The 72089-nt window shown below is 38.4% G+C and overlaps 2 protein-coding genes across 4 annotated transcripts; one reads left to right on the top strand and one right to left on the bottom strand.

Moving 5' to 3' along the window:
* Positions 1-16375: 16375 nt before the first annotated feature.
* SHCBP1 (SHC binding and spindle associated 1) lies at positions 16376-51598 on the bottom strand. Of its 3 annotated transcripts, XM_020902918.2 has the most exons (14): positions 51465-51536; positions 49527-49683; positions 47081-47248; positions 46798-46913; positions 45205-45413; positions 39688-39780; positions 35748-35981; positions 35488-35656; positions 35024-35144; positions 31157-31288; positions 30377-30495; positions 20583-20669; positions 20043-20184; positions 16376-17589 (listed from the first exon to the last, which is right to left on the bottom strand). In XM_020902918.2, the coding sequence occupies exons 3-14, from the start codon at positions 47142-47144 to the stop codon at positions 17264-17266; spliced, it is 1812 nt and encodes a 603-aa protein (XP_020758577.1). In that variant the 5' UTR covers positions 47145-47248; positions 49527-49683; positions 51465-51536; the 3' UTR covers positions 16376-17263. The 3 variants fall into 3 exon arrangements, with proteins under 3 accessions (XP_020758577.1, XP_020758575.1, XP_070307468.1); XM_020902916.2 differs by lacking the exon at positions 49527-49683 and having other exon boundaries at positions 51465-51598; XM_070451367.1 differs by lacking the exon at positions 49527-49683 and having other exon boundaries at positions 31220-31288; positions 51465-51598.
* On the top strand, positions 41611-42191 carry LOC110135732 (large ribosomal subunit protein eL21). The gene has a single exon (XM_020890925.2). It carries the CDS (start codon positions 41664-41666, stop codon positions 42144-42146), a length of 483 nt encoding a protein of 160 aa, XP_020746584.2. The 5' UTR covers positions 41611-41663; the 3' UTR covers positions 42147-42191.
* Positions 51599-72089: the final 20491 nt, after the last annotated feature.

Genomic DNA, 72089 nt, shown 5'->3' with positions numbered 1-72089 from the left:
AGTCACATTGGCCAGGATTCTTGGCCTCCCCAATCACAGACCCTAGACATTGATTAGAGGCCAGATAAAAATTTCAGGCAAGGTTTTATTGATGGCCCTACTATAGTAGAGGGGAGCCAAAACCAGTAACAGATTTCTTGGCTCATTCCCTGAAGAGGGGCAAGCTGGTTCCTTATATGTGGTTGAGTGTAGGAGTGTGTCCAGGGATCAGGCTAGAGGGGTGGCTTAAGTGGTTTGCCCACCCATTTGGTGGTTCTCTGTGCAGGGGGCTTTTGCAGTACCTTGCTTTTACTTCTGACACCTTGATTTGCTCCTGGCTCTTGAGAAGTGGCTGCTGCTGCTAAGTCGCTTCAGCCGTGTCCGACTCTGTGCGACCCCATAGACGGCAGCCCACCAGGCACCCCTGTCCCTCGGATTCTCCAGGCAAGAATACTGGAGTGGGTTGCCATTTCGTTCTCCAATGCATGAAAGTGAAAATTGAAAGTGAAGTCGCTCAGTTGTGTCTGAGTCCTAGCGACCCCATGGACTGCAGCCTACCAGGCTCCTCTGTCCATGGGATTTTCCAGGCAAGAGTACTGGAGTAGGGGAGCCATTGCCTTGAGAAGTGGCAGTTAGGTTGTTTTGAATTTTTTTGGGGGGGTTGGCATTTTTATATCTTCCTGTGCAAAATTTGCCCCAACTCTGCATGCATGCAGTTAATTTTAGTCCTTTATAATTTCTTTGTATTTTGTTGCTTGAGGAGACATTTGTCCAGGTGTAAGCATTTCAGCAAAGGGTCCTGAAACCATGTACAAGGCCCTGTGTCCTTGTCTTTGAAGTAAAATGCTTACTCAAGAGTTAATGATTGGGAAATGTGAAGATGTAGAAACAAAGAATAGCTGTTGGACTAGGGTACTGATAACAATTTAGAGTATAGTCAAAGCTATGGTTTTTCCAGTAGTCATGTATGGATGTGAGAGTTGGACCATAAAGAAGGCTGAGCACTGAAGAATTGATGCTTTTAAACTGTGGTGCTGGAAGAAGACTTGAGAGTCCCTTAGACTGCAAGGATATCAAAATCAGTCAATCCTAAAGGAAATCAACCCTGAATATTCATTGGAAGGACTGATGCTGAAGCTGAAGCTCAATAGTTTGGCCACCTGATGCAAAGAGCCAACTCATTGGAAAAGACCCTGATGATGGAAAAGACTGCAGGCCAATGGAGAAAAGGGAGGCAGAGGATGAGATGGTTAGAAGGCATCACCAACTTAATGGATATGAATTTAGGCAAACTCTGAAAGATAATGGAGAACAGAGGAACCTGGCATGCTGCAGTTCATGGGGTCACAAAGAGTTGGATACATCTTAGTGACTTCAGTTCAGTTCAGTTGCTCAGTCGTGTCTGACTCTTTGCGATCCCATGAACTTCAGCACGCCAGGCCTCCCTGTCTACCACCAATTCCCAGAGTCCACCCAAACCCATGTAGCTTGAGTCAGTGATGCCATCCAACCATCTTATCCTCTGTCGTCCCCTTCTCCTCCTACCCTCAATCTTTCCCAGCATCAGGGTCTTTTCAAATGAGTCAGCTCTTCGCATCAGGTAGCCAAAGTATTGGAGTTTCAGCTTCAACATCAGTCCTTCCAATGAACACCCAGGACTGATCTCCTTTAGGATGGACTGGTTGGATCTCCTTGCAGTCCAAGGGACTCTCAAGAGTCTTCTCCAACATCACAGTTCAAAAGAATGAATTCTTTGGTGCTCAGCTTTCTTTATAGTCCAACTCTCACATCCATACATGACCACTGGAAAAACTATAGCCTTGACTAGATGGACCTTTGTTGACAAAGTGATGTCTCTGCTTTTTAATATGCTATCTAGGTTGGTCATAACTTTCCTTCCAAGGAGTAAGCATCTTTTAATTTCATGGCTGCAATCACCATCTGCAGTGATTTTGGAGCCCAGAAAAATAAAGTCAGCCACTGTTTCCACTGTTTTCCCATCTATTTGCCATGAAGTGATGGGACTGGATGCCATGATCTTAGTTTTCTGAATGTTGAGCTTTAAGCCAACTTTTTCACTCTCCTCTTTCACTTTCATCAAGAGGCTTTTTAGTTCCTCTTCACTCTCTGCCATAACGGTGGTGTTATCTGCATATCTGAGGTTATTGATATTTCTCTCAGCAATCTTGATTCCAGCTTGTGTTTCCTCCAGTCCAGCGTTTCTCATGATGTACTCTGCGTATAAGTTAAATAAGCAGGATGACAATATATAGCCTTGACGTACTCCTTTTCCTATTTGGAACCAGTCTGTTGTTCCATGTCCAGTTCTAACTGTTGCTTTCTGACCTGCATACAGATTTCTCAAGAGGCAGGTCAGGTGGTCTGGTATTTCCATCTCTTTCAGAATTTTCCACAGTTTATTGTGATCCACACAGTCAAAGGCTTTGGCACAGTCAATAAAGCAGAAATAGATGTTTTTCTGGAACTCTCTTGCTTTTTTGATGATCCAGCGGATGTTGGCAATTTGATCTCTGGTTCCTCTGCCTTTTCTAAAACCAGCTTGAGCATCTGGAAGTTCAGTTCACATATTGCTGAAGCCTGGCTTGGAGAATTTTGAGCATTACTTTACTAGTGTGCAAGATGAGTGCAATTGTGTGGTAGGTTGAGCATTCTTTGGCATTGCCTTTCTTTAGGATTGGAATGAAAACTGACCTTTCCAGTCCTGTGGCCACTGCTTTGTTTTCCCAATTTGCTGGCATATTGGGTGCAGCACTTTCACAGCATCATCTCTCAGGATTTGAAATAGCTCAACTGGAATTCCATCACATCCACTAGCTTTGTTCGTAGTGATGCTTCCTAAGGCCCATTTGACTTCACATTCAAGGGAGTGTGGCAGCTGCGACAGCGCAGGAGCACAGTCGAGAGGAACTACCCCACGTCCAAGGTACGGAGCAGCGGCTGCACTTTGCTGGAGCAGCCATGAAGAGATACCCCACGTCCAGGGTAAGAGAAACCCAAGTAAGACAGTAAAACGGTAGGCGCTGAGAGAGGGCATCAGAGGGCAGACAGACTGAAACCGCAATCAAAGACAACTAGCGAATCTGATCACATGGACCACAGCCTTGTCTAACTCAATGAAACTAAGCCATGCCGTGTGGGGCCACCCAAGGCAGACAAGTCATGGTGGAGAGGTCTGACAGAATGTGGTCCACTGGAGAAGGGAATGGCAAACCACCTCTGTATTCTTGCCTGGAGAACCCCATGAACAGTATGAAAAGGCAAAGAGATAGGACACTGAAAGATGAAGAAAATGGCAATAGGAACATATATATCAATAATTACTTTAAATGTAAATGAATTAAATGCTCCAACCAAAAGACGCAGACTGGCTGAATGGATACAGAAACAAGACCTATATATATGCTGTCTACAAGAAACCCACTTCAGACCTAAAGACACATATAGACTGAAAGTGAGAGGATGGAAAAATATATTCCGTGCAAATAGGAAGCAAAAGAAAGCTGGAGGAGCAATCCTCATATCAGCCAAAATAGACCTTAAAATAAACAAGATTACAAGAGATAAGGAAGGACACTACATAATGATCCAGGGATCAATCCAAGAGGAAGACATAACAATTGTAAATATCTATGCACCCACCATAGGAGCACCTCAATACATAAGACAAACACTAACAGACATAAAAGGAGAAATGATCAGTAACACAATAATAGTAGGAGACTTTAACATCCCCCTCACACCAATGGGCAGATCATCAAAACAAAATTAATAAGGCAACACACGTCTTAAATGATACATTAGATGAGATGGATTTCACTGATATCTTCAGGACATTCCATCCAAATGCAGAAGAATACACCTTATTCTCAAGTGCACATGGAACATTCTCCAGGATAGACCACATTTGGGTCACAATCAAACCTCAGTAAATTAAGAAAACTGAAATTGTATGAAGCATCTCTGACCACAACACTATGAGACTAGATATCAATTACAAGAAAAAAACTGCAAGAAACACAAACACATGGAAATTAAACAACACATTTCTAAATAACCCACAGGTTACTGGAGAAATCAAAAGGGAAATCAGAAAAATTCTAGAAACAAATGCCAATGAAAACATGACAATTCAAAACCTAAGGGATGCAGCAAAAACAGTTCTAAGAGGGAAGGTTATAGCAAAATGATCCTACCTCAAGAAACAAGAAAAACATTGAATAGACAATCTAACTTCACACCTAAATCAACTGGAAAAAGAAGAACAAAAACCCCCCCAAAATTAGTAGAAGGAAAGAAATCATAAAGATCCAAGCAGAAATAAATGAAAAAGAAATGAAAGAAACAATACTAAAGATTAATAAAACTGAAAGCTGGTTCTTTGAGAAGATAAACAAAATTGACAAACCTTTAGCCAGACTCATCAAGAACAAAAGAGAGAAGAATCAAATCAACAAAATTAGGAATGAAAAAGGAGAGGTTACAACAGACAATGCAGAAATACAAAGGATTATAAGAGACTGTTATGAACAACTATATGGCAATAAAATGGATAACCTGGAAGAAATGGACAGATTCTTAGATAAATTCAAGCTTTCAAGACTGAACCAGAAAGAAATAGAAATTATGAATAACCCACTCACAAGCCCTGAAATTGAAGCTGTGATTAAAAATATCCCAAAAAACAAAAGTCCAGGACCAGATGGCTTCACGGGAGAAGTCTATCAAACATTTAGAGAAGAGCTAATGCATATCCTACTAAAACTCTTTCAAAAAATTGCAGAGGAAGGAACACTTTCAAACTCATTCTATGAGGCTACCATCTCCCTGATATCAAAACCAGACAAAGACAACACAAAAGAAGAATACTATAAGCCAATATTACCAATGAACAAAGATGCCAAAACTCTCAACAAAATTTTAGCAGGGTTCAGGAACACATCAAAAAGTTCATACATCATGATCATGATCAAGTTGGGTTTATTCCAGGAATGCAAGGATTCTTCAATATACACAAATCAATCAATGTGAAACACCATGTCAACAAATTGAAAGATAAAAACAACATGATGATCTCAATAGATGCAGAAAAAGCCTTTGACAAAATTCAGGACCCATTTATGACTGAAGTGAAAGTCGCTCAGTCATGTCTGACTCTTTGTAACCCCATGGACTATATAATCGATAGAATTCTCTAAGCCAGAATCCTGCAGTGGGTAGCCTTTCCCTTCTCCAGGGGATCGTCTCAACCGCAGAATCGAACCCAGGTCTCCTGCATTGCAGGCAGATTCTTTACCAGCTGAGCCACAAGGGGAGCCCAAGAATACTGGAGTGGGTAGCCTACCCCGTCTCTGGTGGATCATTTTTGATTAAAACTCTTAAAAAAAAATGGGCATAGAAGGAACCTACCTCAACATAGTAAAGACTGTATATAACAAGCATACAGCAAACATTATTCTCAATGGTGAAAGACTGAAAGCATTTCCCTAAGATCAGGAACAAGACAAGGGTATCCACTTTCAATACTATTGTTCAACATAGTTCTGAAAGTCCTAGCTATAGCAATCAGAGAAGAAAAAGAAATAAAAGGAATTCAGATCGGAAAAGAAGAAGTAAAGTTCTCACTGTTTGCAGATGACATGATACTGTACATAGAAAACCTTAAAGATAGTATCAGAAAGTTACTAGAGCTAATCAGTGAATTTAGCAAAGTTGCAGGATACAAAATCAATACACAGAAATCACTTGCGTTTCTATATACTAACAATGAAAAATCAGAAAGAGAAATTAAGGAATCAATCCCATTCGCCATTGCAACAAAAAGAATTAAATATCTAGGAATAAGCTTACCTAAGGAGACAAAAGAACTATACACAGAAAATTATAAGACACTAATGAAAGAAATCAAAGATGACATAAACAGATATTCCATGTTCCTGGGTAGGAAGAATCAATATTGTGAAAATGAGTATACTACCAAATACAACCTACAGATTGAATGTGAGCCCTATCAAGTTACCAACAGCATTTTTCACAGAAGTAGAACAAAAAATTTTACAATTCATATGAAAACACAAAAGAACCTGAATACCCAAAGCAGTTTTGAGAAAGAAGAATGGAGCTGGAGGAATCAACCTTCCTGACTTCAGATTATACTACAAAGCTACAGTCATCAACACAGTATGGTACTGGCACAAAAACAGAAATATAGACCAATGGAACAAGATAGAAAGCCCAGAAGTAAACCCATGCTCCTATGGATACCTTATTTTTGACAAAGGATGCAAGAATATACAGTGGGGAATAGATAGTCTCTTCAATAAATGGTGCTGGGAAAACTGGACAGCTAGATGTAAAGAATGAAATTAGAACACATCCTAACACCATACACAAAGATAAGCTCAAAATGGATTAAAGACCTAAATGTAAGACCAGAAACTATGAAACTCTTAGAGGAAAACATAGGCAGAACACTCAATGACATAAATCAAAGCAAGATCCTCTATGACCCACCTCCTAGAGTAACAAAAATAAAAGCAAACAAGTGGGACCTGGTTAAACTTAAAAGCTTTTCACAGCGAAGGAAACTATAAGCAAGGTGAAAAGACAACCCTCACAATGGGAAAAAATAATAGCAAATGAAACAACTGACAAAGATTAATTTTCAAAATATACAAGCAGCTCATACAACTCAATGCCAGAAAAACAAACAACCCAATCAAAAAGTGGGGAAAAGACCTAAACAGACAATTCTCCAAAGGAGACATACAGATGGCTAACAAACACAGGAAAAGATACTCAACATCGCTCATTATTAGAGAAATGCAAATCAAAACCACAATGAGATGTCACCTCACAACCAGTCATAATGGCTATCATCAAAATGTCTACAAACAATAAATGCTGGAGAGGGTGTAGAGAAAAGGGAACAACACTCTTGCACTGTTGGTGGGAATGTAAATTGATACAGCCACTATGGAAGATGGTATGGAGATTCCTTAAAAAACTAGGAATAAAACCACTAAAAAACCCAAATATCCCACCCCTAGGCATATATCCTGAGGAAACCAAAATTGAAATACACACATGTATCCCATTGTTCATTGCAGCACTATTTACAATAGCTAGAATATGGAAGCAACCTAGATGTCCACTGACAGATGAATGGATAAAGAAGTTGTGGTACATATACACAATGGAATATTACTCAGTCATAAAAAGGAACACATTTGAGTCAGTTCTGATGAGGTGGATGAGCCACGAACTTATTATACAGAGTGAAGTGAGTCAGAAAGAGAAAGATAAATATGGTATTCTAACCCAGATATACAGAATTTAGAAAAATCGTACCAAAGAATTTATTTACAGGGCAGCAATAGAGAAACAAGAGAATAGACTTATGGACATGGGGAGAGGGGAGGAGAGGGTGAGATGTATGGAAAGAGTAATATGGAAACTTACATTACCATATGTAAAATAGATAACCAATGGGAATTTTCTGTGTGGCTCAGGAAACTCAAACAGGGGCTCTGTATCAATCTGGAAGCATGGGATGGAGGGAGATGGGAGGGAGGTTCAAAAGGGAGGGGATATATGTATACCTATGGCTGATTCATGTTGACGTTTGACAGAAAACAGAATTCTGTGAAGCAATTATCCTTCAATAAAAAATTAAAAACAAATTTTTTTGAGAAATACTATGCTCAATAAAGTGTGCAAATCCTAAGTGAACAGTTTGATGGATAAATACATACACACACACACACATGTATATATATATACATCCAATGTAACCACTACACAAGTCAAGAGAAAGAATCTCTCCAGCACACCAGAGTTTGCCCTCAAGCTCCCTTCTAAATAGCCCCTCACCAAAGGTAATCAATTATTCTTTCTTCTATCATATAAAATAGGTTCTCCTTTTTTAAAACTTCCTATAAGTAGAATTATATAGATTCTGCTGTTTTATATGTATGGCTTCTTTCATCCAACATTACAACATACATGTTGTATCAACTAGTCTAGTCTGTGAAAATACAGTTACATATCCATTCTCCTTTGGGACATTTGGGTTGTCTGTAATTTGAGGCTAGTATGAGCCAGGCTGCTGAGACAGCTTGGGACCTGGGACCCTTTGCTGTGGTGCTTGCACCTGAAATCTCCTTGAGCAACAAAATATAAAGAAATTATAAGGGATTAAAAATAACTGCCTGCACATTCAGTTGGGGCAAATTACAGACAAACTAGAGAAAGATCAAAAATCCCAGCTGCCACTTCTGAAGAGTTGGGAGCAGGGTATCTGGAATAAAAGCACATGACCTGTGCACACACCACTGAAAGTGTGGGCGAACCATTTATGCCACCCCTCTGGCCCAACTCCTGAACATACCCCTACCCTCACCTGATGTAAGGAACAACCTTGCCCTCTTCAGGGAGTATGCAAGGGAACATGTTACTTTTCACTACCTGCTGCCGCAGCAAGGTCCCCATTAAAGCTTTGCCTAAATTTCTTGTATGGTCTCTTACCAATTTCTGTTGATTAAGGAACCCACAAACCCTGGTTGGTAACACTGCTATGAACCCATTTCTTGTGGTTCTACATAGTTGGATCTTATACATCCTTTACTCTCCCACAATGTCCAGCAGGATGCCATACATAGAGCATTCTCCAGATAAGTCCCTGGGTCAATACTCAGACATTATGATATTAATAGTCAAGAGACTTGGACATTAAAGAACCCTCCTGAAATTAACTCAAAGAGGTCAGCAAAGCTGTATTATTTCCATTTCTCAAGCCAGAAAATGTTCGGGTGGGTTATTCACATGTTCAAGTTCACAGAATAGTTTGTGGCAGATTTAAGAAAGAGGAGTTTTCACACAACTCTAGACATTTAGAGTTCTGGGCTTTCTTGCAAACAACAATGTAACAGATGTTTATTTTAAATTATCTATGCCTGAACTGACTTTAGTTATTTCAGGATCTTGAGAGGGTGGTGGTGCCTATGCATAATGTTTGAAGTGCAGCTAAGTGCTAAGAATCATCAGCTAATATCTCAGCCTTTTCATCTTATAGCACTGGTATGGAAAAAAAGGTGGGTGGGGGGGTGGCTCAAATGACAAACTGACATGCTTGGTCTCTAGAAATTTCTGGGAAATACTGGAAGACACAGACTCACATGCATTCATAATCAATACCATGAGTGATGAACCTGAAATTCTGTCTTCATGTTCTATGGAAATTATCCTTAGGCTCTTTTTCTAGAGAAGCAAAAGTGCTGGATAAAAATGAGATACTCATACATTTCCATGATGTCTATCTAAGATAGTATTTTCTGAGAGCCTCCTATACTCCTGCCATTATCTACATCCTTAACATCTTCAAAATTTGGATGCAGAAAAAACCAAATCTCTTTCCTCAAGTACCTAGATGTCCTAACATATGCTATAGAAAAAAACCTGTAGTCCAACATTTTGTCTTGGGAAAAATGATTGGCTTCACTATTGTCAATATTTGCTTTAATTGTCTCAGATCTTTCCATATGATATTATGCAGTTAATTTCATAGTATAAGCACTTATCTAATGTTACCAGTGCCTATCAGCACCCCCTCCAGAAAAGCTTTTAGGTGATAGTGTTCCGCAGTAGATTTCTTCCCTCCCCTCCATCATAATGGCATCAGCAAATTAGTCATTACATTCCAGAGCCTGGCAGAACCCTTCCTTGTCAATTGCCGAATAGTCAGTTATAGTCTAGACAGAAGCGGTTTCTCACCGATTAAAAAAAGAATTACGGTCGTTGTTTCTGTTTTTCAAATCAAGGGACAACATCTATGTAATACAGAATTAGAGACTTGGCTTAACAAAATGATTACTTAAAAGAACAGAAAATTGAATTTAGAGGGAAACTCTGTGACCAAGACAATGTGACTTTCCAAAAACAAGAAGCTTGAAATCTGTTAGCCTTTCTAAATCTGGAAAATTGAAAGACCCCAGGGAACTGTAAACTAACCTAATATCAATACTATGTTGAAAAGTCAAAATGTTAGTGTCTTCGAGCACTGGAGAGGATTTGTCTCACTAGCAAATATTAGATATAAATACCAATTCAAAGATAATTCTCCAATGACTCTGAGCATGTTACCAATGACAACAGATTTGAAATGTATTTTAGAAGCAATGAAAGGGAATTAAATAAATTTCCAGTGCTATAAAGCTTAATATTACTTTAGAAAGTATTAAACTCTCTTTCTCTTCTTTCTTGCAACTCATTTGGTACCTTATAAGTGTTGAAGAAAAGCTAAGTGCAGGAGCACTTTATTAATGTACCAAAAGCCACATCAATGTTAATATGCCTAACACCTTCAGAAAATTTTTGAGAGGTATAAAACAAAACAGTGTATGAATTCCTAAAAGTCTTAATGGAAAAATATCACTAGCTATCACCTAGGAAAGCTGCCTTTAGCACAAGGACCAACTATAAGTTAGGGATACTTGATTTTGCAAGAATATTCACAAGTTAACTGCAATGCATTATGCTTCCCATAAAAATAATGCAAAGATTCTAATTAGTTTTGAATCGCCTGCTAAATTGGTCCAATTTTACTCAAAATGGCCTTTAAAGGGCTATACAACCAAGATTATTTCAGTGAGAAAGTTGTCAGCCAACCTGGCCTTCAGGCAATAAAAGCTGAACTCAGAAAGCATGAATGCATGGTAAACTAATTTTGGATGTGAGCAAACCAAATTAGAGTTGGTTAAGATTCTAGAATGTGAATGTGCTCAATTCAAAGAGTTAATGCCCTGTGACACCAACCCACCGATACTTCCTTTTATTTAAATGCTCCAAAAATGTTTTTAGAGTCAAATACCAACCATTCTAGTAAATATTTCAACAGAAATAAGCTACAGAGAAACTCAGGAACTTGATCTAGTTACTAATTGGCTATCATAGAGTACCCTAACATAGAGAGTTAACATAGACTCCATAACATAGAGTCTCCTAACTTCTCTCTCTACTAACATAGAGTGTCCCATTTCCTTTGGAAATGGTTCTGATCTCAGAAGGAGTGGTCCTGAAGAGAGATCTCAGTTCCCTGCCCAGGAATGGAATCTGGGTAACCTGTTTGAAAACCAGGAATCCTAGCCACTAGACCATCAGAGGCTAGAGGCTAGAAGCGAAGTGGCCCTGGCTCTTTCCGTTTGAAAACAAGAATGTTTCGAGGCGGCAAAACCTGTAAGAATAGTCACAAAGTTTATTATTAGAGACACAGTATGTCTCTGTGTATGGGAGAGCACATAGGAAAACAGTCTAAAATCAGAAGCTAGGCAGAAATACACCCCATAAAGAAATGGTATGGGTATCCTCTCTGATGAGGAGGAGCCCAGTAAGGTGATTTAAACCACTTATATAGGACAGTCCTTTCAGGTCTTTGCTTACATTTGACCAATTATCTTGTTTCTTTCTTCACATCTTGGACCTTCCCCAAGATGCATGTGCAACTTTTTCCTAAGATGGACTCTACCATAGGCCTATGGGTGCATGTCCTCACTTGTTATGGAGTGGGGCCCCCTCCTTTTGCAACCCCCAAGAAGCCTTCCTGCACATGTGCAGACAGGAAAGTCTTCCTTGATCTCAAGAATAGGTACCTTATTGCTTTACTCTGGCAGAGGTCAACTTTTGCCACTAGCTTTGCCCTTGGAGTGTCTAGGTGAGAACAAAGCTTGAGTTTCACTCCACTTGACAGACACTAGGTGTCCAGCCCAGAGGCCCACTGTCTTCTGCCTCAGTTCCAACCTGGAGGATTAAAGAAGACTTCCACTTTCAGGGAAGATTTGAGTAACAAGTTTCAGATTTACCCTCCTGCCTTAAATAACTAGAAAACTGGACAAAACATATGAGACAATGGTTTTCCATACATCAGACAACAAATAACACAGGACTGTGATACCTGAGAAGGGAAACAAAATTATACCAGCTTTCTGCCTGGAGGAAGTTTCCAGGCCTCAGCACAGGGCGAGGGAACAGGGCACAGTGATTCACTAAGGTTAGGAAACAGAAAAAAAGAGTTTAGAGGCCAAGGCACCCAGAATTTGCACGGCAAACTACTAGAGAAAGGAAACGTACAGAAGGAGAGCTTCAGAAACCTGCAGTGGGTCCCCTTGAGTACGGGTTGAGTACCAACCTGCATATGTGTGAAAAAAGGTACCCAAGGCTAGGGAAAGGGTCACCAGAAAAGAATGAGCAGAAAAAACTTCACTCCTACCAGCCAAAGTGAAAAGACCTCATAATATATGGGGCACCAGATAGGTTTCCGGAAAAGCAAAGAAAGGTGTACATTGATCCCAGACTATAAGCTGCTCTAAACCTGCCCAAACAGAGCTTAAAAGCAAACATTGAAAGAATTCAACTGATTCCAAGTAACTGCATTCCAGGAAAAAAAAAAAAAACAAAAAACCAACACTATAAAGGACTAAAACAAATCACACATTAACAGAAAATTCATAATGCCTAGCATCCAATCAGAAATAAGCAACCAGCAAAGAAACAGGAAAATATGACCCATAACCAAGAGTAAAACCAATCAATAGAAACAGACCCAGAAGCAACAGAGATGATAAAGCTATCAAATAAGGACACTAATAGCTATTATAAATATGTCCTATATGATCAAGAAACTAGAAGAAAATATAATCATGTTAAAGAGCAAAAGGAAAGATGTTATAGTCACTCTGAAAAACCATCTTGGGATTAAAAAATACATAATATCTGAAATGGGTGAGATTAATAGCAGTTTAAACTATTTGGAAGAAAATTTTAGTAAACTTGAAGACATAGCAATAGAAACTATCCAAAGTGAAACACAAATGAATAATGTATCAGCGACCTTAGGAACAAAATAAAACAGAGAAACATGTATGTAATTAGAGTTAAGGAAAGAGAGATGAGAGAGAGCACAGGAGAGAAAAAATATCTGAAAAAAATAAACTCACACAATGAAGAAGTACAATGAACTCCATGCAGAATAAATAGAAATTAAACAAATTAAAATCAACACAAAGATATAGGATAATGAAACTGCTGACTGACAACCAGTGATAGAATCTTAAAAACAATCTGCTTGCCAGAAACTATGAAAGTGAAATGACAGTGAACAGCATCTTAAAACACTGAGATACACTGTCACTGTCAGTTCAGAATTCTCTAAGCAGCAAAAAGTCATCTTTCAAAATTAAAGAAAAAGGCATTTTCAGACAAACAAAACCTAGGAGAATTCACTATTAGCAGACCTATATCAAAAGAAATGATAAAGAATATTATTCAGGTAGAATTTGATACCAAATAGAAATTTGGATCTATATAATGAAGAATGAAGAGTGTCAGAAATGGTCCATACATTAACAGATATAAAAGACATATTTTTCAATCTTTCTGACTAATAGTTTAAAGCTAATAGTTTGAAGCAAAAATGGCAGCAAAATATTGAAGGGCTTATAACTATGTAAGGGTAAAATGTTTGACGACAATAGCACAAGGGAAACAAGGGAAAACGGACCTTACATATAAGATGAGAAGACAGTTTATGTCCATTGCAAACCGTAGAGCAAGGGTCAGCAAATTCAGGCCACAGGACAAATTCATCTTGCTACTTATTTTTGTTCAGAAGCTAAGAATGTTTTATACATTTTGGAAGCGGGTGGGTAGAAGGAGATATAAGACCATGTATTTACTATTTGGATCTTTACAGAAAGAGTTGCTGAGGACTGCCTGGAGCAAGAGCTTTTCTTGGTACAACTGAGATTTTTGGCCAAAATGTCATTCCACAATGTGAGGGTGCAGGTACACTGTCAGATTCAGATGTTTACTGGCATCCCTGGCCTCTACCTAACAAACACAATTCTAGCACGCCACTCTAAGTTGTGACGATGAAAAATGTCTCCAGACTTTGGCAAATGTCCTTTTGGGGTGGAGGTAAGGGGTCAAACTTGCCTCTGATCGAGAACTACTGCCCTGAAGCAAAACTATAAAATATATAATATATATTTAACACACACACACACACACATATATATAAAATAAGCCAATGGTGGAGATAAAATGGAACCATTTTTTAAAAAAGTTAAAAAAAATCAACCCAAAAGAAGGTAAGTAAAAGTCAGTCATGTCCGACTCTTTGTGACCTATTGGACTATATAGTCCATGGAATTCTCCAGGCCAGAATACTGGAGTGGGTAGCCTTTTCCTTCTCTAGGGGATCTTCCCAATCCAGGGATAGAACCCAGGTCTCCCATATTGTAGGTGGATTCTTTACCACTGAGCCACAAGGGAAGCCCAAACAGAAGGTAGGAAAAGAGAAAAAAAAGTTTCCAGAGAAGGCATAAAAAGCATGGACCATAAAAAAAGAAATACGGATAAACTGGACTTGAAGAAACTTCTGCTGCTTAAATGGTACTATTAAGAAAATTAAAGCTCACACCACAGGCAGAAAGGAAATATTTGCAAAACATATATTTGATTAAAAATTTGCATCCAGAATTTAAAATAAAACACAAACCTTACAACTCAATAAGAAAACCTGATTGGGGGGAATAAAATAAATAAAAGATTTGAACAGACACTTCACCAAAGATATAGAAATGGCAAGTAAGTATATGAAAAGATGCTAAACATCAATCATAAAGTAAATGCAAATTAAAAACAATGAGCTATCACTGCACATCCGTTAGAATACTTACAATTTAAAAGAATGGCAATACCAAGTGTTAGCAAAGATGGAGAGCAACTAGAACTCACACAGACTGCTGGTAGGATACTCAACATCTACATCATGGAAAACTATGCAGCAATAAAAATGAACTACAGACACATGAAACAATATAGATGTATTTTAAGAGCATCATGCTAAGCTTAAGAAGATGGATACAAAAGACTATATACTGAGTCATTCTTTATTATATATAATTCTAGGAAAAAGCAAAACTATGGTGACTGAAAGCAGATCAGAGGTTTCCAGGACCCAATGGAAGGCAGAGAGGATTGACTGCAAAGAAAAATGAGGGAGCTTTTATTAAAGATGATGGGGACTTTCAATATTGTGATTGTAGTAGTAGTTACATAACTACATATTTGTCAAGACTCAAAAAGAGTTGTAGATTTAAAATGGATGATTTTTTATTATATCAAAGAAAGAGATAAAAGATAATTTTCAAGAAGGTTTTGAAAAATACCTTCAAAAGGGGAAGTGAGGCCATATTTTCCTCTGGTGACTAGGAGGAAGAATAACTTGCTACAATGCAGGATGGCTAGAAAATACTTCTAGTCAAATTTGATTTGAGTGCTAGTGACGTAGATCCTTGTAACAGAATATACACTTAGCTAGAGATTATCAGACAGTAGTTTTAAGCCAGAGGGTCAACTATAGGCAAATATCAGAATTTAGCATGATTCCAATTAAATGGGGAAAAAATGAACTAGTCAATAGACACTATCAAGAGAACTTGCTAACTATTGAGAGAAAGAGAGTTCTACATCATAACATATATAAAACCAAATTACAGGTGGATTAGACGTGTAAATTTAAATAAGCCTAGTTGTACTAGAAGATAATATAAAATACTTTCATGAGCTTGTATTAGACAAGCCCTATGTAAACAAGTCACAAGACTCAGAAGAGTGGATTTGACTATACATTAATACTTAATCTCAAGTAAAAATTTTTCCATGTCAGTATTTTCACCTCAACTGTCAAATCCCTCGAGGGCTCTCTCTATATTCCCTGAACTAAGTTATCTGAGATGCTCAGTCCTCCCCAATAAGCAAAATGGACTCTATGTAACTTAAATAAGAATATACTCTATTCACTAACTTATCATTTGAACAAAAATTAATATATAGTAAGGTTAGATTTAAACTAAGATAGAAATGAAATCTGAAAAACCATCATCCTATAATAAGGAACAAAGAAGGTATTACCTTTACTTACCTGGTCTTTCTCTTGACACTCTAGTAAGTTACAAGAGAAAATAAACAAAATCTAAACTCTAAGATAAAACAAAAATTTAATCAGAAAACCAATTTGATCTTTTTAAGTTGAATAAGTGGTTTTCAAATAAGAATTTAGCTCAAGTGATACAGAATTAATTAGTATAATTTTTGGAACAGGATTTAAAGAGTAAAAGAAAAATGCCTTGCAATGGTCAAACAAAAAATCTAACACAAATCCTTCCACAATTTTTAGCATCTGAAAAATAAAATTATAACTTATTCATATTTAAGAAACAATTTCTCTGAGAAAAAATTTTAATACTCTTTCTGAAACACTAAAATGATGTCAAAATACTGTATGTACTTCAAAGGATCACACATGCACAATGGCCCATAATGCATTTGAAAAATATTACAAGATTCAATTTATTATTTTCATCATTGTAATTTTAATCAGTAGGAACATTAATGTCACATATACTTTTTTATAATATAAATACTTTTAAAAGCTGTATTTTACAATATGATATCAAGAACATAGAGCTGATATAGGTTTATAGGTAATCATTTTGCCTATGTAAGAAATCTGATCAGAGTACATTTATGGTGAAAGAAAAGTATTTTCTTTTTAATCATTCATATTAAGCAACAGGGAAAATGCTCTATGTACACAATGGCTCTGAATAACACGTTTCATTCCTGTTTCAAACCTGCTATGCTATTACTGCTTTGATGATTACATAGTTCAATATAAAAAGGCATTTCCACTCAAGATTCTCAATAAGTCTGATAAGGCAGGTCACCTCCCAATGATAAAAGCTTTTATGCAAATATTATAGGTATTATGCAAATAAAGCATGGATATCAGACTCACTATAATTGGGATTAAAAAGACTATAAGAATACTGCATATTGATACACTACGTTTTTGTGCATTCATTTGGCATTCTCTGCCTTTCTTCCTCATCTTTGAAGTGCTAAAGTATATTTATACTAGAAAGTTATTAATAGAATTAATGTGGGAACTATGTATTTGAGAAAGCAAGACTTTCTGGATAAGAATCTCCAAATATTTTCTATTTTATGTTTTTATGACTTTATAAAACAAAGAGAGAAGAGTTTTACGTGCAACACTTGCAGAGAGAAATAAAGCTACATTTCATTCAAATCCAACTGAATACATCAGACACAAAATATAGACATGAAGCAAAGTGTGATAGCAGCAGTGATTCTTGGGGGCCACGTGCAAAATTTAATATTTTGCTATCTATTTACATCACAGTGGTCAAAAAAGAAATGTGCCAAAACTCCCTTTCCCATTCCACTTGAACTGGTTCCCCACAATTGAAACAAACATCTCCTGTGACATTAAGTTGTCATCAGCTTGTGTGATCCCCAGTTCACTCAACCTTTTCTTCTTCATCTGGCCTTTTTGTGTGGAGGCAGCAACTAGTTCATTTACAATTTCACAATTGCCTTCAGCTTGCTCAGAAAGGTCAGCCCTCGCATAAAGCTCCATTTTACCAGCTGCACACTGAATCAGCTCTTCCAGATCCACTCTTTGAGCTACATCTGCCTCTCCACTTGTCTGAACTTTAAGTGCTTTATTTTCTGAAAAAACAAACAAATTATAACAGATTGAGTTAAATATACAAACTAACCCAACTAAAACATGTATTTCTACAGTCTATCAGAGGTTTTAATTTTTTTCTGTCAAAGGGTCCTGCGTCATTTGACTGGACTTTTCAAACTCTCTGCCATAAGTGTCTCAACAAGCAGTTGTCTTAACTGTCAAGGTTTCCTGACCTTCATACAGGATTATTAACTTCAAATTTTCTCTTTTTATCCTAGACCTCATTCATTCAACAGACCTCTCCTGGATATTTACTAAGCACTGTATTAGAAGCTAGATACAAAGATAAACAGAACAGTACTAGTACTTTAGTTTCCTTAAAGGAACTCCCAATTTAGCAGCTTTATAAGTGATTGCCTGTGATAGGCAGAATTCTAGATGGCCCTGTGATGCCTGCCCCTTGTTACTTTCATGACTGTTAAATGGTAAAAGGACCTTGCAGATGTAATTAACGTTACTTATCAGTTCACCCTAAGAAAAGGATGTAACTCAGGTATTCCCAACCTAATCATACAAATCTTTAACAGCAAGGTTTTCCCTGGCTGGATGAAGAAGAGGAAAGCATAGAGAGACTGAAAGCGTCAGAAAGATTTGAAGCGTGAGAGATTTGCTTTGAGGGAGGTCCTCTGTTGCTGCAATGGAGGGGGTCATGCGGCAATAACCCAAGAGTGATCCCTAAAAGCTGAGAGCAACCCCTAACCAACAGCTGGCAACAACAATAAAAAAGAGATCTCTGTCCTACAACCTCAAGGAAATTGATTCTGCCAACATAAGGAACTTGGAAGCAGATTCTCCCCCAGAGATTTCAGATAAGGGCCCTGCCCAGCTGATACCTCACTTTCACCTTTGTGAGACCCTAAGCAGATAACCCAGCCAAGCTCACCTTAACTTCTGACCTATAGAACTATGAGGAGAAAAAGAACTAACAGATAGCTGGAGTGGACCTTGAAGGATGAGAAGGACTACTCATCATCCTTTAAATGTTCCTCACCCATTCCAAGGCATAATCCTGCATGGCTGAGATTTCATAGTGATGTGGGTCATGGCTTGGAATTTAAGAATTTCCTGCAAATCAAAACCACAATGAGGTACCATCTCATGCTGGTCAGAATGGCTGCTATCAAAAAGTCTTTGTGCAAACAATAAATGCTGCAGAGGGTATGGAGAAAAGGGAACCCTTTTACACTGTTGGTGGGAATGCAAACTAGTACAGCCACTATGGAGATTAGTGTGGAGATTCCTTAAAAAACTGGAAACAGAACTGCCATATGACCCAGCAATTCCACTGCTGGGCATACACAGTGAGGAAACCAGAATTGAAACAGACACGTGTACCCCAGTGTTCATCACAGCACTGTTAACAATAGCCAGGACATGGAAGCAAACTAGATGTCCATCGGCAGACGAATGGATAAGAAAGCTGTGGTACATATACACAATGGAATATTACTCAGCTATTAAAAAGAATGCATTTGAATCAGTTCTAATGAGGTGGATGAAACTGGAGCCTATTATACAGAGTGAAGTAAGTCAGAAAGAAAAACACCAAAAGAGTATATTAATGCATACATATGGAATTTAGAAAGATGATAACAATGACCTTATATGTGAGACAGCAAAAGAGACACAGGTGTAAAGAACAGTCTTTTGGACTCTGTGGGAGAAGGCGAGGGTGGGATGATTTGAGAGAATAGCACTGAAACATGTATATTATCATATGTGAAATAGATCGCCAGTCCAGGTTTGATGCATGAGCCAGGGTGCTCAGGGCTGGTGCACTGGGATGACCCTGAGGGATGGGATGGGGAGGGAGATGGGAGGGGGGTTCAGGATGGGGAACACATGTACACCCATGGCTGATTCATGTGAATGTATGGCAAAAACCACCACAATAATGTAAAGTAATTAGCCTCCAATTAAAATAAATTTAAAAAAAAGAAAGAAATTAAAGAAATTTCCAACTGAGTTAGCTCAGCTTTGCTGCCAAGAAAGACAGCTGTCAGGGAGACATTTACTTTTGCAAATAAAAAATAGAGGCAAACTCTATGATCCCCTCCAGTCAAATGCAGTTTTCAACCAGGCATGTTCATTTTCCTGCCTCCATCCTTAAATGCCAAAGGATTTGTTAGCAACAGCCTAGTATATGCTAGAATATGCCCATCCTTATTCTATAAATTTAGAGAAAACCAAACCTGATAAGGGAACTGCAGGACTACAGAAACCACACATCAAGGCTTTGACCAGCTGACCTTGAAAGTTTCTTTCACGCCTAGATTCCATATTACAGCTTTACCAAGCTTCTCTATCTCTGTACCTAAGTGTATGCTAGTTGTCTTTTTTTAAAAGAGAAGATTTCTATCTTTAATCAGAGCTTAATGCTGAAATAAACTAGGTTGAGATTTTATTTAGAAAATTACTAAATATACCATACCTTCAGTTTCATCTTGGGCATCTTCTTGCAGATCAGAGAAAATTGTAGGTTTCACCAAGACAACACCATAACCTTCATTATTATGTATGACATTATTCACCATGGATATTTTGGGAATGTCATAATGTTCATCTAAGAAGTCCTGTGACATTGAAAACAAATGTTTCAAGGAACTGACACATTTAACACTGCCTGCTTTAAAAATCTTCTCACTTTCTTCAGGGTATTCTAAAAATAAAATAGAAAGCTATGCTTATTAATATGCGGTAGCACAATCTGAGCTCTGAATGACACAGCGTTCCTCTGTTATTTCTGCAGACCTATGGACAGCAAAGTATTCACAAGAGACTTTCAACCACCAACTATTGATATCATTAAAATTTATATATTGTTTATGCTTTTTAAAACAGAAAACAACAGAAATAACATGGGAATTTCATAAAACATAACTGTTTCTTAGGTAAAACCTAAATTCTCAATTTAAAATTCTAAAACCTAAATTCTACCCTTTGGAAAGAGGGTGTCTCAGCAGGGGCTCACCTTAATGAGGATCCCTTCCTTGCAGTGATGGATCCCGTTATCATTCAGAGTGCATTTACTCCCGGGATATATTTCTATACCAGCACCCTACAAATTACATTTTAAAGCAATCCAGTCAGTTTTAAATAGGCAGGACTACAAAAGAAGGTTTATCACTTCTTAGACTTTTAATGTAGCACAAATATAAAGTGTTTTATAGAAAGTTTTATTAAGTATTTCTAATCAACACTTCCACTTGCTTAATTTCCAGCAAGCTGTCTATCATTTATCATATTCAAATACCATACAGACACACACACACACACAACAATGGCTAAGAGTTTCAACACTTGATTACTATTTCACTCTTTCATTCTGGACAAATCAGTTTTGTGATTCTTCCCAAAAAATGTCAGTTAACAATTACATTGAAAGAGGCACATATTAAAAATAACCATTCTTTTAGATATACTCAATTAGTTGGAGAACAGTGTTCAAATCTAGTAAGATATTGTTAAATTGTAGATAGAAATAAGGCGCTCTATTTTGAAAAGCACACCAGTTCAAGAATATCCCAACATAACTTGAAAATCATTTCTGTGAACTAAAATAACTAACGCGACTACTAACTAGTGCTAACAGTAACTACTAATGTTACATGAGTAGCTGATTCAAACGCCCTGTTTATGCCCTGACAGTAGCCAGGACAATCCACGCGGCCCAGTTCTCTCACACTGACCCTGGCACCAAATGGTACCAACAAAAGAAGTAACAGGAACAGGAATAATTTATCTCCTGACACTATGCTAGGCACTTTAGTAAGTAAAAATTTCACTCAAACCTCAATGATTATTTAAAAACTCACTTTTAGGATAATTTCATACACAATATCCTGGAAGAGTTGCAATTAACCATTTATGACATATCTATTGAATGTATGTTGAGTTGTTTCCCTAGGAATGGTAATGTACCATGAGAAAATATTTATTATTACTTCCCCCTTTAGAGATTACTGATATGTAGGGGCATGGTCACTACACACCCACCTAACTCTCTGTAGAAGTCATAAGATCTGTGAAATGGGCCTTCAGCTAAGACTTTCAGTTTGTAGCTATATACAGAAATAGATTTATGGGCAATAACATTAAAAATACATACACAATAAAACAGTTTAAATATCAAATTATCAGGAATCATGTAAAACCTGAAGAGAACAACTTAGGCCAGCAGCCACCTAGTAACTGGGACAATCATGTTCAAAATATATTATGAAACTGAACAGATATCTAATAACTAAAAAGAAACTGAAAAGGCTGCCTCTTCTAAAATGATGGTACAAATAAAACTCATGGACATTATATATAAAACAAACATAATACAGTTGAAAAGTGGAGTAAAGAAGCCAGGCTACCTGGACACCTCAACCCCTGAGAAATGACACCAACCTAGGGTAGACTGGGTTTTCTTTTTGCCTCACACTTCCAGACATGAAACTGAAGGAGCTAGCGATCCATAAACATCAGACACAGACCAGAAAAGCCTCCCCAAAATCCCACTCTCTCTAGCCAAAGGACTAGGCAAGCTTCGAAGGACAGAAAACTTTTAAACAATAACAGCTCTATTCTAGCCAAACACCATAGGAAAAAAAATTAGTCTATTCCATCCATGCTGGCAAGTGCCAAGGGGGAGCCTAGATTTCTACCCTCTCAAGGCTGTGACTAGGTACCCCAATACTCACCCAGAGGTAGTATCACTTAAAGCCAAAGATTTTCATCCCCACTGGCTGGTAACAAGTCCCTCACCCTTGTGGAGGGCCTGGACTCATACCCTCAACTGACAACAAGATGCTGCACCCATTCCCTACTGGAGTGGTGTCAGAGCAGGCCCAGTGGGGGCTCTAGATTTTCATTATTGCCAGTGGTAACAAGCCCACTGCCATATGCCAGAGTATCAGTGGAGACATGTAAGAAACTAGAATTCTTACACCCACCCACCAGTAACAAGCTTTCCCACTCAACTTGGATACCAATGGAAGCCAAATGGGCAACTTGGAGACCTGGTAGTAATAATGCAGTAGCCTTTACCCCATTCCCTGCTATAGTAGTGTAAGAGACGCCCACCCAAGACAGAAGATGTAGATTCTAATAATATAACACAAAACATCCAGGTTCAGTTGAAAATCACTTGTCATATCAAGTGCCAAGAAGATGTCAAACTTAATAAAAGGTAATCAATACAAACCAAAACCAAGATGTCAGAGATGATGGAATTAGCTGACAAGGATTTTAAAGCAGCCAATTATTTTAGTGAGCAATTATTAAATACTTAAATGAAAAATAGAAGACTGAATAAGAAAATAGAAAGTCTCATCAAAGCAATAGAAGATATAAAGAACCAAATGGAAATTTCAGAACTGAGAAATACTATAACTGAAATAAAAAGCTCAGTGGATGGGCACAACAGCATAAAGGAAAAGAAGAGAGCAAAGAATCCGTGACATGGAAGACAGAACAATGGAAATCATCTAGTCTGACAGAGAAAAAACAATCTAAAAAGAAAAAAAAGAACGGAACCTCAGGGACCTATAGGACAATAACAGAGGATCTAAAAGTTTGATTATCAGTCATAGAAAAGAAGGCAGGTAAAGCTAAAAAAAGAAAAATCAAAGAAGAAATAGCTAAAACTTCACAAATTTGGCAAGAGACATTAAATTTACAGATTAAAAAATCTGAGAAAACAGGATAAACTCAAAGAAATCCATTTCAAAGTACATCATAATTAAACTTACAAAAGTTTAAGGCCAAAAGGAAAGGGGGAAAAAGGAAAAGTTATCCTGAATGCAGTCAAGGAAAAATAATGTCTTATCAATTAGAGAAAAAATTCAAGTAAAGAGGATTTCTCATCAGGAACCATGGAGGCCCGAAGAAAGTGGCACAGTATTGTTAAAAAGATTTAGCAGAAAAGAGTTGTCAATTTAGAATCCTATACCCAGTGAAAACATTCTTTAGGAATAAAGAGAAATCAAGACATTCTAAGATGAAAGAAAGTGAATAGCATTTGACAAAAGTCAACACAAATTCATTATGAAAATTATCAGAAAACAGAAATGGAGGACAACTTCCTTAATTTGATAAAGAATATTTACAAAAAAGCCCTGTAGTTAGACTGGTGGCAAAGATGGTGAAGTGGGAAGACCCTGAGAACCTCCCCCAAGAGGCACACTAAAAATAAACTATTTACCAAAGGAACTATCAATGAGAACTATCAGGTAACTAGCAGAAAATATTTCCCACAATTAAAGTTACAAAGAAGGAACCGCAAAGAGACAGATAGAAAGGGCAGAGACGTAGTACAGTCAAGTCCTACACCCCCAAGGTAGGCAACCCACCTACAGGAATTAGGCAAAATGAGGTGCAGAGGAACATGTTCCAAAAAAAGAAACAAGACAAAAATCCCATAGGCAATCTACCTGATGAAGAGTTCAAGGTAATGGTCAAAAGATGACTGAAGAACTCTGGAGAAAACTGGATGAATACAATGAATTTAACAAAGACTTAGAACATATAAAAAAGAACCAGAGATGAAATGCAATAACTGAAATGAAAAATACACTAGAAGAAATCAATAGTAGATTAAATGATGCAGAGAAACAAATCAGCAATATGGAAAAGAGATAGAAATCACTGAAGCTGAACAGAAAAAAAGAATGAAAAGCAATTCGGACAGTTTAAGTGGCTTGTGGGAGAACATTCACATTTTAAGGATCCCAGGAGAACACCAAGAGAAAGGGGCAGAGAACACACTTAAAGACATAAAAGCTGAAAACTACCCTAATCAAGGAAACAAAAATCTAGGCCCAGGAAACAGAGAGAGTCCCAAACAGGATCAAATCAAAGAGGACTGACCATATCAACACACATTATAATTAAAATGGCAAAAATTAAAGAGAGAATATTAAAAGTAGCAAGGGAAAACTCTGGTGGTTCAGTGGTTAGGAATCCGCCTACCAATGCAAGAGACACAGGTTTGATCCCTGGTCTAGGAAGATCCCACATGCCATAGAGCCACTAAGCCCAGGCACCACAACTACTGAGCTTGTCTGCGGCAACTACTGAAGTCCACGTGTTTAAGGCCTGTGCTCTGCAATAGAGAAGGCACTGCAATGAGAAGCCCACATACCACAGTGAAGAGTAGCCCTCACTCGCCATAACTAGAGAAAGTCTGTCAGTAGCAACAAAGATCCAGCACAATCAAAAAATAAATAAAATTTTAAAAAAGAAAAGAGCAGCAAGGGAAAAGCATCATGTTATATACAACGGAACTCCCATAGGCTATCAGCTGACTTTCCAGCAGGAACTCTGAAAGCCAAAGGGCACAATATATATAAAGTGATAAAAGGGAAAAAACTAAAACCAAGAATACTCTATCTGTGAAAATAATCTGAAAAATATACATACACATATATATGTTTTAATGAATCATTTTGCTGTACACCTGAAACTAATGCAATATTGTAATATATCAACTATGCTTGAACAAGCAAACAAAAAAGAAATCCCCATACTGGACAACAGCCGAAAAAAAGGCCAGCATACCTCATGGTCCACCCAAAAGAAGAGAAGGGCAACAGGGATGACAGGGACAGATCAAGACACTCCTGGCCTGAAATGTGGTGGGAAGGAAGATACCGTGCAGGGACAGTGAAGATAAGAGGGGGTTAAGGAGAAAACTGGAGCCCAAAGGATGCATCCCACCATCCTGGCTGCATCACTCCCTTTTTACTGAGATACAACTCACATACCATGCAATTCACCCAGTTAAGTTTAATGTACCATTCAATAGTTTTTAGTATATTCACAGAGTTGTGCAACCATTACCACAGTCAATGTTAGAACACTTTCATCATTTTAGGTCAAGACCCTGTACCCTTCAGCTATTACCTCCAATCCCCTCTTCCCCACTCTATGCCCAGCCCTACGCAACCACTACTTTACTTTTAATGCATATAGACATGGCTATCCTGGACATTTTACATAGAATGAGTCATATACTATGTTGAAAAAAAGAGAGATAATACTTTATCCAGCGAGGCTTTCATTCAGATTTGATGGAGAGATCAGAAGTAAAGCAAAAACTAAAAGCATTCAGCACTACAGAACCAGCTTTGCAAGAAATCCCAAATGGAATTCTCTAAGCAAACAAGACAAGGTCACAATGAGAAACATGAAAATTATGAAAGGAAAAGCTCATTGATTGATAAAAGCAGTTATCCAGTAAAAGTAGTAAATCAACCATGTACAAAGCTCACAGGAAGATTAAAAGATATAGTAAGATCATCTACATGTGCACTAAGTAGTTAAGGTATATACAAAAGGATGTAAAGTTAGATGTCAAAAAACAGTAACTGTAGGGGCAGGGGAGTAAAATGCAGCGTTGTTAAAAATGTATTTGAAATTGAGATTAGCAACTTAAAACAATCACATATTCATGAAAGTTGATATATATATAAATCTCACTGTAACCACAAATCAAAAATCTATAATAGACACACAAAAAGAGAAAGGAATCCAAATATAACAGCAATGACAGTCATCAAATCATAAGGGAAGAGAAAAAAAGGAAAGAATGGAACAATAAAGAACTACAAAAACAACCCCAAAACAATGAACAAAATGATAATAAGTACATATCTATCAATACTTTAAATGTAAATAGACTAAATACTCCAATTAAGACACGAGTAGCTGAATGGATATAAAATAAGACCCATGTATATATACTGTCTACAAGAAACTACTTCAGATCTAAAGACACACAAACTGATAATGAATGAATGAAAAATGGTACTCCATGCAAATGAAAAGAAAACTTTGGGACAGCAATACTTACACCAAACAAAATAGACTTGAAAACAGAAGCTGTAACAAGAGATAACAAAGGACATGACATAAATATAAAGGACCAGACTCAACAAGAAGATATGTCAATTGTAAATATGTATGCACTGACACTGGAGAATATAAAGAAACTGACAGTAATACAATAATAGTAGACTACTTAACACCACCTCAATGGATACATCCTCTAGAGAAAAAATCAATAAGGAAACACTGGCCACATGGACTTAATAAGTACCGTTCCATCCAAAAGAAGCAGAAGACATCCTTTACAAGTGCATATGGCAATTCTACAGCCAGAAAACAAATCTCAAAATTCTAGAAAACTGAAATGCTATCAAGCTCCTTTTCTGATCATAATGGTATGAGACTAGAAATCAACTACAAGAAAAAAGACTGCAAAAAACACAAACATGTACAAACTAAACAACATGATACTAAATAAACAATGGGTCACTGAAGAAATAAAAAAATACCTGGAGATAGATGAAAGCAGAAATGATCCAAAACACAATGATGAAAATAGAAATACAATGATCTGAAATCTGCGGAATGCAGCAAAAGCAGTTCTAAGGGGCAACTTTACACTGAAACAAGCCTACCTCAGAAAATAAGAAAGATATCAAATAAACAACGTAGTGGTAAAGGAAACAGAAAAAGAACAAAGAAACTCCAAAGTCATGATAAGGAGATAAATAACAAAGATCAGAGTATAAATAAATGAAGTAGAGGCTGAAAAATAATAGAAAAGTTCAGTGAAATCAAGAGCTGGTTCTTTGTAAATATAAACAAAATTGATGAACCCTGAGCCAGGCTCACAAAGGAAAAAGAGAGAGGGCCCAAATAAAACCAGAAATGAAAGAGGACAAGTTACAACTGATACCACAGAAATACAAAGGATCATCTAAGATTACAAGGAACGATTATATGCCAATAAAATGGACAACCTAGAAGTAATAGATAAATCTCTAGAAATGTACAATCTTTTTTTTTTTTTTGGAATGTACAATCTTTAAACACCAAATCAGGAATAAATAGAAAATATGAACAGATCAATTACCAGTAATGAAATTGAATCAGTAATTTAAAAAGCTCTCAGCAAACACATGTCCAGGACCAGACATCTTCACAGGTGAATTCTTCCTAACATACAAACAGTTTACATCTATCCTTCTTAAATTATCCCCCAAAATTGAAGAGGTACATTCCCAAACTCATCTATGAGGCCACCATCAACCTGATATCAAAACCAGAAACAGACAGCACACACACACATGCATCACAGGCCAATATTCTTGACAGTCATAGATAAAAAAATCCTCAACAAAATATTAGCAGATAGAACCCAACAATAAATTAAAAGGGTCATATGCATGATCAAGTGGGATTAACCTCAGAGATACACAGATCAATATCTGCAAATCCATCAACATGACACAACACATTAACAAATGAAAGAATCAAAAAAATCATTTGATCATCTCAGTTGATGCAAAGAAAACTTTGAACAAAATTCGATAGCCATTTATGGATTCTCAACAAAGTGTCCATTAATGGAATATACATCAATAAAATGAATGATATACAGCTAATACCATACTCAATGGTGAGAAGCTGAAAGTATTTTCTCTAACATCAGGAAAACATGACAAGGATGCCCATTCTTGTCATTATTATTCAATGTGGTACTGAAAGTCTAACCACAGCAATCAGACAAGAGATAAAAGAAATTCAAATAGGAAAGAAGTAAAACCATCACTGTTTTCAGATGACATGATACTATCCATCAAAAATCCTAAAGACATCACCAAAATCCTACTAGAACTCATCATGAATTTGGTAAAATTGCAGAATACAAAATTAACATACAGAAATCTGTTACCTTTCCATACACTAATTATCAGAAAGAGGAATTTAAAAAACTATCCAGTTTACAATCACATCAAAAAGAATACCTAGGACCAAATCTAATGAAGGAGGTAAAAAGTCTGTATATTTAACAAGACTTCCCTGGTAGTCCAGTGGTTAAGACTCTGCACTTCCACTGCAGGGTGTGTGGGGTCAATCCCTAGACAGGGAACTAAGATCCCATATGACATGTGGCATGGCCAAGATAAAAAACAAAGCTGCACTTAGAAAACGTAAGAAACTGATGAAAGAAATCAAAGATGACACAAAGAGATGGAAAGATATACCGTGCTAGTGGATTGGAAGAATACTGTTAAAATGACCATACTACTCAACACAATCTACATACTCAAAGCAATTCCTATCAAAATACCAATGGCATTTTCCACAGAACTAGAATAATTCTAAAATTTGTATGGAAACACAAAAGACCCCAAATAGCCAAAACAATCTTGAGAAAGAACAACAAGAGGTACCATGTTTCCTAATCTCAAGCTATACTACAAAGGTACAATAATCAAAACAGTATGGTACTGGCACAAAAACAGGAGAAATCTTTGCATCCTAGGGCTAGACAAAGAGTTCTTACACATAAAAAGAAAAAGTTGATAAACTGGGCTTCGTCAAACTTTAAAACTTTGCTCTGTCTGTAAAAGCCTCATGAAAACAATGAAAAAACAAGCTACACACTAGAACATCTGTAACTGATGTACCCAACTGAGGATTCATACCTAGAATTTATAAAGAACTCTCAAAACTCTACAGTAAAAAAAAAAAAAATCCAATCAGAAAATGGACAAAAGTCATGAATTTTCCACTGAGGGTAAGGATGGCAAAAAAGCATATGAAAAAATGTTCATCTTCATTAACCACTGGGGAAATACAAATTAAAACACACCTATCAAAATGGCTAAAATTAAGAAGTAGTGAAAATACCAAATATGGATCATTGGATCCATAATACCAAACCAAAACTTGGATCTAATACAAAAAATTGGATCAAAAATACCAAATTGGATCATTTAGACTTTGTAAGTAGGAATGTAAAATGGTACAACTAATCTGGAAAACAGTTTGGCAGTTTCTTTAAAAAAAGTAAGCACACAACTAACCACATGTCCTGCAACTATACTCCTAGGTATTTACCCCAGAGAAATGAAAATGATGTTCACACAAAAACCTGTACACCAGTGTTTACAGTAGCTTTATTTACAAAATCCCCAAACTGGAAACAACAGACGTTATTCAACAAGTGAACAGTTAAAAGTGTGGAACAATCATACATGGTACCGCTTAGCAATAAAAAAAGAACCTACTGGTAGATGCAACAACCTGTATATAGATCCAGAGAACTGTGCCAAGTGAAAAAAGCCAATTCCAAAAGGGTATATACTGTATTTACATAACATATTTGAAATGATGAAATAACAAATGGAGAACATATTAGCATTTGCCTGTGATTAAGGAGAAGATCAGAAGGAGAGGCACATAGACAGCTTTAAAGAGCAACATGAAGGATCCCTGTAGTGATGGAAATATTCAACTTAACTGAATTTTATCCTGGTTGTGATGCTGTACTATAGTTTTAGAAGATGTTACAATTAGAGGAAACTGGTAAAAGGTACACATACAGGCTATTTCTGTATTATTTCTTACTACAGAATGTGAATCTACAATTATCTCAAAATAAAAATTTGATTTAAAAACAGCAAACAAGCCTCAATTACTACATCACTTACAAAGTTACAACTTAAAAAGTCTAACCTCTTTTTTAAAGGTATGACACAGAAACTGTGAGATGTATTACTGTCTTCCTAATAATCTGTTTTGAAAATGCTAAATAAGAAGAACATTATACAATTGAGTCTGGCCAACTTAATGCATGTAAGTATCTGAAGTTCTCTGAAGAAAGAGAACAGAAGTATGCATTTACATCTTGTCCTACGTTTTATTTATCTATTTAGAACTTAAACCTAAGCTACTCCCCAAAAGGATAAGAGATGATTATACCTTGGCACCATATAAATCTGAGTTCTTCATTAAAAATTCTGCTGATGTTCGTACTGTGACTCCTGTAGTTTCACACTGCAGTACACAGTTTTCCAATGTAGTCTTGCCACGGTGAATGACTATGATGAAAACATGCAATCAAATGCTTTAAGAAGTAATGTATCTTTTACAATATTAGAAATGGCCTAGAGTTGATAGTAGATAGTCTAAATAATTCTCATTTAAACTTTGTTACTGAAATTATGAATTCTTATTTTATAAAAACAATGACTATTTTGAGCTATTTTCTAAAATCTAAAAGCGGTATTTTTAAAAAAGAATGACTTGACCTCAGAAATGCAAAATCATGTCAAAAATCACTTCTCATTACAAAAAAAAAATTAAGAAAGTAATTTTCATGACTATCTTACCAGAGAGAAGAAAAGGAGGCCCAATTCAAAATAGGGGATACAAATCCCAAGAAACAAATACTATCACAATGTGAAGATAGCTGGTTTGAGTCCAGGACTAAATCAAATACAAAGAACACAGACCACATATTGGAATGTTCTAACAGAAAAAAATGATCACTCAGAAACAAATATTAAACTAACAAATTTTCAAGAATACAATGAACTATTTTTCATTTTAGAGTAAGCTTCCTAAGTTTTCAAGCTATGTACATAAGTAATCAGCTTTTCATACTACTCAAAAGTGGTATTTCATTTCTATCTTCCAGGAGAAGTAAAGTTTTTCTTCAAAGCCTGGAACAAATAATAAATGAAATATTCAGATATTTACTCAAGATTCCTTCTACGGCATCATGCTGAACAAATTTTATGCTTGAGATTTTAATATCCGCACCCGTACAGTCCACAAAAGTGTCTCCTTTGCCCCTCTTTTCTATTATAATATCATCTGGTAGACCATATCCTAAGGAAGAGAGCAAGAACATTTAGGATGGGGGAAGGGAAATGTCTAAAAACAAAATTTATATGACACATTTTTTCATTTCAAATGACTCCAAATGATATTTGAAACCAATCAACCCAGTTACATGTAAATAAAATCGAGGGACGTCCCTGGTGGTTCCATGGTTAAGACTTTGCCTTCCAACGGAGGGGGTGCAAGTTAGATCCCTGGTTGGGGAGCTAAGATCCCACATGCCTTATGGTCAAAAAACCAAAACATAAAACAGAAGCAATATTGCAACCAATTCAATAAAGACTTCTTTTAAAAAAAAAAAAAAAAGGTCCACATCAAAAAAAGAAAAATCTTTTTAAAAAATAAATAAAATCTATTTCTCCACATATCTATCTTAAGTTTTACCAAAGTATAAAATTTGTTAACAATTGCCTGCATATCAAGAAGACTACCCCCATCAGTCATCTAAAAAATAATAATACCTTTTCCGGTAAGCGGCCTGAGCTGACCCTTGAAAATGGTGCGCTATTCACTCGACCCAGAAAACCCCACAAAATCATGCAAATCAAGAGGTTCAAATCTTCGTGTTCACTTTAAGAACACTCGTGAGACTGCCCAGGCCATAAAGGGTATGCATATCCGAAAAGCCACCAAGTATCTGAAGGATGTCACTTTAAAGAAGCAATGTGTGCCATTCCGTTGTTACAATGGTGGAGTTGGTAGGTGTGCACAGGCCAAACAGTGGGGCTGGACGCAGGGTCGGTGGCCCAAAAAGAGCGCTGAATTTTTACTACATATGCTCAAAAATGCAGAGAGTAATGCTGAACTTAAGGGCTTAGATGTAGATTCTCTGGTCATTGAGCACATCCAAGTGAACAAAGCCCCCAAGATGCGGCGCAGGACTTACAGAGCTCACGGTCGGATCAACCCCTACATGAGCTCTCCCTGCCACATTGAGATGATCCTTACTGAAAAAGAACAGATTGTTCCTAAACCAGAAGAGGAGGTTGCACAGAAGAAAAAGATATCCCAGAAGAAACTGAAAAAACAAAAACTTATGGCCCGGGAATAAATGCCACAGAAAATAAATGCAAATAAAGGTTAAAAATAATAATAATAATAATAATCATAAGTACTCACAGCTGGGTCACAAGGCTTTAATGCATTCAGCCTTTTAGTTTTTACTTCCCAACTCAAAGATTCTATTATTCTAATGCAGTTAGGTTTGAAAAAGCATAAGCATTTCTCAAGATTTTCTCATTTTTATATTCTCTTAACCAGGCTGACCCAAAATCTGACAAACTGGCTTAGAACAGTTTTAACTATTGGAAAAATAGGTCTACCTTGTTAACCAATAAAAAACATTGTTTTCTACAAATCTTAATCAAACTAATAATGCAGGTAGATCTCTGAGTGGGCTTATGAAAAACAGGAGTATCAAAAACTAGAAAACGTTGCCTGACTTTATCATAAACCAGAATTACACAGACAAAGCTTTAAGAATTAATTCTCATTGTCTAAATGTCAAAGAATCATTGTTGAGTCTTTGCTTGAGAAAATGAAAGTAGTAAAACATTAAACAGGCAAAATCTCTAAAGTTTTCTACATTTGAAGAGGGTGGGGGCACTAGAGAATGCAAGAGAACTCCACCCACGGGAATGCTACTAATGCTGTATTCTGGATGACTAGATTGTAAATTGTTTCCCCTGATTCTTTTTAATGTCTATGTGTACTTTGCACATTTCTTAAAATAGTAACTTTTTATCATCAGAAAACTAAAAATATAAAAAGAATGGCCATGTTACATTATATAAACAAGTTACATAATCCTAGCCGTTTAAAACACAAAGCCTTAACCTAAGTGAATGCATTTTCTTAACAAGAAAAATCCTATTATAAGTACTATTAATACCATGCAAATAGTGGGTACTCAAAATATATCACTTGTTATAAGTGTTAGCTATAGATCAGATAAGCTATCATATAAGCTTTAATTTACCTCATGAACAATTACTCTATATAGTCACACTAGAGATACCATGATTCCCCAAATTCTCAGAAATGCCCTATGTTCATATATTTATAGTCATTCTTACATTCTTACATTCTTAACTATCAGAATTCTATATGGTTATTTATATGCTTAGTTGCTCAGTTGTGTCCGACTCTTTGTGACCCCATGGACTGTTGCCTGCCAGGCTCCTCTGCTGGTGGACTTTTCCAGGCAAGAATACTGGAGTGGGGTGCCATTTCTACACGAGAGGATCTTTCTGACCCAAGGATCAAACTCTCATCCCTTCCATCTCCTCAATGGCAGGTGGATTCTTTACCACCAGCACCACCTGGCAAAGCGAAAGTCGCTCAGTCGTCTCCAACTCTTTGCAACCCCATGGACTAGAATACGCCAGGCCAGAATACTGGAGTGGGTAGCCTTTCCCTTCTCCAGGGGATCTTCCCAACCCAGGAATCAAACCCAGGTTTCCTGCATTGCAGGCAGATTCTTTACCAGCTGAGCCACAAGGGAAGTCCAAGAATACTGGAGTGGGTAGCCTATCCCTTCTCCAGGGGAATCTTCCTGACCCAGAAATCAATTCGGGGTCTCCTGCATTGAGGTGGATTCTTTACCAACTAAGCCATCAGGGAAGCCCTGGTTATTTGTGGCACACTGGCACAACTACATTGTAATTTCCTCACCAATCTAGGAAGAATGCTTTTCCACCACATAATCTAAAATATCAATGCTGTTTGCACTATGCCAAAAAAATTAAGTGTTTTTATTGCTGTGATTTATTCTGCAGATGTTATTTATAAAACACACATCTGTTATATATCAAATGTTGGAGAGGAAACAGAACAAAAATTACACACAAAAAATGGGGTGAGGTGATATATTGGTGAACAGCAGGATATTAAACTCCCAGCCTAGCTTCCATTAAGAAGTTTTCACAAGATAAAGAACATAGCTTAAGCAGTTTGTGAACAGCTGTACCAATCCCAAAATGATATATGATTTTTTGCATTAGAAGTTTTATTGCTAACTTGAAGTTCTTTTGATAAATAGTTGAGCAGGTGCATCTAAATTTGACAAGCTATGGCAATACAAAAGACCAAGGTGAACTACTGTAAAGCAACCTAAATTTAGGAATCACTCTAAATGTACAGTAAGATTATAACAGCTAAAAGCTATTTTTAATAGACTCTTTCAATGCTAATGTTCTCAAAAGTACACTTTAGACGTTGTGACATTCAGAAGTTCTTAAAATAATTAAGATAAAGATTTTCAGTCTACTTTCAAGTTGGACCTATACCTCTCACAAAAATAAGCTAAATTTAAAACAAAAACCGTGCACCAATATATCTACAACATACATGAAATAAGAGGAAACAACAAATTAAAAAATAGTAAACTTTAAAAAAATATTGCTGGGAATTTTTTTTTTATTCTAGAAATGAATTCATTTCCATCAACCACCTATAGTCTGAAATTACATTTCTCCCTAGTGGTTGTTCCTCTATATTTTTGTCTTTGCAACATTTACAATGTCATAAAGACTCATACTTCATGTTGCTCAAACACTGACTCAATAACCTATACACTTCAAAAACCCTTAATGTTTCCAGGCAACTCATTTGAAATTAATTGGGTTGAAATAAAATTCTTAGAGCTTCAACAAGATCAATGATTTCCTGTTTTCTTAAGTGTCTCATGCAGGAGAGTTTGGTTGTATGATCTTCCATACTCACCTTCCAACTCAATGGAGTCAGCAATGGAGAATGCACCATGTACCACATAATGGCCAGGACAAACAATAACAGTGTCACCATCATAGCAGGCATTTATAGCAGACAACGGATCACTATGGAACTAGAAAACAACAACAACATATTGTAAATATACACCCCTCAAATGCAACCTGAATATTACTCCAGGTGCCTTCATGTTTCATTTTGAAAAGGGAGCCAAAACTGTTTGTTTATCTCCTTTGCTATTGCACTGAGCCCTTTACGTGACTGATAAGCGAATATCAGTGGCTCTAAGTGACTATCAGCGACTATAAGTGACTATGCGGAAAGGCAGTGCTCTCACTACTTCCCACTCCACAGAAAACCAGCTCAGGAAGACACCTATAAACTTTCTGTAGAATTTAGGAAAGCCTTGGGTGAATCAGACAAAAAAAAGCAACTGGAAGAAGAAACGCTCCTTTTACCTGAATTTCTATTTCTTCCTTACAAGGCTCTGGGCAAAGCCTATCCCTGAGCAGGGACTGCAGCAGACCAGTCATCATGATGGAGGAGACCACATGGGTGACCTTCTGGCCATTTGGACGGATGCCTTTTGCTTGTATATTAGAATTCTTCTGATAACCAAATACATATCTTAAAGAAACCAAACAGACCTGTCAGTTCTCAGTAGGACAGCTGGTTAGAAAAGATGCTGACTAGTTGAGAATAACAAAAATATACATACCTCAACAAAGGATTCTCAATGAGTTTTAGCTTTTGTTTCAGCTGTTCGATCTCTGAATACAACTTTAACCCTTCCACCATAGAGATGTTTTCCTGCTCAGAATCAGAGTTACAATTTGACAAACTGCTTCTCAGATTTAAAAATTTCCTGTAACTCTCCTCACATTGAGTCAACAGATTTTGGTAGTCAACAATAAGTCCTGAAGGAACACGGTCTTCAAGAATGTCATAATGCCTGAAAGTTTAAAAGCAAATTGAAACCCATTGCCTTTCAGACACATTTTCCCATCATCAAGACAGCCATTTCATCCTCAAAGACCCCATTAGAAAAGTGTCTCAGAGTATGCAACTTAGCAACATGTTAAGTCTTACTAAATAGGTGGATGTTATTGAAAGTTTTAAGGGCCACTTCATTAAGGCCACTAATTTTTCTCTTTTGAGGAGTTGCTATTTTTTTCTCCTTAGATCCAAGCATTTGTGTTTTTGAAGCACTGAAAGCTTATGTTGCACAATTTTTAATTATTATTTAATAAGAAATTATTTTCTCATATACTAAATTCAAAATCTTAATAAGTGGGAGGCAGTGGACAATCTGGAGGTGGGGTGGGGAGGAAAGCATCCGAAATAGTTCATAACAATGTTTAAGATTACCACATTTATAGGATTAAAAATTTTAAATGATTCAAATCATCTAGTCCTTTCCTGCATTTAAAGCACCATGGAGCAGAATTTCCTAAATATTTCTTCAGGAAGATTACTAGAGTATTTCAAAAACACAAGCCTTTGAGATTCTGATAAAAAAAATACAGCTGTTATTACTAGAGAGTGATTAAAACAAAATAACCTTGTATTGGACAACACTGTTGGCACTTAAAGTTTATTATTAATTTATATACCTTCTCAAATATATAAACACAACAAAAAGTTCTTCTAGGTGCAATAATTTATAAATGTGCAATTAAGTTAATGGATATGAAATGGATTTGAAAATAAATGTAATATTATTTCATTACCTATAGTTTTAAAATAATTGCTTTATTTTCCAAGTATATTAACTTAGGCCAGAGCTTCTTTAATTGGAAGCTAATTACTTTATAATATTGTGGTGGTTTTTGCCATCCATTGACATGAACCAGCCATGGGTGTACATGTGTCCCCTCACCCCATCCTGAAGCCCTCTCCCACCTCCTTCCCCACCCCATCCCTCTGGGCTGTCCCAGTACACCACAGGCTTTGAGTGCCCTGCTTCATGCATCAAACTTGGACTGCTCATCTGTTTCACATATGGTAATATACATGTTTCAATGCTATTCTCTCAAATCATCCCACCCTCACCTTCTCCCAGAGTCCAAAAGTCTGTTCTTTACATCTGTGTCTTTTTTGCTGTCTTACATATAGGGTTGTCGTTACCATCTTTCTAAATTCCATATATATGTATTTATATACTGTACTGGTGTTTTTCTGTCTTACTTCACTCTGTATAATAGGCTCCAGTTTTATCCACCTCTGAAGAACTGACTCAAATGTGTTCTTTTTTATAGTTGAGTAATATTCCGCTGTGTATATTTATGTATATGTACCACAACTTTCTTATCCATTCATCTGCCAATAGACATCTAGGTTGCTTCCATGTCCTGGCTATTATAAACAGTGCTGCGATGAACAGGGTGTCGGGGAACATACACGTCTCTTTCAATTCTGGTTTCCTTGGTGTGTATGCTTAGCAGTCAAATTGCTGGGTTGTACAGGCCAGAGCTTCTTAACCTTGGCTGCTTATTAGAATCACTGGGGAATTTTTAAAAATACAGATGCTCAGGCCCCCATCCACACCAATTAAATTAGTCTCTAGAAGCAGAGGAGTTATTTGTTTTAAATTCCCTGGAGATTCTAATGTACAGCCAAGGTTGTGTACTACTGCCTTAATGTCTTAACTTTGTCATGCTAAATAAGATAGGAGGACAAAAAAAGAAAACCACATCCTAAACAAATTTACATCAAATTACAGCAAGCATTTAAAGATGAATAAAAGCATTTAAGATGAATAAAAAATACTTTTTACACTTTTCAAGTAAATGAATTAGGTGAAGCTTGAAAAGCAAGGATTTTGTCTGCTTTGGTTAAAAATATTTTAATTTTTAAATATTAACATTTAAAAAACATTTAAAAATATTCTAGAAATCCATTTTGCAAACAAGAAACTGAGGAACCCAACCACTGACTGCTTGATCAGGTCTATTAAATTATGGAGATTAAGACTCAAATTTTAAAATAAGTTTCTTAGCACTTCCAATATCCATGCCAATCAGCTTATTCTCATTATAGTGATGCTTTATAGTCTGAAAGTTATAAACCAATACCTGTGTCTCAGACCCATAACCTTTGAAGCAGAGTTTTGAATTAGAAAGGAATTATTATTAGAAAGGAATTAGCAAGGAAAAATATTTACTTCACAATGAGAAATCAAGACAATATAGTTTGATTCCCTTTAGCTCTTTGCTCTTTAGCTCTTGCCTGTGAATAGCTCTACTCTTGTCTTAGCCCAGGGACCTTTTAAAGAGTCTGTCTGTATTTGATAACATTCTGGTTTCCCCATCAAGTCCCATAGTTTCTTCTCCATAACTGAAAACAATTCCTCCCTTATGCTTTTCCATCTGCCAGTGACGTATAAGATATGTATGTAAATCATTTCTTATTGTTTGAACATGTAAAGCTGTCAAATCGGAATATAGTATTTTTCAAATAAAGATCAAATTTGCCAGATACACGATATTCATCCACCATTACATTTCCCTTCAATCAAAACCAATCACTGCTCTTTAAGAGCAAGTATATCAAGACTAGAAAATATGCAAGCTTATTGAAAGTCTGGATTTTATTGACTACATTATAGAAAAATGGGAAATGAACAATGGAAAAATTGGAAAGGCTAAACAAAAATCATAGCCAATTTATGAAAATCTGAAATTAGACATTCACAATTCTAAACCAAGAAGAACCAACCTTAACCAAACTTCTCAGGTATTGTTTACTTATGACTTACTATTTAAACCAAGGGAAACTTACTAAATCAAATCAGTTCTACAGAAATGTAAAGCGTATTGCCTTATCTTATGTAACCAAATCATCTTTTACACAGGGAAAAAAATTACCTTCTGCAATTTACTTTTGTCATGCAAGGTCTAATTTTATTCTTTTGTGACACTGCCTATTAAATTACAGTGCAGAAGTATCAAAAAATTATCTGGTCTTATAGCACTATCTAGTGGAAACAACATTTAACAAAGTCAGTGCAGGACAACTACTTGGGTTGCATGGTTAATTTGGGGTATTTTTATAATGGAAGGGTTTTTCCCTACCAAAACATGATATATCAGAAGAATGTGTTTAGGTATTTTGTTTACTTAGGTATATGTTTGTTTAGCTATTTTGGAAATTTTTATTCACCATCAATATTAACTATGCAGTGTTTTTATCTGTAAAATAAAATTTAAGGAAAAGAACTTGACAAAACATCCTGAAGTAAATCTGTTTAGCCTCGTATGTTTTACTTAGAGTAAACCCGTGTCATTAAAAGTACTCTTTAAAAAGAAGTCTTCTATAATTCAATTAATTTCACTGTTTTTCAAACAATTATCTTTGATTTGGTTCTTTTTAATATATGCTCAACTGAGTTTTACTTAAATTCAAAAAAGACTAAGCTGTTAACTTAGATGTTCTTGAATTCTCTGCTTTTAGATTCTAAAAACACTACAAGTAGGTTTATAAACACAAAGTAGGTTTCTCTGCACTTACGCGAATTTAATAACTTGTCAATGGGTTATACTATTTATCTCTGTCTGTAGGCCCCTGGAGTATATATACAGTATACACAAAACACAGGTTAAATTAAACCATAAACAGCTATTTTTCCAACACGTTCAAGGCCACTAATAAATACTTACAATCTCAATCGAGGTTCAACACATCTGATAAAATAATCATACTCATCCTCCTCTTCTTCATCCCAACTCCTCCAAATGTTCTGATAGAAAAACCTGAAAAGTAAATCAGTATCACACAAATTCAATCACTGGCTCAAAATGTTAGAGGGGTAAGAGTAAATCAAACAAGTCTACCAAGTATGGTAGAGAAGACTGCATATTTGCTAACTTGACAATCATGAGTCCCACAGATCTTCTTTGGATTGGCTAAATTAAGTTTTTCTACAACATTGGTTCTGTTACAACCTTCTTTTTATCAGAAGAACTATTTATTGACCATCTGAAACTTGGTGGAAAGTAGTGCCATTTGTTTAGAAAAGACTGGGAGAGAAACAAGTTTAGGGCTAAAAATGAAGAGTTCTGTTTTCACTACCTTCAGGTTGAGATGCCTATTTGAACTCCAAGTGGATGACATCAGAGAGCAGATGAATATACAAGACCTGAGCTCAAGAAAAAGTCAAGGCTAGAGACATCAGTCTGGAAGTTGTCAGCGTATAGATGGCATTAAAGCAATAGATGAGATCATCCAGAGACATAAAGCAGTAGTTCTCAACTCTGGCTGCATATTGGAGTCCCCTGGGAAACCTTTAAAAATTGATTTGCAACCCTATCCCAGACCAATAAATCAGAATCTCTTGGGTGGGAGACAGGAGAGAGAGTATACAGGACCCATATTTTATTAAAGTTGCCCAAAGTAATTTAACAAATTTTTTATCATCTAAAATTTCAAACATTTACAAGAACAAAAAGTATCATGAATACCACGTATCCATGATCCAGCTTTGACGATACCAACTCATGGCAACCTTATTTTACCTCTACTACACCCACTTACATCTCTGCTCTCCCACCCCCACCATACTGACACTGGATTATTTTAAGGCAAATTTCTGACATATCACTCATAAGTGTTTACTGTGTGCCTGTGAGATAAATCTTTATACAAAAAAGTTTTAATTACTTAATAACCAAGTATCCCCAGTGTTTGGTTTCCCCTAATTATCTCTTTCATTGTTGCTGCTATTGTTTTATTACATTTGGCTAATTCAAATCAAGATCCAAACAAAGATCAGCCATTAAATCACTTTTACTCTATAGATTATCCATCCCTCTTTTTCACCTTGCAATTTATTTTACTGATGCATCCCCATGGGGTCATTTAACATGTTCTGTTTCCTTTATTTCTAGTAAACTGATAGTAAGAACTAGAGACCTGATCATCTTTAGGAAAGACTTTTTTGGCAAGAATGCTTCAAGGGATAAAATGTATTTTCATCGCAAAGCACATGATACCTGACCATCTCTATTTTATTATGGGTTGCAAATACTGATCCTCTTCATCATTCTTTCTTCATGTACCAGCTGGAATACGCTTATAAAGAAAAGTCCCAGGAGATTCTAATGTGTTTCCAAAGCTGATTAGAGAGAGATAAGAGTAGACAGCCTAGCCCTAAGCCCTGGGAAATTACATTCTGAAATTTGAGTATGAGAGGAAGAACCAGCCAGGCCAAGATTACTAAAAAAGCAAGCCCGTGACACACCATCATAAGGCGGTGTCCCAGAAGCTGGGAGGAGAGGATATTAAGATGAGAATGATCAAATAATTAGAATGTGACCAAGAGGTCAAGGCAAGATGAGATCAGAGGAGCGATGACTAGACATGAGAATATAGGTGAACTTAAGCACAATTTCAATACTGTAGAAGTAGAGGCATGAGTGGAAAGCCAGTAAGTACAGACTATATAACTGTCAAAAAGTTGAAAAGGAGGGAGCAGTGAAAATGAAGCCATCTTTTGATTCATGTTGATGTTTGACAGAAAACAACAAAGGTCTATAAAGCAATTATCTTTCAATTAGAAAATAAATAAATTTTTTTTAAAAAATGAAGCCATCTTTGCTTTTCGGCCGGAACCGCCATCTTCCAGTAATTCGCCAAAATGACCAACACAAAGGGAAAGAGGAGGGGCACCCGCTACATGTTCTCTAGGCCTTTTAGAAAACATGGAGTTGTTCCTTTGGCCACATACATGCGAATCAACAAGAAGGGTGATATTGTAGATATCAAGGGAATGGGTACTGTTCAAAAAGGAATGCCCCACAAATGTTACCATGGCAAAACTGGGAGAGTCTACAGTGTTACCCAGCATGCTGTTGGCATCATTGTAAACAAACAAGTTAAGGGCAAGATACTTGCCAAGAGAATTAATGTGCGTATCGAGCATATTAAGCACTCTAAGAGCCGAGATAGCTTCCTAAAACGTGTGAAGGAAAATGATCAGAAAAAGAAGGAAGCCAAAGAGAAAGGGACTTGGGTTCAGCTGAAGCGCCAGCCTGCTCCACCCAGAGAAGCACACTTTGTGAGGACCAATGGAAAGGAACCTGAACTGTTGGAACCCATTCCCTATGAATTCATGGCCTGAAGGGTGTAAAAATAAAGACCTGGACTGTACAAATGTTTCTCTTAATTGAGTAGAGGTGTTGTGTCCAAATTCAGTGGGTGATGTCTTTTCAAATTTAGTGTTTTTTTCTTCCTTAAAGATGTAAGATAGTTTGTTGTTCAGTATGCTCCATTTTTTAATAAATTGACATTATTTATAAAGTAAAAAAAAAAAAAAATGAAGCCATCTTTTAATTCTTATAGGTTGGACTGCTAGTCTCTTCAACCTCCGGAGTCCATCTCTTAAAAACAAAAAACTAAAACAAACCTGAGCATGCCTTTGTGTGCATGCATGCTAAGTAGCTTCAGTTGTGTTCAACTCTTTGTGACCCTATGGACTGTAGCCCACCAGGTTTCTCTGTCCATGGGATTCTCCAGGCAAGAATACTGGAGTGGGTTGCCATGCCCTCCTACAGGAGATCTTCCCGATCCAGGAATCGAATCCACATCTATTATGTCTCTTATGCATTGATGCATATATCTATTATGCATTGGCTAGCAGGTTCTTTACCACAAGCACCAGCTGGGAAACCTGAGCATGCCTTTACTCAACCAAAAAACTCTGCTGGCTCCTTGTTGTCCTCAAAACAAAGTCCAAATTCCTGAGACTGGTGATATTATATGGACTTACAAACCACTTCTAGAGCACCTGTCTTGCCTCGGAACCCCTATATGCAAACTTCCAATTTCACAAGCTCTTTTAAACCCACTGTGACATGCTGGTCAGGCTGCCTTCCACCTTTTCCACCTGGTGAGCTTATATTTGGGCTTCCCTGGTGGTTCAGACGGTAAAAGAATCTGCCTCCAAAGCAGGAGACCTGGTTTCAACCCCTGGGTCAGGCAACCCACTCCAGTAGTCTTGCCTGGAGCACTCTATGGGCAGAGGAGCCTGGCAAGCTACAGTCCACGGGGCTGCAAAAGGTCGGACACGACTGAGCGACTAACACACAAGCTTGTATTTACACTTCATGACCCAGCTCAAACATCATCCTCACCAGCTCAGAACTGGGCAATCACCTTACATTCACATCTGCACTTCCACCAGTGTTTATCCTCTCAAGACAGAAACTTGGGAGTCATCTGTGCCTTCTCCCATATTCATTCCACCATCAAGTCTTAGCCATCCTACTTTCTCAATAAGCCTAATCTGTATTCGCTGTATCTCCACTCTAGTCCACTCTGTCTCTTACCTGGTCTCTCTACCTGTTCTCCCTCCATTTACTTTCTACATAGCAGCCAGAACGAAACTTTTAAATAAAAATCTGATCATATTCTCCCTTGATTGAAAACCCTTCATGGGTTTCCCAATGCACTTGAAGACAAAAATGATTCATTGGCTAACAAATCCCTGCATCTTCTGACCTCTAAGCTGGTTTCCTAAGTCTCATCTATCACTGTCTATGTTCTAACCAATCTGGCCTTTTGACTCTTTAAATTCAGAGCTTCCCAACACGTTTCTTCCTCCACCCTGCCGCAACAACTTTCACTAGCCAACCCTTCAGACCCAAGTTCCAATACCATTTCCTCAGGAAATAACCATATTACAGAAACCTGAGCTAGTCTTAGAACACTCTAATCCCCCACAGCACTCACTGCAGTTTCCAATCACACACATATCTTTATGTGATTATTTCATCAAAGTTCATCTCCCACATTTAGACTGCCAACTCCCTGGTGATGGTGATTGTGTCTCTTTTGTGCAGCCCTCAAATCTCATCCTCAACTCAAGACGCAGCACTGAAATACTTAGTGAATAAAATGAACAATGAAGACCCTCATAATCTGACCTTTTCTTGACAGTGATCAGAATCTGAGCCCTCAAAATGAAGAATAATTTAGCCAGGTTCTCCTTCGAATAATACTAATTCCAGATATTTGTCTTTCTACCAATTTCTATACCCATAAGAGATTAACTCCCTGATTTCTAATTTCCTAAATGCATAAATTATCCCTTTACTTTTTTTTTCCCCCTTTACTTTCAAATGCCTCAGTTGACAGCTTTTTTAAGTGAGAGAAACATAAGGGAGTTATTTTGGTTCTGGACATAAGCCGATTCTTTAGATTTATATTTGTTTGGCCTAATATTGAATACCTATGGCTAAATGTCCTTGAATAGAATTAGAAATCTTCCATGAAATGTCAGAGATAGGGTGCAAGACACTCTGCTTCTTTGTAGAGTATCAAATTAAGTTCAACAAAACCAGGTTAACTCATGAACGTACTCAGGAAATGTACTTTTTGAACTACAAAATATCAAGCAGCATTATTAACATGACCTTTATATTATCCAGTCTTCCAGTTTATGGAGGAATATAAGTCCATTTTCAAATAGCCAAAAATAAGCCTTCCTTAGTATATATACTTATAAAAAGATGATTCAAAAGAACTATCTGTATCAGGAACTATCTGACAAAAAAGTTATCTGAAACTAAAGAAAACATGAGGCATGAGTTTTCCTTCTCATTTAAGGGACAAGGCATCCACCTGTACAAGGGGAAACCAACTCAGCCAAAAAAGGTTGAAAGGCATGCACATCCCCCCCAAGGATCCCAGAAGTGGCCTGAGAAAACATCTTTGGCCAGACACATCCTTGAAAACATTGTATGTCAGTCTTATCAGCGCACAGGTTATGGTATATCATCTTCTTCATCTTCTTTCCTTTCCTTATATTTAATTGTATCAACTATAGCCTTAGCATCCAGAATTTTTAAGGCAGTTTCTAAACACATACAAACGAAATTAAGAATCCCCTGTCTTTTGTTAATATTTGGGGACACTGAGAAAAGGCTATACAGAAATCCCTAGTACTATTTTTCTCAACTTTTCTGTAAGTCTGAAATTATCTCAAAATGAAAATTTTAAACATTGAAATCATTTTTTAATTTAAAAAAAGATCCCTCTATCTTTGAATATTTTGAAATATTGCAGTGACCAGGTTTACAGTTTGAGCTTTAAATCAAGGTATAATACAGACCAGAATTACAGCATTTCATCCAAAGTTTTTTGGCCACAAGGTTACTTCCATCAACCTCTATTCCTACCTGACATGCTCAATCGCAAGTGCTGTCTGGTCAAATAATCCAGAATCATCAAACACCACCCACAGCTCCTGCAGGGGCAACCGGTATTCCTTCAGATCAAGGAGCTCTTTCATACACTCCATAGTAAAAGTGCTCACGTGTGATTCACAGAGGTACGGATCAGCAAGCCTCACCACAGCCTTCAAAGCTGCAAAGTCTACGTCTGTGACCTGAAATTTAAAATGTGACTTAACATACGCAAATCAAAATTAAGATACATCTAAAACACTACTTACAGCTTGATTTCTTTTTTAAAGCATGAAATGGGAGTGGGGAGACTTCTTCCATAACGTAAGGACAAACAGGACAGACCTGGCTTATACCCACATGGAGCTGACATTGTAATCGAAGTGACAAACAAATAAGGTGGCAACAAGTATGTGACAAAGAATAAATAGCAGGGGTGGTGGTCTGGTTTTACTGGAGAGGTTGGGGAAGTCACTTTTGAGCTGGGATGAAAAGGAAGCAGCTGTTTCAAGAGCAGGAAAGATGAAAAGGCCCTGAGGCAGAGATGAATTGGCAGCTGGAAGAGCAGAGAAGCAGTTTTTCTTGCTGGAACAAAAAGAAGGAAATGAGGTAGGGGCAGCAGGAGGTGACAAAGAGAGGCAAGATCAGGACAGGAAGGGCACTGAAGGAACTTGGCTTTTACGTGTTATCCAACAATGAGAGGCCATAAAGCCAAAACCAGACCTCTAGTATATGCAATGCATTAGAGGAATGCAGGGGAATGGCACAGTTCTCTTTTAAAATAATGATTTTGGCTGCTTTTAGAGAACTGAGGTATGTTGAGGGCAGGGTGTTACTATCACAATCAACTTAATGGCTTGAACTGCAACCAAAGGTATTAGCATAATCCAAAATTTAAAAACCCATGAGGAGCAGCTGCTTGCAAACCACTGCTTCATATATAGTCACTGTCGTATGTGATGTCATTTTCTAAAGGGGCTGCAGGTACAAGTTGTACTCACCCTCCCTGGTTTACCATTTTAGTTTAATGGGGTTTTTTTGTGCTTCAGTTAACAAACACTGAGAAAAACTCACAGCTGTAATTAGAGTGAAAATTTAATGTAAAAGGCCCAGCCAGTTGAAAAATAAGATTGTTTTTACTTTCTGCAGTGGAACATAATATCAACAGGTTAACAACATACTTACAAATCTGTTCGGCAAAAAATAGGCTAACTTTAAAATGCCTACTTGGTTTGAGCTACTTTAATGGGCTATAACTAAGAAGATAAAAAATTAATTCAAACCCCTCTGACTTTATAAATAGGCATCTTATTTTTTAAATGGTCTCAAATACCTCCCCCATTTCATAGCTTTCTAATCCATTTCTCTTTTTTAAAGGACAGTGAAACTTAAACCACCTCAATTCCCCCTTTAATTGCCTTTAAAATTTGCAGAATACTTCTTACACCACAGCAATTAGATGTGAAAAACACGCCACTTTCAATCAGCTCATAACTCTTAATTAAAAATAAGCACTTTGGTTATAACATTCTGAGGGAAAGTGTTTTTAGGTAGAGATAAATGTCTTAACAACAGAATTAAATTTACCTCAACTAGCACCTCAAACACATTAGTGTGCCAGACTGCCCGCCATCCAGATGGTTCAAGGACCTTCTCTAAGAACTCAGCAGTGAATTCTTTTACCTCAGAGGCCTTGCAGTCAGCTACAAACAAATTAAAAACAATAGGAATTGAGACAGCATAAAGCAGAGAGAAATTAATAAATCCTTGTAAATCTACTTTCTCAGAACCAACAATGGCAGTCTGAGGAACTGAGACAAACTACCTGTAAATTAAAAGATAAAAGGAGCAAAAAAAAGGACCTACTCACCTAAAATGTAATCTTGATAAGCTCTGAATCGTTCATAGAACAAAAGTTGACTTGTCTGGAACATTTCTGGGAAGTGAGTTTTTCCTTCTGGCACAAAACTTTGTAAACTACTACCTGGTTTAACATGATCACTACAATCACTGCATGAATCTTCATTTTCAAACAAACCTAAGAGAACAGCAAAAACAGTCAGACTCAACTATCCCAGACACTTCAAATGCTTATTAACTGCTTCTATTTTCATATATTTCCTTAGAAATTTGAAATAAAATATAAACAAGGATTTGGATCTAATGCTTTACATACCTCTATCACTATCAAAAAAATTGTTTTTTCCTAAATTTAAAAATATCTCAAAACTCAAGTTTTACTTCAAAACAGTAAGAACTTAAAATCTTCCATGGGTTAGGTTTTTGTTGCTGTTCTGTGAGGCAAAGAAAGAGGGTTATTTTTTAATTCAGTGGAAATCACCCAAGTTCTCCTTCAGAAGATATAGCTATGGTTATTACTAGAGCTAGAGAGGAAGAAAAACAATGACAAACCTAGACAGTGTATTAAAAAAGATACATTACTTGCCTACAAAGGTCTGTATAGTCAAACGGCTTTTTCAGTAGTCATGTATGGATGTGAGAGCTGGACAAGAAAAAAGGCTGAGCACAGAAGAATTGATGTCTTTGAACTGTGGCGCTTGAGAAGACTCTTGAGAGTCCCTTGGACAGCAAGGAGACCAAACTACCTGATTCTAAAGGAAATCAACCCTGAATATTCATTGAAGGACTGATGCTGAAGGTGAAGCTCCAATACTTTGACCACCTGATGGGAAGAGCCGACTCACTGGAAAACACCCTGATGCTGGGGAAGATTGAAGGCAGGAGAAGGGGATGATGGAGGATGAGATGGTTGGATGGCATCACCGGCTCAAAGGACATGAGTTTGAGCAAGCTCCGGGAGATGGTGAAGGACAGGAAAGCCTGGTGTGCTGCAGTCCATGAGGTCACAAAGAGTTAAACACAACTGAGCGACAGAACAACAGCAGCAAAGCAACTCATAATGGTCAAATATCTTACAGTCATTAAAAAAAAAAATCCATAAAGCTGTATTAAATGTAGAGGTGGTTTCCAATATGTCATCTCAAAATAAATTGAAACTTCCCTTTAATTTCTACAATATCACCTGTCAATACCACTCAATAAACATGGATATGCATTCTTAATCATGCATAACATCTATCTCTTTTATACTTTAATAAAACTTTATTACACAAAAGCTCTAAGCGATCAAGCCTCGTCACTGGCCCCGGATTGAATTCTTCTCCTCTGGAGGCCAAGAATCCTGGTGTCTTTTGTGGTTCAGCAGCAACCTTTCATCTTGGGGGCCCGCTGGGGATTCTTTAGGACATGGTAAGGATGCTTGGAGCTCTAGTTCTTTGTTCTCCTAGCGAATATGTTTACTTTACTAACTCTACACTGTGCTTGTGTGAATGAACGACACGCCCTGCACGAATCAAGTGAGGAGCCCTGCTCTGCGGCTCCACGGTGACCTCATAGGGCTTATGGCAGGGGGTTTATACCGACCTGTCAATGGACTCCCCTGGTAGCTCAGATGGTAAAGCATCTGCCTACAATGCAGGAGACCTGGGTTCAATTCCTGGGTCAGGAAGATCTCCTGGAGAAGGAAATCGCAACCCACTCCAGTATTCTTGCCTGGAAAATCCCATGGGTGGAGGGGCCTGGTAGACTACAGTCCATGGGGTCCATTGCACAGAGTCGGACATGACTGAGAGACTTCACTTTCACTTACCTCACCAAAGCTACTAGGTTCTTCCTCGTTAATTTCAGTGCCTATGTCTAAGGAAAGGATTAGAAAATGCTAATCGAATTAGGTTTGGGCTATATGTAATTTTGTTTCACAAGGCATGATTGAGCCAGTGGCATATCTAATTCTGTGTAATATGATGTTTTTAATAGACAAAATGACTACTATAATAAATAAACATGCTGATAAATAAATATCAGCTAAAGTGGTTTCAGGAAGATTATCTGAGACTTTCAGCAGGAGTCTCTTTCCCCCACCCCTTATATTTCTCCCTCCTTCCACTTCTTTGCCCCAGTTTAGGGCACCAGAATTATGCAACCCCACAGACTGTAACAGGGAAGAACAAATCTGACTCCATATTGGATCTATTTCTTGTACTTTAACCTTTGTATTCCATTACTTTTGATACAAATTAAGAATGTTGCCTATAGCCTGAAATAGACAGGACAGCCCATTCTCAAGGCTCTGACCTTTAAAGGTATAACACCTTTCCCCTATTCATGTACAGATAAAACGTTGCAGAACAAAGAATAACATTTGCTTTGTTGAAGGTTTAAAGAAACATCATGACTTGACCAACCTGAAGAGCTGCAAGAATAAAGGCTTCTGAAACAAAGAAGTGTGCACCAACCTGCTACACCCTCTCCCCTTTGAGTATAAAGGAAAGCTGCATTCTAATTTTGGCAAGATGGTTCTTTGGGACACTAGTCCACGATCCTCTCGGTCTGCTGGCTTTCCAAATAAAGTCACTATTCCTTGTGCCAACAACTCTCTTTCAATTTATTGGCCTGTGGTACAGAGAGCAGGAAGTGAGTTGAGACTTGGCAACAAGATAACCAAGGTGTACTCTAGGGTTTCCTGCTCATAGACACCAATGCACCTGAGCTTCAGAAGACATCAATACCTTATCAAATGTGTGAAAATCTCTCTGAACCTCAGGAAGATGAAAATAGTATGCCAACTTCAATTAAGAGAATAAACTATTTCATACCATCCATCACATAACATAGGTATGTTTTTAAAAGAAATAATACCTCATCTCACACCCATTAGGTGACTATTATCCAAAAAACAATAAGAGAAGCTACCAAGAAAACAGGTGGTGTCAAAGATATGGAGAAATAGGAACCCTTGTGGACTGTTGGTAGGCATGTAAAATGGTATAGCCACTATGGAAAACTTAAGGTGATTCTTCAAAAATTTAAAAATAGAATTACCATACAACCCAGCAATTGAAAGCAGGGTCTCCAAGAGATATTTGTACATGCATGTTCACAGCTAAAACTATTTAGCTTTAAAAAAGGAAGAAATTTATGATTATGCTGGATGAACATTATGCTGAGTGAAATAAGCCAGTCAGTCACAGAAAGACAAGTACTGTGTAATTCCACTGATATGAGGTACTTAAAGTAGTCAAAACCATAAAGGCAGAAAGTATAATGGTAGTTGCCAAGGGCTGGGGAGAGGGGCGAATGGGGAGTTACTATTCAATAGGTATAGCGTTTCAGTTTACAAGATGACTTTTCATAGTTGTGATTCACAATCATTCACATTGCTGTGAATGTGTTTAATACCACTTAACTGTACACTTAAAACTGGTTATGTACTCAGTGGCTAACCAATTCTGACACCCCATGGTCTGTTTCCTGCCAGGCTCCTATGTTGATGTGATTTTTCAGGCAAGAATACAAGAGTGGGTTGCCATTTCTTATTGCAGGTTATCTTCCCAACCCAGGGATTGAATCCACGTCTAAAACGGTTAAGATGGTAAATTTTATGTTATGCGTGTTCAGAGCCAATTTGAAATACTTTTCACACACTATTTCACTTAATCTTAACCACTCAGCAGCACTACTACCTGTTTTGCAGATGAGAAAACTGAAGTCATCTGACTGTTGCCAGATCACAAACAGGGGTTAGTAGGGGAATTAAGTCACACTTAACGTTTTCTCACTTCTCCAGGGCTCTTTCCACTACACAGTACAACTGAACATGTTAAAGTAAAAGCCTGAACCACCTTAAAATATCAGGGGGAAAAAACGGAGTCTCCATGAAGAGACAGAAAGGACTGAGAATTAGACCTGGGTTCTAGTATTTTTTATACTGTGTCACAAATTGGCTCCCCTACCTTTCGGCACGTCACCTGCTCTCAATGCTCAGTGCTGCTATCTAGGCCAAGCGTTCATTTTCTTTCGGGAAAGGGGACATCCTTTGAGATGCAAACAAAAAATATGCGTCCACTCTGTACATACAAACTCGCGCACAAACCCGGGGTGGCGGGGCGGGGGTGGGAACCCAGACAGCAAGAGGAGGTATCCCCGCCCGGGCCAAGTCCCTCCAGTCTCGAGGAAGCTGAGGCCAGATTGGGCGAGGAGGAGAGGTGTCCTGGGTACCTCCCGATTCGACGTCCGGAGAGTGGGTCGGGTCCTCGCCCAGTCACAGCCGCCACCCATGCCAGCCAGGTCCGGAAGGCCTGCGCCTCAGGCGTCCTCGGAGAGTCCTAACGCCCCCCGCGCTGCCGACACGGTCTGTCGCAGACAGCGGCTCCTCCCGCACGGCGGGTGCTCACCTTTCTCCAGGCGCTCCAGCTCTTCCACGGCCGCCCAGCCAGGAAGCTCGGGCTCCGGCGCCATCGCTTCCGACCCCAGCCCACCACCAGCCAGCAATCCGTCGGCCATTTCAAATTTCCGCGGGCGGCCTCCCTGCCCAGTAATGTGATGACGCAGCCGCTTCTAATTGGATAGTGGCCGAGGCCCTCGGGCCAATTAAAGGATGGCTGGCGTGGCCCGCATCCGCACGAGCCCCGCCCCCTCAGCCTCCACCCACCCCGGGGGGCAGTGTGTGGACGCTATCTACTGGCTCGGCGGACTGCTCTTCTCACCCAAGATCTTGCTGTTTTTGTTTACTGGGATGAACTTGGATAAAGTTAAATTAGGACATAATTTGGGATAATTTCCGAAAAACTAACAAGCCATACCTGGAATGGGGTAGAGTGGAAAAAACACTGGCTTGAGAGTCAAAAAACAGTGTTTAGACTTGTGTCTTCCATTACCAATTCACCTCTCCGAAGAGCATCTTCAGTTCTAATAATATATTGACCTAGATGGTTCCAAACCTTTCACCACCAAAAATCTGTTGCTCTCTGGCTTTCTCTTTCCCCTTCTCTTTCTTTAACTATCTACACATACAGGATATTTTCAAATAATATAAAATTTTATGTAAAAGTATGTTTTACCCACATTTATTAACAACAGATACAACCTCCAATGATAATAGCTAACATTTATTGAGTACTGTGTGCAAGACACCTTTCTGCATATTTTACCTACAGTGTCTTATTCAATCTTCAAAAACTATCCTATGAGACAAGAAATTTTACTATTCCTATTTTACAGATGAGGAAGTGGAGTCACCAAGAAAATAAGCAGTGCCCAATTTAACCCGGCAAAGCCATTATTAGAAACCAGCCAAATTTCTGAATCCACCCTTTAATGGCTCTGCCAGACCATGACTAGTCAGAGTTGAGATGGCCAGCAATAGCAGGGGTTACCAGAACACCGGGAAGGGTGAGACCCACAGAAGGATAAGGGCCTGGTCATGACAGTGTTATCACAGGGAAGACATTTCCACTTACTGCCTTTAAGGAAAACCTTGGGCTAAAGTCTCTCAGATCCCTCACAGCTGAAATGAAATGGAACCAGAAGAGGTGACTATAAAAACCTGTGCTTAATTCAGCTAGCTTTTCCAGAAAACAAGATTTCTTTGACTCTCATGTACAGAGTCTGACCTTCCATTTATTTGTTCACTGAACAAATATTTATTGAGCACCACAAGGGGAAACACATAAAACAATAAAATCAAGACTAGCATCAGGCCTTGAAGACTAAGTTATCTTTCTCATAAGTCTTGTTTTAACCCTACTGCCACAAACCCCACAAGTGGCAGGATTTCTACTCACCCACAACTCTGTGCTGCAGACAACATAGTTCTCTCCTTGTTCAATTATAGAATAGTTCATCAGCCATCAAGATATTGCTTCTGGAAAAAATCTTGGAAATGAACATGTGGCCACAGGGTCAGATGAAACACCTGTGTTGCTGCAAACTCCATTAAGGACAAACCATTTATTAAACTGGATACATTTCCTATGCAACCTATGCTTGTGTGGATTATATGGAAGGTTTTAAGAGTTTTCCCCTAAATGGAGACCTTTTAGGAGCACACATTTCTTGGGAGTTTGCTTTCCCTGCCCCTTCCCCCTTATCCTGAGAAAAGGGTTTTTAAATTCTTTTTTTCCAATCTCTCTATCTGCAGCCCATCTCAGCCTTCCATCTGCCTTAGGTGGGGTGGCTCCCATTATTCCCAGTTGTTTTTTTTATTTATTTCTTCAGTCTCTTTCTCGGCACTAGGTCCTTAGACTCTGTCAACACAGGGGCTCAAAACTTACTGCCCTCTCTTGGAAACTTCCAAAGCCCACCTGAAGTCTTGAGATACTACCTCTACACTTTCTTTCTGGATAGTACCAAATCATTCCTGTTGCAGCAAAATAGAAATGAGTGAACAGCCTTTGGCACATACCAGCCACACAGGCCTACAAGAGTTGAACAATCTTGGTTAGCCTTTAGCGATTACTACCAACAAACACTGGTAGCTGAACTTGTCCTTCACAAAGAAAATTACTCTCTGACTCCATATAGGTTATATTTGCACCTGGCATTCCTGTCCCCCTATACTCTCTTGTAGCAGTCAGGATTTCCAAAAAGAAGGACATAGGCGGATAACAGACTTGGTTCATGAGTTGCCGGCTATGGCCATTTTGAAACCTTCCAAAAGAAAGAAAGAAAGAAAGAAAAATGCACAGACTTTAAGACTCTTCTTATTCCTGAAAACAGGGGCACAGTCCTTAAGGCCCTAGCCTGCTGTGTTTCCCTTTTGCCTGGCAAAAACGATAGAGATACGCCTTTCTATTTCCTCCAAACTCTATCTTTTTTTTTTTTTAATTTTTATTAGTTGGAGGCTAATTACTTTACATCATTACAGTAGTTTTTGTTATACATTGATATGAATTAGCCATGGATTTACATGTATTCCCCATCCCAGTCCCCCCTCCCACCTCCCTCTCCACCCGATCCCTCTGGGTCTTCCCAGTGCACCAGGCCCGAGCACTTGTCTCATGTACCCAACCTGAGCTGGTTATCCGTTTCACCCTAGATAATATTCATGTTTCAATGCTGTTCTCCTGAAACATCCCACCCTCTCCTTCTCCCAGAGTCCACAAGTCTGTTCCATACGATAACCCTATATGCAAAACAAACTCTATCTTTGTATTTCTATTTGGCATCAGTAGGCAGGGAACCAAGACTTTGGCAATATCCTGGGTAGTGCATTTTCTCTCCTGCTTTCTTAATGGTCAGTAGCTTCCCTCAGAGGCCTGCTGTCCCTCGCTCCCATCAGCGTCCGCCAGCAGCAGCGCTCATGGTCCAGCATCCCCGCTCCATAGTCCTTTCCTCCGGTGGCTTCCGGGCCCTCACTCTTCTGCTCCTCCTTCCTGCCTTCATTCCTCTTCCTCCGCCTCAGATTCCCTGAACATAGGGGGCTCCCAAGGGCATTATCCTGAGTCTGCCTTCCTAAGGAGGTAACTCAAGAGAGTGAAGAAGACCAAGTGTGGACTGTAGCACTCACTCCAAGCTCATAGGAAAGCACATGTGCTAATTCACTTGACAATAAAATACAGAGAGTATAGATTGTGTGCCAGACACTGCTCTAGGCTCAAGGGAAGCAGGGCAAACAAGACAGACAAGGTCCTGCCTGCATGGAGTTCATAGCCTAGTGGAGATACACAACAAACAAGTAAAAAAATCAATTAACAAGCAAAGTTCAATTACGAAAGATACTACTAGTAAAATGAAATTCAGTGATGTGATCGAGAACGATGAATGGAGAAGACAGATTCAGAATTTTATGTAAAAATGCCTGATTTTAAGCTGTTAGCAACTGTAAAAAAATTTTAAGGTTTTTTAATGTGGACGATTTTAAAGTCTTTATTGAATTTGTTACAATATTGCTTCTGTTTTATGTTTTTTGGTTTTTCAGCTGTGAGGCCTGTTCAAACTTAGCTCCCCGACCAGGGATTGAACCCACACCCCGTGCTGCGGAAGGTGAAGTCTGAATCACTGGACCACCAGGGAAGTCCCACAACTTTTTAAAATGTAGACACTGTGCAACCCTGAAAAACCTTATTTCCTCAGTCAGTTCAGTTCAGTTCAGTTGCTCAGTCGTGTCCGACTCTTTGCGACCCCATGAATCGCAGCACGCCAGGCCTCTCTGTCCATCACAAACTCCCGGAGTTTACTCAAACTCATGCCCATCGAGTCGGCGATGCCATCCAGCCATCTCATCCTCTGTCGTCCCCTTCTCCTCCTGCCCCCAATCCCTCCCAGCATCACAGTCTTTTCCAACTGGTCAACTCTTCGCATGAGGTGGCCAAAGTATTGGAGTTTCAGCTTCAGCATCAGTCCTTCCAATGAACACCCAGGACTGATCTCCTTTAGGAAGGACTGGTTGGATCTCCTTGCAGTCCAAGGGACTCTCAGAGTCTTCTCCAACACCACAGTTCAAAAGCATCGATTCTTCGGTGCTCAGCTTTCTTTATTTTTTTTTTTAAATGTTAAGATTTTATTTACAAAGCTTCTTTGTTGTACAGAAAGTAAAAATGCTGTTACAATCTTGGTGTGACTGGCAGCCACAGACAGTTGACTCACCAATCACAGCTATCCACGCTACAGCAAGTCTTACACAAAAACCTAACAACGCTTACAATTTTGTTGGGGTGAAGTCCCCAAGCTTGGTGGTGGATTTCCAAGAGGGACTAAATGGAGGAAGGTGGAATGTCACAGGAACTATTAGTTCAGCTTTCTTTATAGTCCGACTCTCACATCCATACATGACCACTGGAAAAACCATAGCCTTGACCAGACGGACCTTTGTTGGCGAGTAACGTCTCTGCTTTTTAATATGCTATCTAGGTTGGTCATAACTTTCCTTCCAAGGAGTAAGCGTCTTTTAATTTCATGGCTGCAGTCACCATCTTCAGTGATTTTGGAGCCCCCAAAAATAAAGTCTGACACTGTTTCCACTGTTTCCGCATCTATTTCCCATGAGGTGATGGGACCAGATGCCATGATCTTAGTTTTCTGAATGTTGAGCTTTAAGCCAACTTTTTCACTCTCCTCTTTCACTTTCATCAAGAGGCTTTTTAGTTCCTCTTCACATTCTGCCGTAAGGGTGGTGTCATCTGCATATCTGAGGGTATTGATATTTCTCCCAGCAATCTTGATTCCAGCTTGTGCTTTTTCCAGCCCAGCGTTTCTCCTGATGTACTCTGCATATAAGTTAAATAAGCAGAGTGACAATATACAGCCTTGACGTACTCCTTTTCCTATTTGGAACCAGTCTGTTCCATGTCCAGTTCTAACTGTTGCTTCCTGATCTGCATACAGGTTTCTCAAGAGGCAGGTCAGGTGGTCTGGTATTCCCATCTCTTTCAGAATTTTCCACAGTTTATTGTGATCCACAGAGTTGAAGGCTTTGGCATAGTCAATAAAGCAGAAATAGATGTTTTTCTGGAACTCTCTTGCTTTTTTGATGATCCAGCGGATATTGGCAATTTGATCTCTGGTTCCTCTGTCTTTTCTAAAACAAGCTTGAATATCTGGAAGTTCACAGTTCACGTATTGCTGAAGCCTGGCTTGGAGAATTTTGAACATTACTTTACTAGCCTGTGAGATGAGTGCAATTGTGCGGTAGGTTGAGCATTCTTTGGGATTGCCTTTCTTAGGGATTGGAATGAAAACTGACCTTTTCCAGTCCTGTGGCCACTGCTGAGTTTTCCAAATTTGTTGGCATATTGAGTGCAGCACTTTCACAGCATCATCTTTCAGGATTTGAAATAGCGCAACTGGAATTCCATCACCTCCACTAGCTTTGTTCGTAGTGATGCTTTCTAAGGCCCACTTGACTGCACATTCCAGGATGTCTGGCTCTAGGTGAGTGATCCTTATTTCCTGTGGGCCAAAAGCCCACTAGATCGCAACCTGTCTTCTAAGCCCCAACCTCTCAAAGTATAGTCCAGGGACCAGGAGCTTGTTAGAAATGCAGAGTTTCTCCCCTATCTCCAGATCTGCTGGATTGGAATCTGTGTTTCAGCAAGATCCCCAGTCCTCAAGCAGCCTAATTCATATTTGCTACAAAGATCTTCGGACCTGAGTTCTCTACTGTGGCTATTTCAGTTTTCATTTCCTGCTGAAAAATTTGACTTGGAATTCTCATTCACAGTTCATGTTCATTATGCTCCAAAGCCAAGAGCAGCCCATCCCAGCATATAAGGCTCTCATCTCATCACACTCTCCCTGCCCTAGCCTCCTGTGACCATCACCATCTCCCATGCAGGCTGTTGAGATAGCACCTGGGAAGTCATTGCACCTGAGAAGACTCATTCACACTCTCACCTGCTTCAGAGTTAATTGCTCACCTCTTGCTGCTACTAGGGGAGCAGGGGTCTCAACATAGTGCCAAGATGGCCAGGCAGGTAACAGAAGGAGAGAACTGGCACTGGTGCCAGTCCCATAGGATGTGATGGGTATGGACCCCATGTTGCTTGTCATCCAACTGAAGCCAGAAGTCTAGATTTTTATAAGAAGTTTTCCATATAAAAAGTTGGCAACTAATTTTTAAAAACTTAAAACACTGTGCCAGCCAAATAAAACATATCTGCAGACTGCCAGTTTGCAACTTCTGAGGGCTAGTCTACTTGTGACATTTTGTCAGGGGCTTGTGATTATATGAAGGCAAGTACCATGTCATATGCATTGTTGGTACCTATTACTAAACTTCACTTAGTAAAGGGACAAACTAAATTAACTGCTCCTTTATATATATTTTATGCATAGTGAAATATTACTATGGCTTTAGCCAAAGGCTCAGATTTAGAGCCATTTCTGGGCCAATTCTGCTGCTACTGCCCAGAGACCCCATACCCAGAACCACAGATTCAACATTACTGCCGTTACCTAAGTCAGGGTCAGCAAATGCTGCTTGTATTGGGGGCCCTCTGTCCCCAAACAGATCCCCCCCTACAGAAACACTCAGAAGCATGCAGCTCAAGGCTTTCATTCCTGGGGGACAGAAGCCCAGCATAGCCCCCCACTGCCCCACTTTAGAATGTGTCCCCGCATCCATATGAATGGGTTTCCGAGTGCAGACAAGGACCGAGACACATAGTGGAAAAAAATTTTTTTTTTGGCTGTGCTGGGTCTTTGTTGCTGTGCGGGCTTTTCTCTAGTTGTGGAGAATGGGGACTACTCTCTAGTTGTGGTTCGTGGGCTTCTCATTGAGGTGGCTTCTCTTGTTGTAGAGCGCAAGCTCTAGACATGTGGGCTCAGAAGTTGCTGCTCCCGGGCTCTAGAGCAGAGGCTGGGTAATTGTGGCGCTCAGGCTTAGTTGCTCCGTGGCATGGGGGATCTTCCTAGATCAGGGTGGAACCGGTGTCTCCTACACTGGCGGGTGGATTCTTTACCACTGAGCCACCAGGAAAGCCCTATGGTGCAGATCCTGAACATCTGAGAAGGGTGGGGAGAGTGCCCAGATCCTGGGAGGGGTGCTACAGGGGGAGGCCGATCTCTCCACCTGGAGTTGTGGGAGCTCCACGTGGGCCTTGGGTGGGCAGGTAGCCCATGAAGTCCAGAGAGAGGAGAGATGCTAGGCCTCTGCTACTCTTGATCTGAGAGTCTGGGGCTCTCATTGACAAAAACAAAAATGAAGAACAAAACCAGGCCCCAATTTTGGCTTGTATTTTCCACTAGAGGGCAGCTTAAGCTTTCAAAAGAAAAGAAATCTTTAGCAACTTGGTAGAGCATTGAGAAGTCCTTTCAGCAAGTTTCTTCTAGAGCCTCTGGGCCTTGTGGAAGGCTGCAGGGATTAGAAGGGAACAAATAACTTCTTACGTCATGGAACCCACAGTCTGTTTAGGGGAGAGACATATTAAGCGAAAGAATACCTGGTGAATATAGTCAGACCTGGGATAAATGGCACAAAGGAGAGAGAATCTTAGGCAGAGACCTTTTTGAGGGGTATTGAGCTAAAACCTTCAGGATAAGACAGAAGCAGCCATTGGTGGGAGGTGGAGGGGGACTCAGGAAGAAGTGCAAATTCAGGAAGGAAAGTGGGGTGACTCAGGAAGACAAGAGCCCCAGTTCTAGAAGCCCTGAGACAGAAGAAAGTTTGGCATGTTCCAGAAACAGAAAAAGTATCTTAAGTGTGATGCTGAATATATTAACCTACACAGGTGATAAAATTGTATAGAATTTAATACACATACTCATATACACATGATGAGCACAAGTAAAACTGTGGAAATCTGATTAAGGTCAGTGAATTGTATCAGTGTCAGTATCCTGGTATTTATATTCTACATTATATTATAGCTTTGCAAATATTCAGTTCCGTTCAGTCGCTCAGTCGTGTGGACTCTTTGTGACCCCATGAACCACAGCATACCGGGCCTCCCTGTCCATCACCAACTCCTGGAAATGTTACTTTTGGAGAAAACAGTGCAATATATTTATTCAACCTGAGGAGAAACCAGAGTATTCATTTCTTTGTTCACACCAATATTATTGTTAAGAATAAATTGTGTAAATAAAAATATACCCTTTTAAAGTATACACTTCTAGAAGTTTTGACAATGTATACAGTTGTATACCTCCACAGCAAAGATATAGAAGTTTTTCATTGCCCCACAAGGTTTTTTTATGCTTCTTCCCAGTTAACTACCCCCAAAACTACCCCCAATGACTGATCTGCTGTCATTATAGGTTTGTCTTTTCTAGGTTTCATACAAATAGAATTATACAGTATGTACTTTATTTGTGTTTGATTTCTTTCACTTAGGATAATTTTTAAATTCACCCAAATTATTATTATTTTTACTTCCAGTATGTAGTTTTCCCCCACAATTTATTTAATCATTCACTGTTGGTGGATATTTAGGTTGGTTCAACTTTTGACCATTTATGACCATAAAATTTTTATGAATATTTGAGTACAAATTATTTTGTGATTATATGTCTTCATCTTTCCAAAGTAAATGCCTGGGAATGGAATTTCTGAGTCATTTAAGTGTATACGTAACTTTTGAAGAAATGGCAAAATTGTTTCCTTAAGTAGTATGATGGTTGATTTTGTGTCAATTTTACTGGGCCATGGAGTATCCAGACGTTTGGTCAAACATTATTCTCAGTGTTTCTGTGGGAGTGTTTTTTGTCCTTGTTCAGTCGCTAAGTCACGTCCAATTCTTTGCGACCCCATGGACTGTAGCATGTTAGGCTCCTCTGTTCTCCACTATTTCTCAGAGTTTGCTCAAATTCATGTTCATCACATTGGTGATGCTATCTAACCCTCTCATCCTCAGCCACCCTCTTCTCCTTTGGCCTTCGATCTTTCCCAGCATCAGGGTCTTTTCCAAAGAGTCAGCATCATGTGGCCCAAGTATTGGAGATTCAGCTTCAGCATCAGTCATGAATATTCAGGGTTAATTTTCTTTAGGACCGACTGTTTTGATCTCCTTGTACTCCAAGGGACTGTCTAAAGTTTTCTCCAGAACCACACTTGGAAAGCATCAGTTCTTCAGCACTCAGCCTTCTTTATGGTCCAACTCTCCCATCCATATATGACTACTGGAAAAACCATAGCTTTGACTGTACAAATCTTTGTTGGCAAAATGATGTCTCTGCTTTTTAATACACTGCCTAGATTTGTCAAAGTTTTCTTTTCAAGGAGCAATCATCTTTTAATTTCATGGCTGCAGTCACCGTCCACAGTGATTTTGGAGCCCAAGAAAATAAAATCTGCTTTCAATTTTCCTCCTTCTATTTGCCATGAAGTGATGGGACCAGATGCCATGATCTTAGTTTTTTGAATGTTGAGTTTAAAATAAGCTTTTTCACTTTCCTCTTTCACCCTCATCAAGAGGCTTACTCATTCCTCTTTACTTTTTGCCATTAGAGTGGTATCATGTGCATATCTGAGGTAGTTGATATTTAGGTTGAGATTAACATTTAAATTGGTGGACTAAGTAAAGTTAGTCTTGATGAAAGTGAAAGAGGAGAGTGGAAAAAGTTTGCTTAAAGCTCAACATTCAGAAAACAAGATCATGGCATCTGGTCCCATCACTTCATGGCAAATAGATGGGGAAACAGTGGAAACAGTGGCTGACTATTTATTTGGGCTCCACAATCACTGCAGATGGTGATTGCAGCCATGAAATTAAAAGACGCTTAGTCCTTGGAAGGAAAGTTATGACCAACCTAGATAGCATATTAAAAAGCAGAGACATTACATTGCCAACAAAGGTCAGTCTAGTCAAGGATATGGTTTTTCCAGTGGTTGTGTATGGATGTGAGAGTTGGGCTATAAAGAAAGCTGAGCACTGAAGAATTGATGTTTTTGAACTGTGGTGTTGGAGAAGACTCTTGAGAGTCCCTTGGACTGCAAGGAGATCCAATCAGTCCATCCTAAAGGAGATCAGTCCTGGGTGTTCATTGGAAGGACTGATACTGAAGCTGAAACTCCAATACTTTGGCCACCTGATGTGAAGAGCTGACTCATTTGAAAAGACCTTTGTGCTGGGAAAGATTGAGGGTAGGAGGAGAAGGGGAAGACAGAGCATGAGGTGGTTGAATGGCATCACCAACTCAATGGACACGAGTCTGGGTGTACTCCAGGAGTTGGTGATGGATAGGGAGGCCTGGCGTGCTGCGATTCATAGGGTCGCAGAGTCGGACACGACTGAGTGACTAAACTGCACTGAACTGAAGTAAAGCAGATTGTCCTCCTTAATGTGGGACAGCCTCATCTGGTCAGTGAAAGGCTGGAGAACAAAAAGGCTCTCTGCTCCCAGTAAGAGAAAATTCCTTCTACCTGACCACCATCAAATTGGGATAACAGCTTTTTCCTACCTATATGTGTGCATGTTAAGTCAGTTCAGTTGTGTCCAACTCTTTGTGACCCTATGAACCGTAGCCCACCAGGCTCCTCTGTCCTTGGTATTCTTCAGGCAAGAATACTGGGGTGGATTGCCATGCCCTCTTCCAGGGGATCTCCCTGACTCAGGGATTGGACCAGCATCTTTTACATCTCCTGCATTGACAGGCAGGATCTTTACCACTAGATCCACCCGGGAAGCCTTTTATACTTGAACTTCATTCTCCTACCTTTATGCTGCTGCTGCTGCTGTTAAGTCGCTTCAGTCGTGTCCGACTCTGTGCGACCACTTAGACGGCAGCCCACCAGGCTCCCCCATCCCTGGGATTCTCCAGGCAAGGATACTGGAGTGGGCTGCCATTTCCTTCTCCAATGCATGAAAGTGAAAAGTGAACGTGAAGTCGCTCAGTCGTGTCCGACTCTTCGCGACCCCATGGACTGCAGCCCACCAGGCTCCTCTGCCCATGGGATTTCCCAGGCAAGAGTACTGGAGTGGGGTGCCATTGCCTTCTCCGTCCTGCCTTTATACTTGAACTGAAACATTGGCTCTTCCTGAGTTTCAAGCCTGCTGACCCTTGGGCTGAAACTATACCATTGGCTCTCCTGATATGCAGGCCTCTAGAGTCAGACTGTGAAACTACCACGAGCTCTTGCTCAGTAGCTTGCTAACTCATCCTGCAGATCTTAGGATCTGTTTGTATTTCAGTTTTCGTACAGAACTCTATTACAAGTAGCTATGCCATTTTCCATTACTTCTAGGAATAAACAAGAGTTTCAGTTGCTCTACATCCTCACTAACACTTGTTTTAATTTAGTTAAATTTTGGACACTTTAGTAAGTATATAGTGCTATCTCATCATGCCTTAAATTTGTATCCCTTGTAATTAATTATGTTGAACATGATACCATGTATTTTATTGACTATTTGTATATCTTCTTTTGTGAGGTACTTGCTGATGTCTTTTGCCAACATTTTTTTTTTTTTTTTTTTTTTTTTGGCTACACTGTGCAGCTTGCAGGATCTTAGTTCCCTGACCAGGGATTGAACCCATGCCCCCTGCAATGGAAGTGCAGAGTCCTAACCAGGGAAGTCCCCAGTCTTTGGTATTTTTAGCAACTTTATTGAGATATCACTTACATGTCACACAGTCCACCCATTTATTTATTTTTTTAAATTTAACTTAATTTAATTTTTTTAATATTGTAGTGGTTTTTGTCATACATTGACATGAATCAGCCATGGATTTACATGTGTTCCCCTTCCTGATCCCCCCTCCTGCCTACCTCTCCATCCCATCCCTCTGGGTCTTCCCAGTGCACCAGCCCTGAGCACTTGTCTCATGCATCCAACCTGGGCTGGTGATCTGTTTCACCCTTGATAGCATACTTGTTTCAGTGCTGTTCTCTCTGAACATCCCACCCTTGCCTTCTCCCACAGAGTCCCAAAGTCTGTTCTGTACATCTGTGTCTCTTTTTCTCTTTTGCATATTGGATTATCATTACCATCTTTTAAAATTCCATATATATGCATTAGTATACTGTATTGGTCTTTATCTTTCTGGCTTACTTCACTCTGTATAATGGACTCCAGTTTCATCCATCTCATTAGAACTGATTCAAATGGATTCTTTTTAATGGCTGAGTAATATTCCATAGTGTATATGTACCACAGCTCCATTCATCTGCTAATGGGCATCTATGTTGCTTCCATGTCCTGGCTATTATAAACAGTGCTGCGATGAACATTGGGGTGCACGTGTCTCTTTCAGATCTGGTTTCGTCGGTGTGTATGCCCAAGAGTGGGATTGCTGGGTCATATGGCAGTTCTATTTCCAGTTTTTTAAGGAATCTCCACACTGTTCTCCATAGTGGCTGTACTAGTCTGCATTCCCACCAACAGTGTAAGAGGGTTCCCTTTTCTCCACACCCTCTCCAGCATTTATTGCTTGTAGACTTTTGGATAGCAGCCATCCTGACTGGCGTGTAATGGTACCTCATTGAGGTTTTGATTTGCATTTGTCTGATAATGAGTGATGTTGAGCATCTTTTCATGTGTTTGTTAGCCATCTGTATGTCTTCTTTGGAGAAATTTCTGTTTAGATCTTTGGCCCATTTTTTGATTGGGTCATTTATTTTTCTGGAATTGAGCTACAGGTGTTGCTTGTATATTTGTGAGATTAATCCTTTGTCTGTTGCTTCATTTTCTCCCATTCTGAAGGCTGTCTTTTCACCTTGCTTATAGTTTCCTTTGCTGTGCAAAAGTTTTTAAGTTTCATTAGGTCCCATTTGTTTATTTTTGCTCTTATTTCCAATATTCTGGGATGTGGGTCATAGAGGATCCTGCTGTGATTTATGTCGGAGAGTGTTTTGCCTATGTTCTCCTCTAGGAGTTTTATAGTTTCTGGTCTTACATTTAGATCTTTAATCCATTTTGAGTTTATTTTTGTGTATGGTGTTAGAAAGTGTTCTAGTTTCATTCTTTTACAAGTGGATGACCAGTTTTTCCAGCACCAGTGGTTAAAGAGACTGCTTTTTTCCATTGTATATTCTTGCCTCCTTTGTCAAAGATAAGGTGTCCGTAGGTACGTGGATTTATCTCTGGGCTTTCTATTCTGTTCCATTGATCTATATATCTGTCTTTGTGCCAGTACCATACTGTCTTGATGACTTTGTAGTAGAGTCTGAAGTCAGGCAGGTTGATTGCTCCAGTTCCATTCTTCTTTCTCAAGATTGCTTTGGCTATTTGAGGTTTTTTGTATTTCCATACAAATTGTGAAATTATTTGTTCTAGTTCTGTGAAGAATACCATTGGTAGCTTGATAGAGATTGCATTGAATCTATAGATTGATTTGCATAGCATACTCATTTTCACAGTATTGATTCTTCCAATCCATGAACACGGTGTATTTCTCCATCTATTTGTGTCCTCTTTGATTTCTTTCATCAGTGTTTTATAGTTTTCTATGTATAGGTCTTTTGTTTCTTTAGGTAGATATACTCCTAAGTATTTTATTCTTTTTGTTGCAATGGTGAATGGTATTGTTTCCTTAATTTCTCTTTCTGTTTTCTCATTGTTAGTGTAGAGGAATGCAAGGGATTTCTGTGTGTTAATTTTATATCCTGCAACTTGACTGTATTCATTGATTAGCTCTAGTAATTATCTGGTAGAGTCTTTAGGGTTTTCTATGTAGAGGATCATGTCATCTGCAAACAGTGAGAGCTTCACTTCTTCTTTTCCTATCTGGATTCCTTTTATTTCTTTTTCTGCTCTGATTGCTGTGGCCAAAACTTCCAAAACTATGTTGAATAGTAGTGGTGAGAGTGGGCACCCTTGTCTTGTTCCTGATTTTAGGGGAAATGCTTTCAATTTTTTACCATTGAGGATAATGTTTGCTGTGGGTTTGTCATATATAGCTTTTATTATGTTGAGGTATGTTCCTTCTATTCCTGCTTTCTGGAGATTTTTTTTTTTTTTTTTATCATAAATGGATGTTGAATTTTGTCAAAGGCTTTTTCTGCATCTATTGAGATAATCATATGGTTTTTATCTTTCAATTTGTTAATGTGGTGTATTTCATTGATTGATTTATGGATAATAAAGAATCCTTGCATTCCTGGGATAAAGCCCACTTGGTCATGGTGTATGATTTTTTTAAATATGTTGTTGGATTCTGTTTGCTAGAATTTTGTTAAGGATTTTTGCATCTATGTTCATCAGTGATATTAGCCTGTAGTTTTCTTTTTTTGTGGCATCTTTGTCTGGTTTTGGAATTAGGGCAATTCATCCACTCAAAGTGTACAGTCTAGAGACTTCTAGTAGTATATGAACAGCATTGTTCATCCATCACCACAGTCAAGTTTAGAAAAAATCACTACTTCAAAAAGGAGCTCTGCATCTGTTGACCATTACTTCCTAACCCCCAACCCATCTTCCACAGTCATAGGAAACCACTTATCTACCTTCTGCCTCTATAGGTGTGCCTATTCTGGGCATTTCATATAAAATTAATCATACTGTCTGTGGTCCTTTGTGACTGGCTTTTTTCACTTATGATGTTTTCAAGGCTCATTCATGCTGTAGTATGTAACAGTACTTCAGTGCTTTTTGTGGCTGAATAATACTCCCTTATAATGATATATCACATTTTGTTTATCTGTTCATCAATTGATAAACTTCTGATTTTTTACATTTTTTGCTATTATGAATAATGCTGCTACATGTACTACAAGCTTTTGTATAGACATATATTTTCATTTCTCTTGAGTACATACTTAAGAGTGGAATTGCTCTATCATGTTGTGACTGTGTTTAACCAGTTGAGGAACTGGTAAGCTGTTTTCAAAGTGACTGCACTAGTTTCTATTCCTACCAGCAGTGTATTAAGCTTTTATTTTCTACCAGTCCCTGTCCACCATATTATTATCCATCTTTTTTATTATAGCTATTCGGGTGAGTGTAAATTGCTATATCTTACTGTGGTTTTGGTTGGCATTTCCCTGATGGCTACTGCTGTTGAGGATCTTTCCGTGTGCTTAGAGCTGTATGTATATCTTTCTTGTAGAAGTGGTTATTCAAATGCTTTATCAATTTTTAAAATTGAGTAGTCTTTTAATTATTGAGTTGTAATAGTTCTTTGTATATTCTACTACAAATACCTTATCAGATATATAATTTGTAAGCATTTCCTCCCCTTCTCTGGGTTGCCTTTTTATTTTATTTTTAACCTAGATGATATCCAGATTTTATTTTTTCTTTTGTCAATTTTCCTTTTTGGTGTCATATCTCAGAAATCAAGGCTTAATCAAGGTCATGATGATTTATAAACTTGTTTTATTCTAAGAGTTATATATTTTTAACTCTGTATTTGTATCTTTGATCCACTCTGAGTTAATTTTTGTATATGGTGGGAAGTAGTAGGGAAAATTCATTCTTTTGCAATGGATATTGAGATACCATTGAATTGTCTTGGTAACCTTGTCAAAAATCAATTGACCACAAATGTTGGTGTAAATTTATGGACTTCTAATTCTATTGCATTGATCTACATATCTATCTTTATGGCAGTACTATGCTGTCTTGATTACAGTAACTTGCCATAGGTTTTGAAATCAGGTGGTATAAATTCAACTTTGTTCTTTTTTTTAAGAATGTTATTGCTTATTCTGGGTCCCTTGCATTTGCATATGATTTTAAGATCAGTTTGTCAATTTCTGCAAAGAAGCAGATTTTGATAGGATTTTGATAGGGATTGCATTGAATCCACAGATCAATTTGAAAGATATTGCCATCTTTAACAATATTAAGTCTTCTGATCTTCTGATTTATGAGCATGGGCTGTCTTTCCATTTATTTAGGTTACCTTTTTTCAACGATGTTTTTTAATTTTCAGAGTATAACTTTTATACTTCTTTGGTTATATTCATCCTAAGTGTTTTATTCTTTCTTATGCTGTTGTTGTTCAGTTGTTAAGTCATTTTCGACTCTTTGCAACCCCATGGGCTGCAGCACATCAGGCTTCCCTGTCCTTCACTATCTCCCGAAGTTTACTCAAACTCATGTCCATTGAGTCGATGATGCCATCCAACTATCTCATCCTTTGTTGCTCCCTTCTCCTCCTGTCCTTAATCTTTCCCAGCATCAGGGTCTTTTCCAGTGAGTCGGTTCTTCACATTAGGTGGCCAACGTATTGGAGCTTCAGCTTAAGCATCATTTCTTCCAATGAATATTCATGGTCGATTTCCTTTAGGATTGACTTGTTTGATCTCCTTGCAGTCAAGGGGACTCTCAAGAGTCTTCTCCAGCACCATAATTTAAAAGCATCAATTCTTCAGCACTCAGCCTTCATTATGGTCTAACTCTCACATCCATACATGACTACTGAAAAAACATAGCTTTGACTATATTTCTTATGCTACTATAAATAAAATTGATTTCTTAATTTCATTTTCTGCTTTCTCTTTGCTACTGAATAGAAATACAATTGATTTTTGTTTAGAGATCTTGTTTCCTGCAATCTTGCTAAACTCCTTTACTCTAATTGCTTTTTAATAGAGTTATTAGAACTACTTATGTATAAAGTCAGTGAAGTGAAATGAAATTCTCAGTTGTGTCCAGCTCTTTGCAACTCCATGGACTGTAGCCTGTCAGGCTCCTCTATCAAGTCATCTGCAAATAGAAATAGTTTTGCTTCTTTTTCATTCTGAATGTGTTTTGTTTTTCTTGCCCAATTGCCCTGGCTAGGAGAAACTCCCAAACAATGTTGAATAGAAATGGCAAGTGAAGTGAAAATCCAACTCTTTGTGACCCCATGGACTATACCATCCATGGAATTCTCCAGGTCAGAGTACTGGAGTGGTTAGCCTTTCCCTTCTGCAGGGGATCTTCCCAACCCAGGTCTCCTGCATTGCAGGCAATTCTTTACCAACTGAGTCACAAGGGAAGTCCAAGAATGCTGGAGTGGGTAGCCTATCCCCACCCAGGAATCGAACTGGGGTCTCCTGCACTGCAGGCAGATTCTTTACCAGCTGAGCTATAAGGGAAGCCCAGAAATGGCAAGAGCTAACATCTATGTCTTGTTCCTAATCTTAGAGAGATTCTTACACCATTAGGTATAATCTTACCTGTGGATTTTTTACTGACTTTATCAGGCTGAGGAACTTCACTTCTATTCCTATGTCATTGAGCATTTATCATGAAGGGATGTTGAACTTTATCAAATGCCTTTCCTATGTCTCTTGAGATCATGTGGCTGTTGTCCTTTATTCTACTGATGTGGCTGCTGCTGCTGCTAAGTCGCTTCAGTCGTGTCCGACTCTGTGTGACCCCATAGATTGCAGCCCACCAGGCTCCCTCGTCCCTGGGATTCTCCAGTCAAGAACACTGGAGTGGGTTGCCATTTCTTTCTCCAATGCATGAAAGTGAAAAGTGAAAGGGAAGTCACTCAGTCATGCCCGACTTTTCGAGACCCCATGGATTGTAGCCTACCAGGCTCCTCCGTTCATGGGGTTCTCCAGGCAAGAGTACTGGAGTGGGTTGCCATTGCCTTCTCCTCTATTGATGTGGAGTATTACATGAATGGTTTTCATGTATTAAACCAATCTTGCATTCCTGGGATAAATCTCACTGGGCCATGATGTTATATATTGCTGGATTCAATTTGCTTGTATTTTGCAGAGAATTTTTGCATCCATATTTAAAAAACATTTTCTATAGTTTTCTTGTGATGCCTTTGTTTGGTTTTGATATCAAAGTAATACTGACTTTATAGTCTCCTGCGGTTTTCCTATATAAGACTTATCACAATTTACACTTCTCTATTATTCCTACCTCACGTTTAAACAGTGAACTCCATGAGGGGAAGAAACATGTTTGCTTTCTTATCAGCAATTCCTAGTGCCTTTCTCAGTATCTGGCACACAGTCAGTGCTCCATAAGTGTTTGTAGCATTCTTCAGTAAGTAAATCAGTACATAAATATTGTGAATAAACGTCCATATTTTATAGCAAGAAAAATTTACACATAAAAAATTTCCCCTGCCCTTTAGCCTCCTATTTCCCTCCTACTGTGCATTATTTATCTGTATTATGCATCAACCAAACCTCCCCCATAGCAGAAATACCTGCTCAGCCATAAAGAGCAACATTCTCCCAGTATCAACAAAACAGCTGATTTAAAGATAACATTCCTTCTTGATCTTGCAAGTGGCCACATGATGCTTAGATCTGGATTGTGTAAACTGTCAATAATACCTCATTTAATGTACAGCTCTGTCTCAAAAAACTTAGATAACTGTATTTTGACTTCTACAGGTGGAATAGTTTTTAGAGCTTTCTGAGATGCTGCTTCTGGATTCTAATGCTCAACTTGGCTCAAATAAAATTTTCCATTTCTTTCTAAGATTGAATAATTAATTTTTCATCGACAGTATTCATACCACCTAGGGCTAGTCCCTTATCTCTGTCTTCACAGCAGTTTTCTTTCAACAGATAGGCTCTCCCTCATGCACTGCTGAGGGTTTTGATTTACAAGTGTTTAATTTGTCAGGAACATTTTCTCAGAATCACACATATGCCTCCAAGTATAGCTATTTGGTCCCTGATTAATGTCTCAGAAGGCCTTTCCTGGCTGCCTAATATAACTAGATCTTACCCCATAATTCTTTCACTATACCCAGTTTATTTTTTTCCGAGCATTTTGAAAATTTGTAATTATAAATTTTTTTCTTTTCTTGTTTGTTCTGTCTACCTCAGAGCGTGAGGACTACGTCCCAATCTCTAACACCTCCTTATTGCTTAGTAGAGTGTCTGGAACATGATCGAAGCAAATGAATATTTCTTGAGTCAATAAAAGGACACATGGATAGCAGGTATATATTTAAATTCACCTCTTTCAGTCCTCTTGGCCTCATTAAAGGATGAGCTCCAAAAATTAGAAACCATAAGGTCTACAGCCATTGAACTGGGGATCCTAAGTGAAACTGTGAAACTCAGCAGAAACCTGGGGCCCTCCTGGACACAAAACCTTTTTTCCCACCCCCCCTTTTTGTTTTCAGGAAAAAGAGCTTTCAGCCTCCTAGACTTTACCTAAATCCCCAAGGGCAGATTGAAACAGTTATTAATTAAAGGAAGTGAGGGAGGTATGAATTTTCCTCTAAAAACTAGGAATAAAACCACCATATGAACCAGCAATCCCACTCCTGGGCATATACCCTGAGGAAACCAAAATTGAAAGAGACACATGAATCCCATTGTTCATTGCAGCACTATTTACAATAGCTAGAACATGGAACCAACCTAGATGTCCATCAACAGATGAATGGATAAAGAAGCTGTGGTATCTATAAACAATGGAATGTTCAGTTCAGTCCAGTCGCTCAGTCGTGTCCGACTCTTTGTGACCCCATGGACCTTAGCACTCCAGGCCTCCCTGTCCATCACCAACTCCCAGAGTCTACTCAAGCTCATCTCCATTGAGTCGGTGATGCCATCCAACCATCTCATCCTCTGTTGTCCCCTTCTCCTCCTGCCCTCAATCTTTCCCAGCATCAGGGGCTTTTCAAATGAGTCAGATCTTCGCATCAGGTGGCCAAAGTATTGGATTTTCAGCTTCAACATCAGTCCTTCCAATGAATATTCAGGACTGATTTCCTTTAGGATGGACTGGTTGGATCTCCTTGCAGTCCAAGGGACTCTCAAGAGTCTTTTCCAACACCACAGTTCAAAAGCATCAATTCTTTGGCCCTCAGCTTTCTTTACAATCCAACTCTCACATCCACACATGACTACTGGAAAAACCATATCCTGACTAGACGGGCATTTGTTGGCAAAGCAATGTCTCTGCTTTTTAACATGCTGTCTAGGTTGGTGTCATAACTTTCCTCCCAAGGAGTAAGCATCTTTTAATTTTACTCAGTCATAAAAAGGAATGCATTTGAGTCAGTTCTAATGAGATGGATGAACCTAGAGCCTATTATACAGAGTGAAGTGAGTCAGAAAGAGAAAGATAAATACTGTATTCTAACACATATATACAGAATCTAGAAAAGTGGTACTGAAGAATTTATTTACAGGGCAACAATGGAGAAACAGACATAGAGAATAGACTTATGGACATGGGGAGAGGGGAGGAGAGGGTGAGATGTATGAAAAGAGTAACATGGAAATTTACATTACATTAAAATTACATGTAAATAGATATATGTAAAATAGATAGCCAATGGGAAATTTCTGTATGACTCAGGAGACTCAAACAGGGGCTCTGTATCAACCTAGTCGGGTAGATGGGGAGGGAGTTGGGAGGGAGGTTCAAAACGGAGGGAATATATGTATACCTGTGGCTGATTGATGTTGAGGTTTGACAGAAGACAGAAAAATTACGTAAAGCAATTATCCTTCAATAAAAAATAAAATAAAAAGGGAGTGAAGGAATGCAGAAGCAAAGGCAAAGTAGTCAATAAACAATAGAGCAGCAATAAAGCAGGGTCCTGATTCCTCTTGGTGAGGAGAGGGGTTAGACATAACAATCTGACACATATTTCTAAGTCCATCTATAGGAACTAAGGACCCCAACCAGGAGGAGGATGGTAACTTCAGGCAGAGAACCAGCATATGAACCCCAGACTGGCTGGAACCAGAAGGTCGGTGATTGAGATTCTGG

The sequence above is a fragment of the Odocoileus virginianus genome, chromosome 20 (genome assembly GCF_023699985.2).
Source record: "Odocoileus virginianus isolate 20LAN1187 ecotype Illinois chromosome 20, Ovbor_1.2, whole genome shotgun sequence".
NCBI classification, from domain to species: domain Eukaryota; kingdom Metazoa; phylum Chordata; class Mammalia; order Artiodactyla; family Cervidae; genus Odocoileus; species Odocoileus virginianus.
Note: the sequence above shows the minus strand (reverse complement) of the source record. Positions and strands in the feature narration are given on the sequence as shown.

What these genes read in the sequence shown, in the direction of transcription:
- LOC110135732 (XM_020890925.2), top strand. Translation starts at nt 41,664, where the DNA reads ATGACCAACACAAAGGGAAAGAGGAGGGGCACCCGCTACATGTTCTCT.
- SHCBP1 (XM_020902916.2), bottom strand. Translation starts at nt 51,573, where the DNA reads ATGGCCGACGGATTGCTGGCTGGTGGTGGGCTGGGGTCGGAAGCGATG. An exon ending in GCTGGAGCGCCTGGAGAAAG is followed by an intron (nt 47,249 to 51,464) that starts GTGAGCACCCGC and finishes CTGTTCTCTTAG; the next exon opens with GTTTGTTTGAAAATGAAGAT. An exon ending in AGGAAGAAATAGAAATTCAG is followed by an intron (nt 35,145 to 35,487) that starts GTAAAAGGAGCG and finishes GTTGTTTTCTAG; the next exon opens with TTCCATAGTGATCCGTTGTC.